Source organism: Amblyomma americanum, chromosome 9 (assembly GCF_052857255.1).
Source record: "Amblyomma americanum isolate KBUSLIRL-KWMA chromosome 9, ASM5285725v1, whole genome shotgun sequence".
NCBI classification, from domain to species: domain Eukaryota; kingdom Metazoa; phylum Arthropoda; class Arachnida; order Ixodida; family Ixodidae; genus Amblyomma; species Amblyomma americanum.
The window spans coordinates 139,113,504-139,175,651 of NC_135505.1; the positions used below are offsets into that span (position 1 = coordinate 139,113,504).

The 62,148-nt window shown below is 45.7% G+C and overlaps 2 protein-coding genes across 2 annotated transcripts; one reads left to right on the forward strand and one right to left on the reverse strand.

Annotated features, from left to right (window-relative positions):
• The first annotated feature begins 24,659 nt into the window (after nucleotides 1-24,659).
• Nucleotides 24,660-54,961, forward strand: LOC144103731 (uncharacterized). Its single transcript, XM_077636385.1, has 7 exons — nucleotides 24,660-24,756; nucleotides 41,967-41,984; nucleotides 42,757-42,831; nucleotides 45,459-45,557; nucleotides 48,647-48,792; nucleotides 50,988-51,275; nucleotides 52,709-54,961. The coding sequence occupies exons 1-7, from the start codon at nucleotides 24,660-24,662 to the stop codon at nucleotides 54,293-54,295; spliced, it is 2,310 nt and encodes a 769-aa protein (XP_077492511.1). The 3' UTR covers nucleotides 54,296-54,961.
• Nucleotides 54,962-58,446: 3,485 nt separating this feature from the next.
• On the reverse strand, nucleotides 58,447-60,323 carry LOC144103732 (uncharacterized). The gene has a single exon (XM_077636386.1). It carries the CDS (start codon nucleotides 60,321-60,323, stop codon nucleotides 58,554-58,556), a length of 1,770 nt encoding a protein of 589 aa, XP_077492512.1. The 3' UTR covers nucleotides 58,447-58,553.
• Nucleotides 60,324-62,148: the final 1,825 nt, after the last annotated feature.

Genomic DNA, 62,148 nt, shown 5'->3' on the forward strand with positions numbered 1-62,148 from the left:
GGGGCGGGGCATCAGCTGCAGCGAAATAGCCAGCGCAGAAGGTTGCGTCACTGACATTTCTTAAAAAAAAATAAAGACTGTGTCGTAAACAGTAACAATACATTAGAATCTAATTATGTGACAAGGTTACAGTCGTGATAATTTAAGTGTCTTTCACGTACTATGACAGGACTCTGTTGGGACACTTTGAAAGTATTTAGCATTGTCCGAGCCCATGCCGACATAACTTTAAGTGAAACTTCGTGTCATGATTAAATAAAGGGCGCAACAGAAACTTTCTTCCAGGAATTATTCAGACTACAATATTTGTACTTGCTTTGAATTATTCAGACTACAATATTTGTACGCTTTCGGACGCTGCTAAGCGTCCGAAAGCGTCCACTACGCCTTCGAAGGCGCGTAATCCCAAGCAAAATGTATCTAAGCTTTCAAGCATTCAGCAGCCTAACTAAAAAATTAGGGGGGCACTTTGTTGAACTAAAGTGCGGTGAGGCGAAAGCTTTAGCGCGGTGTTGCTACTTGTGTCGCTGATGTGTGGTGAAGATGTTGAGTAAAGCCTATGCAATTGCTGTGAGGGCACTCGAGTCTGCTTACGGACAGGAATGCGAAAGCATGCATGCCACGGAACTTTCTAGAACGCGGGTTTTTTTTCCTCGACGGCAGTACGCGCTGTGTTTAAAAATATCGGTGTTGTTATCTTTGTTTGCAATTTTTTATTTAAAATTTTCTTTTTATTTCAGTTTTTAATTTTTATTTATTTTATTTTAACCTTTTTATTTTATTTCTTTTGATTTAGTTCTTACTTTAATTCATTTTTAACGTTTTTTGCTTTTTATTGTTTGGTTTCGATGACGTCATCAGTTCGATTGACAGCTATAGTGTGACACTTTTCAGCGAACATCCCGTGCTGGCGAGTCATGAGCCTATAAAGGCTTTCGCCTTAAAAAAAACAGCTAATGATTGATGCTTATTGCAGTGCAATCAATGCAAATATGCATGCGCTGTTTGCATAGACCTTCGCTTTCACTCTTTCATTCAGCAGAGCACGCAATTGGGCGAGTCAGTCGTACGTCATGCGGCTGTCCTCTTCCCTTATCGTCCATGTTTGTTTTGAGCAGAGCCTTTCTTATGACTCATTTCTTCGCCCTTTCCACCCTAGACATGGAAGACATCGGAAAAGCCATCGCAAGTCGCCATGACCCCAGTGATGGACAAACGGCCCAGCATGTTGATTGTGAGGGCACCGCATTTTTATTTATTTATTTACAGTATCGTTATTTAATTTCCATTTACTAGCTCGAATCTAGGATTACATAGATTAAGCGCGTACCGGGTAAGGCCATTGTTACCTTTGCTGGCCTCGTCTTCGGTTTATAATGTACCCCGGTAACTTTAAACCACAGTGCCCCATGTGTAAGGACCCAAAAGGGAACCTTGCACATATGATGTACGGATGTCCCAGGCTTAAGCCTAGGCCAGAATGGCATATTAGCAACAAAGAACAGTGGGAGACTGCGGTAACCAGCTCGGAACCTGAAGTTCAGAGGCTGGTGGTGGATTGGGCACTGGAGGTCGCCTGCAGGCACGAAGCCGCGGCCATCGCCTGAAGCCTAGACCCAACACCGCATCCACGGCGGTGACAACGCAACCTATTTAGTTCAATAAAGTTTTCAATAAATGAAAGAATGTAATTAACGTTAGTGAAACTATTGTTGTAATTAATAATAAACCGGGAGAAAACTTCATATCGAGCGGTGGTAGTGCGAGCCTGAACAAATCTCGGACTGAGTGGTTATTCGGAGCCGTCGCATTCGACAAGCCTGCGAAGAATGAAAAAAAGCCTTAAAAGTGGCACTCTTTATTTCCACTTGCATAGAGCGGGGTAGCGTCGCTAAGCGAATGCACTACCTAGATGCTGCTTATTCGAGTTTTATCCGACATGTGAACGGTAAATAGTGGGCGTGGAGTTCTTAAGTTCTGCGTTCGCAATATGGCGGAAAAAAATATATACTATAACATTTCCAGTGGCCCTGCGTTTCCTGGGCTCTTGAACTGTTCAGTGTGCAAAGGTTGTGCCTTAAAACGTGAGCAACCGGAGATCTCTTGTAAGCGCAAGAAAGCATTTTGTTAACCAAGAAGCACGATCGCCTCTATGTGAATGCTACGATATCAGTGTTTGGAGAGAAGGTGGCCCAAACATGATGACCAGGGACGAACGCCGCTGTGGGTATTGCCGGAAATGAAGGTTGTGCAAAAACTTGACACACGTTTACAGGCAGATTTACTCAGCCTCGTACACTTGCATCACCTCGTAAAGGAACGAAATTTTTAAGGGACCTTGGCAGCCAGTTTACCGTGAGCTGGCCTTTTCCAGCTTGTCTTCGAGCGGGGTTGTAGTAATTATTCCTTCGTTTGGCATTTGCAGTGCCAAAAATAACTCCTCTCCTGTTGTCGCCGCCACGAACGCCAAAGGGCGCAGTGTCTCCAGCGTCACGAGGGTCATCACAAAAAGGTATTTCTCCAAATAAGACAACATTCTTCTTACACTATGGTACTAATTCTTGAGACTGGGAAGCACGCTCTGAGCCGATCATGTTCACCCCTTGGTGCATGAGCCCGTTCCTCGGACGACACAAACAAATGGTGCCGATTCTGGTATTGTAAGATCGAGTCACCCATAATTCGCTTTGTGCACAGCAGCGGTGCCGCAGTGGTCTGAACATCCGCCTCGCATGCGGGAGGTGCGGGGTTCGACCCCAGTGCCGTCGAGCACGTACCAGTGATAAAATGGGTACAAGCTTTCCCCTGCCTGATGCTCGGCTTGGAAAACTGGTCTTTGATCCCACCTTGGGTAGAAGAAAAAGCCTTGTGCCATGGCGCTCTTTGGCCACAGATGCCATTGTGCCATAAAAATTCATCGTCATCATCAATTCGCTTTGTACGACCGCACACGGAGTCAGTCAGTACTTTACAAATCGAAATACGTCCACTTTTGGAACATTGGGATAACGCTTTGGGAAAACGTCTTCGAGCCATACGGCTTGCTCTTGAGCCTTGTCAATTGGCTGGTAAGGCAGCCGGTAGAGCACGAAAGGTCTGCATTGGCGAAGACAGGAGAGAAAGAGAGAAAGACGGAAAGGCAGGGAGGTTAACTAGGCAGCGCCCGGTATGCTACCCTACACGTGGGAAGGGGAACGGAGGGAGAGGTAGAAAAGGGAGAGAACAAAGGAATATGATCACTTTTCCACGTGTCCGTTGGCCGTTACTTGGAGGGTACACAGGGCACACACTGATTGTTCACAATCTTGCACTCGGTCCTGTGTCCTTCAAGAACTTTAAAAGTGCCTTCAAAGCTGTCCTCTGCGATGAAGGCTTACTCCAAGGACCCAGAATCTTGGCTTCACTAAGGGGCCGAGGATCTAAGCGACGGAGTGTTGCAGCCAGGAGTGCACGCTCACGCTGAAACCGAGGGCAGTTACAAAGAAGGTGTTCTATAGTTTCGTCGCACCCACACAGGCGAAGACAGGAGATTTTCGTTCCATCCGGAGGGCTGCAACAGGCGATGTGCCATGACTTCTGAACTGTCCTACACCCCTAAGACGAAGCTTAAGAGTCCCCTCCAATATTTGTGTTCTTGGGGCTAAACTATATATGGTTCATGTTATGTTCGCGTGCACCCATGATCCTACAAAACTGCAGTCGGGTCCGTCAGCAGCCTGTCACAGTGGATGGTCCTGCTGGCTGCAGCGGCCGTGATCGTTTTTGCTGGAGCCGTGTTCACCCTCGCCCTCTGGCGCACTACAAGGGCTGCCGAGGTGAACTACGAGTGCACAACTGCCAAATGTCGAGAGGTGAGAACGTCCCTGATACAGCGCAGCCTTTGAAGGAATAAAGTGAGTTTAATATCTCTGTCACACGGCATTCCTCTAAGGCCTTTCCAGCAAAGGCACCTCTTTTCACCAAAGGAGCGAAGGCTCAAAGGAGCAGCGACGCAGCTACATGGCGCAGCCCAAAGGTGGAACAGCCTTTGAGCCTTAGCACTCGCTGCTGTGCTGGAGGCGGCTGAAGTGAGTGTTAGAAAATTAAAACGTGGAATTCTTTTCACTCGTAGAGCGCAGACAGTTTTTTCTTCTAACTGCTTCCTTAAAAGAACTCCAAAAGCTACGTTCATCATCATCGGCAGCTTTTGTGCATTGCCTTTGCCACCAGGGGCAGTCGGTGCTGCTGCAACACTTTTACTCTCTTGAAATCTGGGCATAAGATATAAACACCCGTACAAAAAGCAAAGCCTCACACACCTTTCGTATTTTTTAAATGGTTGAAAATATTGTTGGCTGCATCTTTTTTTCATTGCTTTTACTTTTTGACGTTGGACGGCACTGAAATCGCAGGTTCTCGAAGGCCACGCCTTTGGCCTCCAAAGGTCTCGGACGGGCGCCTTCACCTCCAAGGCCCTTAGCTGCAAAGGCGCAAAATTTTTGCCGTGTAGCTGCACTCCTTACGCCTTTATATATAAGGATCGGATTCTCAAAGGCCTTTGCGGTGCCCGTGTGACAGGAGTATAACTTCGATATTTAAAAGGGCGCTGAGGCCCAGTTGACGTTGGCCTTCATGAACTGACTAGTGCGTTTTAGTGGCAATAAGGAGGCCATTACTGAAAAGAGAGGTTTACGGAAAGAAATCATATGTGAAGAGTGAAGTGTGGGTATTGCTGTCAGACACTGTTCTCGCAAGCTAACAGCGTTGACGACATTGTTTTTCTTTTGTCGCGGATCTGTGCGACTAAGCCACACAACCATTTACTTGCAATCGGTGGTCGCAGTGTCATTTTCATCACAGGCTTAAACAGTACGAATCAAGTGGCATTAAAAAATGTTTTTGCAATTGCTCTTTAGTTGCCGAACAAATCTGAAAAGGGTTACAGAGCGGCTAAAAATTGTTTTTACTGAGACCGCAAATCCGGCGGAAATGTCTTCAGTGTCAGATGTGAAGATTGAATGGCTCCTTCTGTGCCGCTCTCGCATGTCATTGGTGTGAGTGTGGGTGTCCGTACTTTGTCGTGTTCGAATCATCTACTTTTGTAGACCGCAGGTTCTGCTCCTCCGATAGTGATGATAGGCATTGAAGCAGGCAGTTAAACGTAAGATTACTATGCCTAATCGACGGGAGGAGTTTATCAGGGCAGAACATTAGTAGTACCGTGCTTTTCCGCTCTTCATCAATTATGAGCAACCGGAACGGTATGACCGGAATGGTGTTACAGATACCAGGTTGCCACTCAGGCACACATCGCCTGTGTTAGAGGCTCATGTTTACCACATCTCGTTGCTTCGGGGCAGTTCAAACGTAAAGATAAGGCTGAAGCCGTTCACACAAAGTACGTTACAAACGACACCGCTCCGAGAAATTTTTTGTTCTGGCTGAGTAAAATTAACTGACCTTGTCCGAACCAACCATTCTCTCAGATCTTCCAAATAGGTCTTGATTTGAACTGGTATAACTCTCAAGCCGATGCAGAATCTGTCTGGCTGAACTGAAACCGAGCCGCTCTAGCATATAAGCATCAACCTGGGGTAAAGGATCACACTTGTAAAAATGGTTGTGCCTACTCGCCGCATTTTCGTGGAAAATGCTTCTAAAACGACATTGAACCTTGAGCGCTTCAGTGCGTGTTGTAATTCCTTGCGATAAAACTTTCTACATACACTGACCGCGAAAAGAATGAATCCTTTGTTGGAATATGGAAAACATACGTCCAACTTTGTTCTCCCCCAAAGAAGGGCTCAAAAGGGGCAGTGTAATTCCGGAGTCCCACTTATGCTGTGCTGCCACCTATCTCAGGATTTAAGCAGTTTGTTTAATAAAGAAAAAGGTTTCTACGAGAGTAAAAGTACTGCGAACAAGTTAAACAACAAGCCTTGCAGTACTAACAAGTTCATTAAGTGGTTGGTTATGAGTAGCTGACAGTGGAAACCCGTGTGAGTCAATTGGACAAATATGTCCTGTTTTCATGTCCGCATTGTGTGCCAATTGGCAAATATGTCCCACTTTTTTTTATTCACTGAAGTGTACGATCTAAAATTGTGAATTTTGTTGAGAACCGATCTCCACACCTCCTCTCGTCGTGCGATATAAAGATTTTCATAATTTTTGCAAAAAAAATATACATGCTTTCCCACAAAGGGTTAAGCCGTTATACGGGATCTTTCAGTGAAGACTACATAATTTTTCACAATAGGCTTTCTGTGTAAGAGGAGCGCTTTTTTCGGCGCAGCATTGTCCCCGGTGTTGTTTGTACATCAGAAAACAGATAAGACGTGCCAAGTAGCGGGCTGGCTAACAGATATTAAACAGTTAACTTTTTAACAATTAGCGTAAGGATTCTTAATTATTGAGAGGCGTGTAGGTCTCCGTAATTAATATCCATAGCAGTTTCCAGAATTTCGAAAACACGGTTGCCCTCGGCGCTACGGCCCAACAAATTTTGGCTATTTCTACGAGTTACGTGCACTAGAGAGGTTGCTTTGCCTGCAATCGTCTTGAAAGCGCATGTATCCAATATTTGTTAAGCCACAGCGCCAAGGCTAACCGTGTTTTCGAAATTCTAAACACTGATATTACCCGCCGCGGTGGCTCAGTGGTTAGGGCGCTCGACTACTGATCCGGAGTTCCCGGATTCGAACCCAACCGCAGCGGCTGCGTTTTTATGGAGGAAAAACGCTAAGGCGCCCGTGTGCTGTGCGATGTCAGTGCACGTTAAAGATCCCCAGGTGGTCGAAATTATTCCGGAGCCCTCCACTACGGCACCTCTCTCTTCCTTTCTTCTTTCACTCCCTCCTTTATCCCTTCCCTTACGGCGCGGTTCAGGTGTCCAACGATATATGAGACAGATACTGCGCCATTTCCTTTCCCCCAAAACCAATTATTATTATTATTAAACACTGATATGGTTATTACTTACGGTCCGCTGCACGCCTCTCAATAATTAAGGAGCCTAACTGTAATAGTTAAGTGAACTACTCAGTATGAGTTAACCAGCCCGCTAGTAAGCACGCCTTAGTTGTATCCTGATGTATTAAACAGCTGAAAACGCTACGCCGAAAAAAATCGCTCTTCTAACGAAAAGCCTATTTTAAAAATTGTGCAGTTTTAGGTGAAACTTGTACTAAACCATGGAATGCCAGTTGTGCCGAAAAATAAGGCTGCCAGTTTCGGCTTCCCTTATATTCCCAGGTCAGCCGACTGCTCAGTAGCTACGCAAATAATACGGTGCACCCGTGTGACGACTTCTACTCGCACGTGTGCGGTCACTGGCTCCGTGAACAGCGCCGCCCTTCAACATTCATGCTGGACGCCGCCGACATATTCCTGGAGAAGCGGCATGAGCTCCTCTCGGCTGGCACCGAATCCAGCGACCCCAACAGTGAAGTGCTGGAGACTGCGCGCGCGTTCTACGTGACCTGCCTGAAGGCCTTCGAAACACCGGTGAACATCAAGAAGGCAGTGCGAGAAGTGGTGGCTGTGAGTACATGATGCGTGAAAGTGAGCAATGCGCTTAAGATACGAAACTGGTGCAAGTGTTTGTAACGTTTCGGCTTGTTTCCCTTTTCCCTTGTCATGCCGTCACACTTGAAGATAGCAGAAGTCCAGCTTTCCTGGACAACATTTTTATTTGTGAGGCATCGTGGAATATTCAAGACACTATTATGAACATACTGATGGGAATGGCCTACCCTCGTAAAAGTGGTCTATAGGTAGTATTTAGGCTTATTATAGACTTTGTTACCTACCTATTGGTATTTCTTTCTTGTATATTCATCGTCTATAGAGATTCTATACACAAAAGTCTACTAAACTGTGCGGCCATAAATCTATAGATTGTCTATAGACTGTCTATAGCACTTGTATTGCCTACAGACTATTCTCTAGGATTTGCCTGCTCACAGTCTATAGGCTTTATGGACAGAGGTCACTGGACAGTCTATAAACTGCCTGAAGAAATTTTTGCAAGGGTGAACTTTCGATGGGTATCAAAATTACCATTTTGACGTTTTTCCTGCGTTCGTACCAAGCAGTTAGGGCAGCCACAGAAAACCAATGAGAGCGTTTTTGACAATAAAGAGCAGGAAATAACCAGCATCCCGAGGCGCGATTTGCGGTTATATTAATTGTTCTGGTGCAGTATTACGAAGCGCGAAACTAATTGCGTTTATAAACAATTTCTCGATGAGAAAATGCATTTGACCGGAATTTCTTGGTGAGAGAGGAGGTGGGGAAGTAAGTGTGGAGATGGAGTAAAGGATGTAGGCGACCATAAAGAGATTTCCTTAAAAGATTTCGGCGCTCTTCTGTTGTAAGTGCACTTCGCTCCATAAACATTGAAAACTGGGGACGGTATCGGAGGTTCGCTGACCACTCTGCAACTACTGCTAAGTTAACCCTGCCGGATGTATGTGTGAACAATCGACATTTTGGGCTCTGCCGAACGTTTTGAACCGTGCATCCAAAAGTAGGGGCTATCTGTTACATGTGTGGCGCATCTAATACACATATTCGCGTACATCCCTGCAGGAGCTGGACGTACCCTTGAAGGAATGGCTGGTTAAAAACTCCTGGGAGGAACTGTTCGCGTACAGCTTCAACTTGTCTTACGTCAACCACTTCCACAACTTCTTCAAGATTAACCGCTACACGACAGACGCTGACGGCACGCACTTCGCCATCGTGAGGGGCCGCAGCTTCCACAGGCAGATGGGCGAAGATCATCCGTCTAAGGCAACGACCGAGTACCTTCGGCAAGTCCTTTCTAGCATCGGCGAGCGTGGTCCTAGCGGCGAAGTCATTTCCGAAGTCCTGAAATTAGACGAAGCGTGGAAACAGCGGCAGGCTCTAAACGGAGCGCCTCTTGCACCCCAGAAGATCGGAGATCTTTCCTGCGGGCCACTCACGGCTGCGCTGTGGACGAGGCACTTTGCCCAACATGGCGGCAACGCTGACACAACGTTGAAGGCACCGGATTTCGGCAAGGTCTGCGCAGACTTGGTGGTCGCATTCGTGAACGCCACACCGGTTGCGAGACCCGTGTACCTGGTGACTCTCCTGGTGGCCCACGTCCTGTCCTACGACTTCAAGCTCATGCCGTCAAGGAGCAAGGACAAAGTTCGCGATATCTGTTTCAGTTCAGGGATTACAGTCTTTAAAGGAGCTTGGCTGCAAGCCATGTCTATAATGCTTTCCATCAAAAGACCTGTCATAGTCAAGTTGAAGAGTTACATTGATTTCGAGACCAGGCTGCTCCCTATCATCACTTCCCGGACCTGGATGGAACCCGAGGACATGGTCGCATCCGAGCACAAGATCAGCAATTTCACCGTCGTCCTCTTTCCCAGCAGCGTGATGACCATCCAGCAGCTGGAGTGCAGCCGTTTCGGAGAAGGTCACCTCCTCTTGACAAATAGTTTCATCGAAAACTATGTCGATATTTACAAGCTCGAAACACACCCATCCTGCTATCGCAGTCCATCCGGGACGATCGCGATGAGGCACGATAAAGACTTGATAGGTACAAACATTTCTGTCAACCACATAGCAAAGACAATGGTGCTTCCCCAATTCTTGGGTACGGAACCAATATACTACACGTCCGTAGTCGAGGACTTCATCAACATCGCCACCGAGACCACAGTGGTGTTGCGAAGAGTTGCGCGCCTGGCCAACGCCCAGCACGAAAGCCTCCCTGACCAAAACAACACCTCTTCCTGGAGCAAAAGGGCCCTCACCGGGTACGCGGACCTCGCACGCTGCCTCGCCCAGCAATACAAATTCCCCGGTAGTCCGCTGAGTGAGGAGCAGTTTGACGACGCGTTCTCAGTGATGGACGCCATAGAGGCCGCCAGAGACATAAAGATCGAGTACGACTCGGAGGCCGTCAAGCAGGACCTCCAGCGCACGATGGCCACCAACGCGCTGTTCTTCAGGCGTGCCTGCTTGCCGCTCTGCGGCTCAGTGGACGCGACACCGGGAAACAACGACATAAGCCACTCTGCTGCACACCTGGGGTGCAACTATGGCGTTTCCAAGCTGCCGGAATTCCACGAGGCCTTCGGGTGCATCGACGGACATCGAATGTCGCCCCTAAAAGAGTGTTTTAGGTGAATGTCGTCCTCCACTTCTTCCAGCTTTTCTTGTTGCTTTACTTTGTGACCTCTCGCTTGTTTTGTATTTTCGTCGTTAACAAAGTATACTATAAACAATAATTGGCGTTACCCTATTAAGACCACAGGCAATGTTTTGAGAAGGTCGCGTAAAATTTGTGATCATTGAATTTTTATTTCCTCTATACTACCGAGCAACGCTGTTTTAAGCCTTCGGTCGCTGCTTTCTTCGTTATTGTTATGACACATACGCTGCTTGTCCGTTTGATTGGTGTGCATAGCGACTTTTCGCGACCACTGTGAACTCTCGAGTGTGAAAGTGAGCGGACAGTTTACGCATTTTAGATCGAAATGGAATTGCCTTCAGCTCTTTGAGCAACTTGTGTGGACATGCACCAGTTTTATGCCTTCCCATATAACTCCTTCAGTATCTAAGCCAGCAATGTATGCAACAATTAAATGAACTGGAATTTAAAAAACTTTGCCCTTTCCTTGTGGGACGGTAGGAACTGAGACAAACCGTTAATCGCACTTACCACCAATATCAGTCACGTTCATAATCTCGATTACGTCTTAATTGATAAGGAACAAGTAAGCACCAATGCCAACGTGTGTGCTCTATACGTGGAGAGGTCACACGCATAATACCTAAGCAATTAACCCAGAGTAAAGAGTCCCAGTCTATGGAACAATATCGTGACTCTTATACCATGGGCCAGGGCAAGGAGTATGCCGACTAGAAAGCCACGGATTATGCCGCAGCACTAGGGATCGAACCCCAAGCCTAGCTCTTATCAAGCAGGCGCAGAACCACCAGGCACATGTTGCAGTGCTATCGCGTTAATTGGTCGTCGGGTTGCGGGACCAAAGAGAGCTTACTGGTCGTACCCCTCTGCAAAAATGTTTCTGCAGTACCTCGGAAATGTTCTGGCAGCTGTCCCGCCAGGAATTTTCTGCAGCTTTCTCTTTTCAACTTTTCCTATTCCTGCATTGTTTTTCATTTTGACTAACAGAAACCTTATACGAGCCTCTTTTTTTGTCTGTTATATTAAGGCGTTAGAGTTATAAGGGCATGGCGAAAGCCGTCACACGTGGCCCCCTCGGATATAATGAACTTGACCGGACTACCTCGTGTAACGAAGCTTAAATAATACTTGTTGCTCGGCGAGTTGGTGACACAGACTTGAAAAAAGATGTAGCGCAAAAAAGACGAGCACGAGTCTAACTCCCGTGCTCGTCTCTCTTGCGCTACATCTTTTTTTCAAGTAACGAAGCTTAATACGCCACTGCGAATATAACGAACATTCGTGCGCGATCTGGGATATAACGAACCTAACTATATCACCTCGGATATAACAGACTTTTGGTGGTGACCCGGGATGTAACGAACCTAAGTGCTCCACCTCTGATACGATGACCTTAAGTATACAACCGTTGTAAAAAGAGTAATCAGTGTGTGTGTTATCGAAGGAAGTTATACACTGTGTTGTGAAAATTAAAGTAACGACAAGAAAAGATGTGAGCAAATGTATATGTGAACTTAGTTCAGCAGGAAGGAAAAATGCGCACGCATTCAAGTGATCCACCGAGTATCACCTAAGTTTTTTTTTTCTACTAGACCTTGTTTCCTGACTAACTGAATATCTGTCCTTAAGGAACAGATTAATCACAGCATTATTATTCCATTGATCAACACCACAAATTATAATATATATATATATATATATATATATATATATATATATATATGTATATATATATATATATATATATATATATATATATATATATATATATATATATATATATATATATATATATATATATATATATATATATATATATATATATATATATAATGCTTGTGTTCTCTTGTGTCCAACACAGCATGTTTCTGTGTGCATCTCTATGCCATCCCGTCTGTAAGCGCTGTTGTTTCCTTTCCGAGTATATGCAATCCATTAATCGCAATGCATTCCTATTCTTAGAGTAGTTAAACCTGTGGATTCGGTGAGTGGCGTAAAGGAGGAGCCGTCAAATACATGCATGGCAAGACATCTACAGTTGCTGATGCCTTGGAAGTAATTTCCTGTGCAATATAAAACGACCGCAAAGCTTTACCGTTTCAAAAACTATCGCTGACACAAAGCCTCTTTGAGGCATAACGCCCTTCGAAAGAACAAAAAAAAACGACCGTTTAACTTAAATGGAAGAGTTGCTACTCCACCGATAGGCAGCCGTTTAGGATGCGGGAATTGTCGGCGCTCACCGCTCACCTCAATGTGTGTTGCGTGAACGCGCTCCAACCGGAGTGCATTCTTCTGTGAGTGACACTTCACTTGCGACGTTTAGATTTCATAAAGTGCACTTATAGTGAGTGACACTCTCCGTAAGTGCACGTAACTTGCGCGCTTGACAGGGGTGTAAGAAAGACACAGTTCATGAAAGTGCATCTGAACCCACAACTACACTTTGCGAAACAAAACACGTTGTGGGGCTAGTTGGTGAAGCATAGTTTCTCAAAGTTCTTAACAGCGCTACAAAAACCACAAGGACACAGGAAGCAGTACACAGAACTGGCGCTTACTCCAACTAACTTTAGTGAGGCTTTCACAACCTGCATTTATACACAACGAAGGACCAGAGCGCATGCGGGTGAAATATTTCCGGTAGATTATGGAGCGCAGATTGCATGCTATCGTCTATTTAATAATCTGTATTCGTTGTCTCGCAGAGAAACTGGTGTGGTGCTGACGCACGTGTCGCCCCTTTGTTTTATAAAAAATGCCTTCGGCCATTTCGCGTGCTAATCTATCCTTACTTCTGCTAAGAATTTTGATACGCTCAAGTCGTGGCTCACAGTTTTGGTCGTTCTCATCTTTGCACGAGCGGCAGTGGGCGGTTAGATTTCCAAACGATTCGTTCACACAACGTTCGTTCACACAGCAGCCGGTCTGCCCGACACACACTTTGCCACATTTAAGGGGGATATCATATACCACACCCGTGGCACACTGCACGAGTGGCGTTGCGTGCTTCGTGCCGCAACCGGAACTGTCAGGGCTGTTGCTGCTGACCTTGGGACACATCTTGGCCAATTGGCGACTCGCGTTAGACAATTGATTTAGTTCGTACAAAACTTATTAACCATTATGATCCAATCCCTGCTCCTCCTGACGGGTTGACCACTTCCGCAAAGTACGTATTCACTTTGCGAATGCAGGATTTGGCTCTAAACGACCAGGGCCCCGCTTCGACAAGACTTTCATTTGAGCTAGTTGGTTATAGCTTGACGTGGTTTACGCAAAAAGCGTACAGGCGCTAAAAGACGAAGACAAGCACACTCAAGACAGGACAGGCGCCAACTTCCAAAGAAAGTAGCCAGCAGGTATAAGGTAAATGTGGTTCTATCTGCTCCTTGCAAGCTGTCACGCGTGTGCACTTTGAACAAAGCAAGAATGGTTAGGCAATGCAAAACTAATCACCAAATCCGCGACACTGTTTGCACTACTGACGTTGTGTATGCTGTGCCTCTTAGCTGCGGTCTGGAATATATTGGCCAGACAGGTCAATGCTACAATGAAAGAGTGAGGCAGCACAAGATTGCGATAAAAAATGGTTATGGGAGCCACATGGCCACTCACTGCAAAAGCTGCGTCGTCCAGGTTTGGAGACACCAAATTCATCGCAAGGTCTAAAGACAAATTAGAGCGTGAAATCATAGAAGTTTATTACATCAAGCAGAGGGGTCACATCTGCATAAGCACGCCATCTGTCTCGCTCTCAGAAGAAGAGATTAGGTTTCTCAGTGTGTCATTATCAGAGTTCTAATCATTGCTTGATCCTTTTGGCACGTGTTCCTATGCTCTGTCACTGCGTGTTTTTTATTTTGCTTCTATCTTTGCCTGCTGGTGTGGTTATTAAGCGGTTTTTTTCCATGAATAAACTTAGTAGGAAGTTGGCGCCTGTCCTGTCTTCAGTGTGCTTGTCTTCGTCTTTTAGCGCCTGTACGCTTTTTGCGTAAACCATGCCCCGCTTCGACGTCATAGTTGTGAAAAGAAAAAACGAGAAAGGACATTTGCAAAACTTATGAGATGCCAAAATCGACATTTTTTTATTTGGTTGAGCTGTCATGCGCAATAAATGCGAGCAAGAAAACTACGCCCAATAGTCACATCTAAAACGTTGTTTAAAAATTATGATGAAGCCACTCGGCTGTAAACTGCGGCCTCTTGCTTTCGTCAGAGCCATCGCCAGCAGTACGAAAGCACAATTTTCTTGACCGAGTTTTGTTACAAAGTGAGGCTTACACGATGAAATTTTCACTTTGTGGAGGAAAGCGCGCAAACATTTCGCGCAAATTCGGAAAGCAGCGAAAGGCAAATGCGAGAAAAGCAGCACACAGGGGCGATGTAGTTGCAACACGTGCGGAGAACAAATCCATTGGACATGTATCGACTGCGTGACCTATGGCAGCTTTCCTTTTCGAAACGTGCTTACTGGGACTGGTTACGTCATCAATGCAGTAAAATCGTCGTTAGAGAAACGTCATTAGCTGCACTGGAAACTCAGCGTAGTATTTTCGTACTAAATGACATATACGTTCAGATGAAACAATGTTGTTACGACACAATGATCGGTTGAGCTATGCAGACAAGAAGCTATAGAAACGGCCACCATTGTACTGGGTAGCAGTCAGGGTTGTACTGGGGTCTACAGAGTTGGTGAAGGTGTTGCACGTTCGAATGCAGGCAAAGCCACAGGTGAGTTCGAAAGCTCTGATGACACTGGGCTGTCAGAAGTTCTCAACTCCCGAAGGTCCCACAGTGTCAGCACTGGTAACGGAGCATAAGCGGCCTCAAGATTGTAGAAACCACTTGGCGATTCAAGCATTAAACAGGGAGACTCCTTTTGCGGGGGCATTTCCTGCTGCTGAAGGTGAAATGAAGATCCTTGCTCCAGTGGATATGTCGCCATGGCTGCCAAGCCTGGCTGCTGTGCTGACGACGCCTCATCCGATCCTGTGAATTTTGCTTGCACTGACTCAGGCTCTATCGTAGCGGTAAACTGAAATCCAGGAAACTCCCTTGAAGGTGAAGCTTCTAGGTCTGGTGCTGAGTCGTCCTGATCTGGCGGATCGTATTTTCTTTGCACTTCTTCGGGAATTGGCGCATCTCGTTTCAGAACCGAGTCTAGCATCGTTGGTGAATATATTATTCGTGGCATTACTTCCGGTGGTGACGTTTTGATCTCCGAGAATGGATCAGACTCAGGACTGAGGATGTCATCAAGAAGTGACAAGGTTGTTGGCGAATCGTCCACACTTCGTCCTGAAGTTATTTCTGAACATTTCTTCGGTCCAGGCGACGAACCCGTTTTCATCTTCTTTGCGCCTAGCTCGTATTCCAACCCGAGTCGGGCTTCCTGGAGCTCTACCGTTGAATCGCGCATTCGATTCCCAGAACTAAGGCAATCTGCAGCTCTTGAAGGCAACACTACACGTTGCTGCGGCGGCTGTCTTGAATGAAAAGCTAGAACCTCAGATGCAGAAATAAATGCCTTTTGCGCAGATCCTAGTTCTTCCATCGGAAACTGTTGCTGCGTGCCTACCGTGTTCAATTCTACCAAGTCTCCGTTGGTTAGTTGCGGCAATACGTCAGCGTTCTTTATATTCGATAGCACTGCTGATATGGCTGTAAGGGATGATTCAGATCTCATGGATCGCTTTATCTCTGAGACATGGGATTGCTCCGGAAGGCCTTGTGCTTGCTTGTGATCACGCCGCCAGTGCACATTTTCAACTTGGCAGACTCGCTGAGCTTGTTGAGCTTGGTTTTGAAAAGCTATCGCATGTCGCTGAATGTCCTGCCCGTGTTGTGGATATTTCTGTACTTGCTGTGCAATGCTTTGCAATCGCTGAGGAAAGCCTTGTCTTTGCTGTTGTTGAAAGCCCTGCGTTTGCTGCGGTCGGAGGCCTTGCAATCGCTGTTGTGGAAAGCTCAGCGGTTGGTGTGGAACACCCTGCTGTCGTTGTGGGACGCCCTGCTGTCGTTGTGGGACGCCCTGCTGTCGTTGTGGGACGCCCTGCGGTTGGTGTGGAACGCCCTGCGGTTGGTGTGGAACGCCCTGCGGTTGGTGTGGAACGCCCTGCGGTTGGTGTGGAACGCCCTGTGGTTGGTGTGGAACGCCCTGCGGTTGGTGTGGAACGCCCTGCGGTTGGTGTGGAACGCCTTGCGGTTGGTGTGGAACGCCTTGCGGTTGGTGTGGAACGCCATACGGTTGATGTGGTAGGCCTAGCAATCGCTGTCGTAGAATGCTTTGCGCTTGGTACGGAAATCTCTGGCGTTGGTGCGGAAAGCCCTGCCGTTCCTGTAGAAGGGCCTGCGGTTGGTGCGAAAAGCCCTGCGGTTGGTGTGTCGAGCCCTCCGCTTGGGGTTGAAGCCCACGCGTTTGCTGGAGAAAGTCTTGGGCTTTCCTTAAGTTCCGGTTCGCAGTAGGTTGTGCACCACGGCTTTGAGACTGCCCCCAAATGGCGTGCTGTGAACTGTGAATGTTTCGTTCCGAAGGCAAGTTGAACCACGGTGCTCCCTGCAGCGGCGGCTCGTGCGTCAAGTCAATGGTAAACACTTCGGACTCCGAAGGATGTTGTCTGGGCGTTGTGGAAGCAGTTGACCTTGTAGGAGCGGTGTTGTGCACCGCGAAGTTGTTTTTAGTGAACAAACGCGCTTTCCGCAACGGATCTTGGGATGAAGGAGGTACTTGCTTTTTGGAGTAATGTTCACCTCCGTTGACGGCCTCTGAGTATCCTTCAACGTCCGCCACTGAAGGAACCGGAATCGCATTGAAATCATATAGCAGTAAGTCATGGGCTGAATGCGCACGCTTCGTAATTTGACGTGGGATGGTTTGTTCCGGTAGCGGCACACTTCTGACGGAGTTATCTCTTGTGTCATACGCGGGCATGTTGACCTCTGCTGATTGCTTTTGCTCGCAGCCTTGAGCGCTTGATAAACTGCAAAGTTCAGAACTTGCCTGTGGTCCTGGTTCAGCGCTGCCACCGGCCATGGATGGTTGCCACGGCCATGATGTCGGATGTGGCACCGAAGGCGGAAACTGCCTTCCTATTCCTGCAGTTCCGGTCACGAGAGGAGCGAGGATCTTCGAGGTATCAATGACTTGACCTGAAGCTTGTGTGCGCCCTGCTTCTAAAAGAGGCTGGGGCACTTGACCAAATGACGAGTAGAGCGGTGTTGCATTTCTTAAATGCTGGTCCTGAGACGACGGCGGTGAGGATGCAATATGGCGCGGATGCGCATGGCTGGACTGCGCTCCTACGCAATGTTTGAATTTCTGCTTCTTGGATAACTGCGGCAACTTCGGAGGCTGTCGCTGATGCCCTTCTACCTGAACACACTGGAAGATGGACGCCTGTATGTTTTCCATGGTACACAACTTTGCCCTGTGGGCCTGCGAATGGGCGGTCCTTTCGGAAACAACTTGCGAGCTTCTGCACGGCAAAAGTTCAACAATCGTACGATCAGGCTTTCCAGCCGCACTACGCCGCTGCCCAAAGCTAGATTGCTCGCTACATGCTCGCCTCGGCTCTTTGTCGATGAAAGAATTTCAGTTATGAGTTCGCAGCTAAAACTTTTCGCGCACAACTTCGCGAACTGCTTGGGCTACTGAATACGTCAATATCGATGCGCAAATCTAACAGGCTATCTGGCCGTAGATCGTGCAATCTATTTTGTATATGGCTTATCAGGTTGCTTTGGCTATCGCAGACACTTCGTGGGTGGGATTGCGAAAATTCGATAACACAAGGTCAGACTGAGCTTCGTCCTCTCGACGTTTCACCAAAACAGGGTTTGATAAGGCGGACAAGGAACGGGTATCTGCAACGAAGGAACCGTGCTACGCTGTGCGCTGAGAATTATTAATGCAAAAGCATTACGTGGTTTAGGAACGCCGAAAACCCGGTGTAGCCAAAAACGTGGCGGCGTTAAACACTCGCGATTGGTCGAAACGGTTTAACGCCATCAGAGGAAGGAAAAGACGAATTGTTAACCAGTAATTTTCAGTGCTAGTACTTAAAAATTAACCAACCACGCCTTGGCTTTATGGCGTGGGGCTGCATAAAGCTGCGCCTTTGGCGACACAGGCGAGCCTTCTTAAGTCCTGACCCCCCCAGAACAATTCCACATTCACAACTCCAGCTCCATTTCGGCCGAACCTGTGGAGGCCCAGAACCAAAGGATGGACGATAGAAGACAAGTCGCTTCTCATCGCGCGAACGTTGGTTCGAATCCCACTCGGGATGGCATGAGAGGAAAATTTTTATTTCGAAAGCAGTAGCAGTGTCGCAGTACCCGATGTAACGTCTACAAAACTGCACTGCTTTCTATTCAATAACATGCACTGTCGGCGAGACGATAGTTTTCGATCAAGGCAAGAACTGTACGGTCAATATTTAGTGCGACAAGTTTACTTAAAGCAAAGAGTGGGAAACAGTATCAAACGCTTTGTGAAAGTCCAGGAAAAGACAATATCATTTGTCCGCCGTTGTCCATATCAGAGGCGAGGTCACGATAAAATTCAATCACTTGTGTTGCGAAAGATAAACCCTTACGGAAACCATGTTGTTGTGAAGCCGGCAAGTTGTTTGTTGCTAAGTGTGTGTCACTATCTCTTTTTCTAGAATCTGTTCCAAAATTCTACATGGTATGCACGTAAGCGAAATTGGTCTATAGTTAACTACATCCTTTTTTGATCCACCTTTATGAACGGGAACATGTGCACATTTCCAGTCGTCTGGAAGCGTGCCGGAAGAGAGGGACCTGGTGTAGATTACATAGAGATAAAGGGAAATCGGCTCAGTGACATCTCTTTAGAATTCTAGGGGAAATTCTGTCAGGTCCAACTGCCTTACCATCACTAATTTTGTTTAGTAATGCTCTGATTCCATTCACATTTAGCTCTACTGAACTCATAGTCGGTACTGAACTTGCGTATGTTAATGGACTATAACTTTGTTTTCGTAAATATACTGAACGAAAGCACTTATTTATACAAGTAGCCTTCTGAGCGTCGGCTAATGATGACTCATTATTAAGGACAATTTCGGTGATGCCAGCTGGCTCTGCTCCGCAGCCTTTCATATGTTGCCAGAACACCTTAGCATTCGTTTTTATTTTATTGCTGAGTTTTTCAAAATAGCGCCCCTTAGCTTCCTTTATATTGCTTGTGTTCGCGGGTTGTAGCACGCAGATTATCAAAGTGACAATTACTCTTAGTTCCCTGGTATTTTAAAAATATACGCCTTCTTTTCCTAACTATTCTTAAGATACGCGCTGTCATCCACGGTTTGTTACGCTTTTTAAGTTTACTGTGCTCGATGCTAAGAATGTAGGCATTCGTAAGCTCCTCGAGTTTTTCTTTAAAGTTATTGCGCAAATCCTGAACGTCGCAATCATCAGAAAGGCATTCAAAAACTCGCAGATGATCAAAAAGTTTCGTTGATATGCTGGCATAATCCCGTCGCTCATATAAGTACACTTTTCTGGTATCTTTTCTTTCCTTTGCCTGCTACTTCTTGCTTTAATACTTGCGACGACAGCATGATGGTCGCTTATTCCCGGAATGACACGTACAAAATTCACAAAATTTGGCGAGTTACAAAAAAAAAACAAATCTAATATGTTAGTTTCACGAGTTGGTTCAATGACATACTGCATTAGTCCAAGAGAATCAGTAATACTTTTCATCTCCAAGTTTAAGCTTTTACCAGCCGTGTGCTCACAAGTGCCGTCGCCCCACTTTAGGTCAGGCAAGTTAAAGTCACCTGCCAGTAAAAAAGTATGAAACGAGGCCTCGGAAACGATACCATGTAAAATCTGAAGCGTGTGAATGGTCGAGTTTGGGCCCCGCCGCGGTGTCTCAGTGGTTAGGGCGCTCGACTACTGATCCGGAGTTCCCGGGTTCGAACCCGACCGCGGTGGCTGCGTTCTTATGGAGGAAAAACGCTAAGGCGCCCGTGTACTGTGCGATGTCAGTGCACGTTAAAGATCCCCAGGTGGTCGAAATTATTCCGGAGCCCTCCACTACGGCACCTCTTCTTCCTTTCTTCTTTCACTCCCTGCTTTATCCCTTCCCTTACGGCGCGGTTCAGGTGTCCAACGATATATGAGACAGATACTGCGCCATCTCCTTTCCTTCAAAAACCAATTATTATTATTATTATTATTATTATTATTATTATTATTATTATTATTATTATTATTATTATTATTATTATTATTATTATTATTATTATTATTATTATGGTCGAGTTTGGTGGCCGATAAAAGGCACCCGCTGAAAATGAAGAACTGTCTGGCAAGGTAAATTTGCACCATACTGATTCCACAGCGTCATGACCTATGTCTAGTTCACAGGAGTTTAAAGAGCGGCGAACTAGAAGAAAGACGCCGCCACCCACACGGGATCTGTCTTTCCAGTACGCAATGAAGTCATCGGGAAACACTTCGCTATCGCTAATGGAAGGGTCTAGCCACGATTCAGTCCCAAAGACTATATCGGCCTTCACAGAGTTGATAAGAGCAGCAAGGTCGTCAACTTTATTAAGGACGCTTCTTCAATTCACTGCTACTGTAGCCAGATCAAAATTTCCGCGCCCTTTTTTCCCATGTTTGGGTCATTTATTTTTCACAGTTTCGACTACTTATTCTTTTTCTTTGTCCCACCTAAAAGTCTTGCCGTTAACAACCACTTTATCAATGCTTATTTTGACTCGAGTTTTTCCTTCCACTTTTATAACCTTCGCATACTCCCAATGACGTTTACGAATGTTTTTTGTTTCACGTGAGTAATCTTGGTCGATGCTGTATGAAGTTCCTTTTAACTTCTTGGCATTAGAGAGAACGTTCGATTTTTCTTGTAAGAAGCAAAATTGACTATGATCGGACGTTTCTTCATTTCGTCATAGCGACCTATACGGTGCGCTCTTTCCACTGACTGCAAATCAATGCCGAAGTTATCTATACACATTTTTTGAGCAATTGTTCAGTCTGCTCCCACGTTTCCGATTCGCTATCCCTGATGCCATAAAAAACTAGGTTATTTTTGCGGCTTCTGTTTTCTGGGCCAACACTCCTGTCTGGCAGTTCCTTAACCGTCCTGGTTATGTTCCTAGTGGTGCTGCCTTGCACATTTACTGTATCATTGAGCACTGCAATCTGTCATTCTGTCAAGCGTAGTTTGGAATTGATTTCTGCCATCATTGCTTCAGGCCTTACTGGTCTGGTGTTGATGGCTTCTAATTTGCTCAAAGTTGCATTTTGGCCTTGTTGTAAGCTTTGAAGTAATTCAAGCTCACCGGTATTCAATGGACCAGAGTTCAATTCAACATTACTCGAAAGCAGTAATAAGAGAGCAAGGTACAAAACCCTTTGCGCAGAACAACGGAAACGTTTGTTACATAGCTCAGTCGACATCTGCCTTCGGCAGACAGGCGCAACACTTGTGGGACGTGGAGCCGGCAGGGCACACAGTAATCTACAAACCAGAATTGGATAATTCTTACTAAACTGTAGCAACAGAAGAGGCGTGAGTTGCATGTCGGCAAGCATGCCGGCTCGAAATCTTACGTAGCCCATGTGTTGTTCGATTAAATAGGGTCGGTCAGGGTCATGCGGCCCTCGATGGATCTCGTTGATTGGATGACGGTTCTTGTCGCTTTTCACGTTCGGTAACGGTATGACGCTGATAATGGACGGAGGCTTCAAAGTTCCGCTGGCTGCCGGTGCCATCCATGACGGTGCTGTCGATGAAGGTCATCCAGAAGTTCGTACTACAGTCGGTGTCCCTCGGTCGACATCGAACTTGAGTGCAGCTACAAATATGACAGCAACCTGCAGGAACAGAAGAGGTGTAAGTTGCATGTCGGCAAGCGTGCCGGCTCCAAAACTCATCAATCTACAAATGCCTCCACCCACTTGAAGCACACACAGTAGCGGAAAGAAAAAAATACCTGCGGTTCAACCCTGCTCAACCTAGTAAGATGAGCGAAAGCTCTGTTAAGCATTGTTAGACATGGTTTTTCTTTGATTAACTTTTATTGCGTATCAATGCTTTGTCATGAACGGCGGCGTACATCGTCGAAACACTGTTTCCTGCACGTTACTCATCCATGACTTTGTGTGAAGGTAAGCACAGGCCACGCGCTTTCATATAGCGAACGTTGCGTCACGCGATTTCCGGCAGTGCCACAGGCTCCGCATGTGCAGCTGTGGTGAGGCGCAGCGAGTCACGTGATTCGATAGCTGCGAAACGAGCGAGAGCTTTTGGCTCGACGCGCGCAGCTGTGGCGAGCCGTGGCAAGTCACGTGGCATGACGTCAGAAACAAGCTTCCGCCGCTCCTGGTTTGAAGGTCAATTTCCTAGCCACATAACCTTCACCTTTGTACGGGAGAAGTACAGTTTTTGGTCTAAATGCGACGGCGAAATCAAATTCAAAGATGCAGTGGGAAAACAAGCTACCCTGTTGAAGAACCACCCATAAATCACCTTCCCGACATCATCATCATCAGCAGCAGCCTGACTACATCCACTGCAGGGCAAATACCTCTCCCATGCCTCTCCAATTAACCCAATCCTTTGCCAGCTGCGGCCACCGTATCCCCGCAAACTTCTTAATCTCATCCTCCCACCTAACTTTCTGCCACCCTCTGCTACGCTTGCCTTCTCTTGGAATCCACTCCGTTACTCTTAAAGACCAGCGGTTATCTTGCTTTCACATTAGATGCCCTGCCCATTTCTTCCTCTTAATTTCGACTAGGATGTCATTCACCCGCGTCTGTTCCCTCACCCACTCTGCCCGCTTCCGGTCTCTTATCGTTACACTTGCCATTTTTCTTTCCATAGCTCGCTGCGTTGTCCTTAACTTAAACTGAACACTTTCCGTTAGCCTTAGCGCGAACAACTAAAGGTTTGACGACGTCGGTGTACAGACAGAAGCGACCTCTCGTCTTGGCTTTATTCAAACGAGCTTTCGGACTGTGTTCTAGCCCAGAGGAGCGCAGGAAGTTATCAGAATGAGAAATGACCTCACATGAAATGTGTACACACGCCAGGCGCTGTAGCCAGAGCATCAAAGTAGCGGTATCGTCCGTGCTACGTACAGACTATCCCACTGCAGGAATGCTTTCATGCTGACCCGTGTTTCCGCTTCCGGTGGAGTTCTGGCTTTTTCTCTTCTGCTGTCAAAGACCTCGTCTGACGCTTTCCTGGGCGATCGTACTGTCCGTCCTCATTCATAATAAAGGACTCGCTTGTCGCTTCCAAAGGAAATTGCCGTTTCACCGACTGGCAGCAATGATTGTAGCAAGTTCCGCCGATGTCGACGCCATTGTGTGGGTCATACGAGAACAAAGCATGTGAAATTTTCAGAGGCGAGCCAGAATGTTGGTTCCATCTCGAGCGCCTGTGAAATAAACTTTAGCGTCGCCAGTGCGCACCTCCTGATTGGTCCCGACGATGCAGGTGTGCGCCCTCTGCGTTGGCATGTTGCGCCATCTGGTGCCCTCACGAGGTTTATTGCGTACACGCCTATCGTACACGCCTAATGTCCACCGACACATGTCGCCTGAATGTGGCGAATCAGTTTATAATTGCAAGATTGCCGTTGTTTTTGTGGTTGGCAGCGGCCACATGCAGTGGCTAGGCCGGTTAGCTTGGCTGCGCGCACGCGCGGGACTCGCTGCGGCTGGCACGTGTCTCGTGCTCGTGCCGCTATCCGCCTGGCTAATAATAATAATAATAATAATAATAATTGGTTTTGGGGGAAAGGAAATGGCGCAGTATCTGTCTCATATATCGTTGGACACCTGAACCGCGCCGTAAGGGAATGGATAAGGGAGGGAGTGAAAGACGAAAGGAAGAAAGGGGTACCGTAGTGGAGGGCTCCGGAATAATTTGGACCACCTGGGGATCTTTAACGTGCACTGACATCGCACAGCACACGGGCGCCGCCTGGCTGGAAAAAACGCGTTTTGGCGTACGGCAGTTTTTAGCAACAGATGGTCGTCATGTGATTTTTAAAATTAGGGTTTGCGCCCGTTGTTTTTCTAAACAGTGCACAGATCCGTCAGGCCGATTGGCCTAAAAGCTTATCTTCAAAAATCAAAAGGCATATGAAAGCACAGGGTTCATTTTCTACACACTTTGTATTTATTTTTTTATGTCTAAGTGGTCGCTTGCCTGTCTGTCCGCTGTTTTATTTTTTCTTCTCGAAACTCCTTGCGCATAAGCAGGCAGAGTCAGGCGATTCAATTCTTCTCTTGCTTGATGCCCGTGCTGCGTAGTGCATTGCCACATCGAGTAGTGCATTTTCATCTTCGTCGTCGCCGCAGTCATAGACGTCATCATCAACGCTGCCCGCGCTCCTCGAGTCTGAACTGAAGAAGAAGCCATCGCTCGATCCTGTCCAGGCCACATCGCTACACCGCCATGGAATCCTCCTCGCTCCAGGCCTCCCAAGGCCTTCAAGGCGACGAGAAGAGGTCATCGAAACTGAAGAAGAAGAAGCCGCGCGGCAGGCCTCATGGTAAGAGTGCCAGCAGTCTCTATTTTCACTTCACTCCTCGACATCTGGTGGTGGCCCTGTTAGTTTCGAAAATGTTTCCAGTTTTGGACAGACTCTATTAAGAGACACATATATCATACGCATCAGAAGTATTGCTGTTATGAGAAGGTTTTGCGATTCGTAATTGAGCTCGAAACTCGCCTATAGTCAAGGCAGGGCCATTGTTTAATCTGTGAGAAATATTAACTTGTCACACATATCTGCCTACCATTGCCTGAAAAAGCGCAAGTCTATAGACGAAGACACAGTCCTGCGGAGTATTCGATAGAGTTAGCGCTCGTACTGTCTGTTTTATTTTCTATGCCCACGTCTTAAGCGCTAGTAGCACGTTTAGAATTATTCGCAACCAACTAACTATAGGTCAGATTTCTGCTGTGCCTGCCTCTACGACGAGCGAGCCGCCGGAGCCTCGGCAAGGCGCGGAGCCTCTTTCTCTCTTCTTTCACTCCCACCTTTCTGCCTACCCTTACGGCGCGGTCTCGCGTCTTTCCATTCTTCCCTGCCCTCCTCGCTACGCCAGCTGCGGCTAAACCGGCTTTCCCTCTCCTCCTAGACGGCATGTTCTGCTAATTCGGTGCCATAGCAACCGGCGGCCATCGCTCCCGGCCGGCTTTCACTCTACCGTCTACGGGAGATAGTTCAAGCGTTATGCACACCGAATTGCACGGCTGCCGTGTACTCCCTAAATGGCTCGCAGTAAAAGGCTTGTACGAAGCGATTATGGATTTCGTTTTATGGATATCGCTATGCAATTCCGAAACCTGAGATCCCCACCGCAGTCAAGCGGTTATTATAAGAAGTAATCTTACAAGACGAGCAGTCAGTCAGCAAAACCGACCAAATAATAACCAATTTTAACTCGAAAAGCTACAGTCTTTGTCGAAAGTATGCAGCCCAATGGGTCTGCTTCCGAGCCCTGCCGCGCGGCTCCTCTTGCATACTCAGGGACCCTAATCTCACGAACGTGGGAGGAACTCAAGTCACCAACCCTCCCAGGCTTAGGACTGTCCAATGTGCTAAAGAGCCCCGCAGCACGGCTTGGAATCCCCTTGGGCTGTATATTTTAACAAAGACTACTGTTTGAGCAATTGTTCAAGGCATTCTATAATGCCTTGAAATATTGGCATAGTATACTTGCATAGATACTGAAAGCATATATGTTAGCTGCCCAGAATAATTGCCAAATATCTGCTCACATTTTAGCAGAAGTGGCAGAGCCGTAAAGGGTTCGAGTAAAATGTTTGGATGGAGCTCAAGGGAATTCTAAAGAGACCAGAACGGCATAAGCAAATGTAATGCGCCACGGAATATGCAACTGAGACAAGTGCTTAACCGTCAGTAATTATTAATCAACATAATTATTCGTATTTGACCCAGTCGAAGGCACTAAAAGTCCAACAATGCCTCGGATATTTTGCCCAGTTTCAAATCTTACAAAACAGTTATTGGAATCTGAAACATTAGAGAGAAGCGCAAAAGAACGGCACAGAGCACAGAAAAAATAAAGAAACATTGGAATCGCTAGATAGGGGAGGACCGCACTGGCAGTGAACTCTACTGTACGCTGTCGAATTTTAATACACAACCCATGTGGCTATAATGAATGCTTTTATACGATAATTAGGCCAGACTTGGTAATGGCATGACATTTCATGATTATAATCGACGCACCTAGGGCTGGAAGTCGTGTCTTGAAGCCAGCTGATATTTTGGAATAGCTTTTTGAATTTTGAATAAATGGAGATGGCACACTTAGAACAACTTATTCCGCTCAGAGCATTTTGCAATGCACGAGTAATGCGAATGATATATACTTAAAAGGAAAACTTTATTCCCTAACCTATCGTATTTAACAGCAAGCAGTCGTAATGCGCAGTACAATACGAGAGCACGAAGTCTTGCTGACTAATAGTTTTCTTTCCTTTGGCAGCAGATGGAGCCAAAAGCCGTAAGTGCCTCCAAGTCTTTCATGTTAGAGGGAAGGCACATGGTTTCTTGACACACACAAAGCGAACAAGGGTTAGCAAGCACCTTGAGACTTCCCCCTATTTTGCGCAATAGGCATGTTGCAAGCATTTCAGTTATTTTTAGACAGCATCACGGAAACTACCAGTTTGAGCGTGAGATGATGTAGACTAAAAGCTGTATTCAATTTTTTATATGCGTATTTATTCGAAATACACTGCCGTAATATACACAAAGGACGTGTAAAAATGCATTTCCTTTGGCCGAAAACTAAGTCATTATTTTAGCTTCCGCAGGAAAGAATGAAAAAGGTCCCAAGTGGTTCAGGACCGAAATTCATGTTTTTGGGTCGGTTGATGAATCAAAACGTGACGCTTTGAGCAAACTGCACACTGCTGGGCGAGTAATATACCCGGTGTATTAAAGAAGCCCGGAACCAATAAAAAAAAGTCTTTTTCAGTTACGAAGACGGTTTCTGCGCCATAATTAAATATCAAAATGTCAATATTTCATCTTTCAGCCAATGGAGTAAGAAGCCGTAAGTACCGCTGACACTACCCCTTAAACTTCGGGGGCAGGTATGACGATAGTGCCGGAGGCTGTCGAGAAATAAATGTTGGTTCGTGTCACTTGAAAACTGATTATTGGGCGATCACGTAGTCGTAAACAAAAAAGCAACTGGGCGGCTACAGTAGCCCAAGCGGGCTTGGCAGTTGTCGAAGAAAAAAATTCAAATCACTCTTTGCCGCATTCAGTTTAAGGTTAGCAGTGAATTTTCGACAATAATATCGACTGTCATCGCGAACACTATGCAAGCTCATACGCATGGCTGCATTAATTCAAAAGACGTCACGGGCTGCATTTTTTAACCAGCCATTATGTTTTCCAACCGCTTAGACGTTTTCCATTAGTCGCTGCTACGACTGTCGTAAGCCATGGAAGAAGACGTCACGCTGGTCGTTGTAGCAATGCCGCCATAATTATACTTCTTTTGTGTACAAGCGCCCCGCACTCATGTCGAAGTGGTGCACCACCACAAACGCTGAGTAATGACGGAGCATGGTGACGTGATTTACGCGTCCGACGAGCTTAATGGGAGCTGACTGCGCAGAGAAATTGGGCGTACCCAGTGTGACGAACTGACGCAGCCTTGTCGATGTGAATCAGAGGGACTAGATCCGATTGATCGTCGTTGCGACTAGACCAGATGTATATCTGAAAGCGCTGCTTATCACATGATGTATAATTACCAGATAGCCCAGGAACTTATCCTATTCAATACTTTTGAGCTGCTTGGAGAATAGGACTGTTGCTCCTGAAGAAAACTGCACTGTAGCGCTTTAAAATGTATAGGTAATTTTTATACACCAGAAAAAATTCAATAGCGGTACACATATTTCAAATGACGCGTGGTTAGCAAAAAATCTTTGTGTGAGCCAAATTAGCGTTACTGGTTCTTGGTGCAACGAGGCAGTGGAGGGTAAAAATACCGTGCTTACAAATATACACCCGCGTTGTCGTTTACGTGAATAGGAACGTGTCCATAAAGTTACACTTTCTACTTCAAACAAAATGTTTACAGCTTGGACACGAGAGAATTTTGTAGATATGAATCAGAGCGGGAAATTTCAATCCACTGCAGCATGCATAACGAAATATATTGCTAACTTCCGGAAGAGTTCATGTAACTTTGTTATTCTTCTAGCTGGCGGGGCAAAAAGCCGTAAGTACCTCCAAACAATACTCTGATAATACTGAAATAGACGAGCAATTTCTTACCGAAATTTCATTAGATGGTGTATAGACAGTCCACAGAATTTCTATAGACAAATCACATGGACTAGTTTAGGGACAATACAAATACTGTAGATAGTCCATAGACAACTTATAGATGTACGTCCATATACGTTCAGTACACTCGTTTATAGACAGTCTCTAGATTAATCCTATAGACTAGTTCGTGGACCAAACAAATCCTGTAGACTGTCCAGCGACAATCTATAGATGCCTATACACCTACAAATACACAGCCCGTGGAAAATCAATAAAGAGAAATAAATACCTATTGGAAAGCTATAGAGTTTGTAAGGAGACTATAGAAAGTCTATAGACTATTTTTACAAGGGATGACACCCGAAATGTGAAATATAAGATGTAGGCTAGCGAATACGGTTGCATATTGTTGGAAGTCTCCTACACACATCAGGCGAATGCATTAGGCATGAGAATATTTTTCTGGAGATTTCTTTCCATCAGACAAAATTACACACGTGAGGCTTACCGTGTCGCAAAATATGGAGTCGGAAGTTTCCGAAGGTACTCTCCAAATATGCAAATCATGTCTATAGTCTAGAGCAATTTTTTTTGTTTAGAAGCAAAATCATTGGGAACTAATCATTTAGGCAGGAAACAAAATTTTCTTACATGCACAAAGCGACTGGAAACAATGTCCTACCAGTGGCGCTCATCGACCATTTATATTTCATTTTTTGTTGATCGGCTCCAATAAGCCGGGACACACATTAAAAAGAAATAACCTACGGTTACTTTTCATAGCAACTGAATTTCGTTCAGCCGTAATTTGTCTTCGGTATTCGAGAAAAAATACTTAGCATTTATTGAATAATTATCACGGTTCACGTTAAGGTGGCAGCCGCACACTGCTAAATGTTCAATATGAGCCACTCTTATAGAATTATGGGAATATTCAGCCCATATGATATGAAAAGATATAATGAGATTCATATGTTCTCCATATATTTACCATATGATGTCCATAAACCTTCCATATAAGTTCCATAAGATTACCATGCAGTGTGCATGATATAATATCGAGTACGTAAGATCCAATGTGCGTTATTTATTTAATCCATACCACCCTATAAGCTATATATGGACTCCATATAACACATGGAAGAGAGATGGGATTGTGGTTCTCTTCATCTGGAAAATTTCAGTAGGGTAGGAGCAAAAAGTCATTTATTTTAAATCTTCGCTGATATTTTTGATGGCTGGGAAACAAAACCAGGCCCCATAAATAAACTCTTGACGGCATCCAAGATAGTTTGTTTCAGCAAAGCTTAACTTTCAAATTATCAATTTTATTATAGGGCACCACTGTGTATGCGAGCGGAAAGTCTCGCTCACCATCGAAGGTATTCGCATTTCTTGCTTCTTGTTCCAGCGGGAGGTTCAAGAAGCCGTAAGTTTCTCCAGATCTTGCACTGGCATTTAAAAACTTATGGCGGAATCAAGTCCCAGCTCGTGAAATAACCAGTGCTCAAAGATATTCGGTCTGTATTTTATTAAGGTGTGATTATTCGTGTGCTATGCTAGGAAAATAATTTTACGAGCCAGTGAACATTCAACATTCTTGACTCTTTTGGCAGCAGAAGCCAAACGGCGGATCTTTTCGGTATCTTTTGAGTTGCTTTTTAATTTAAACGGTCCCCCAAGCGAAAACAACTCGATGCATGCAGCTCGTAGCGAGAATCTGAGGAGCATAAAAAGTTTTCAGTCAAAAATTTTTGAGGTTACCTATGACCTGCTTTTGATGTCAGACTTGTGCGCACAGTGTAAGCTGTACTAAAAGTACAAGGGCACAAGGTTCTTTCATATAAGTAGCAGTTTTAAACAACCCTATGAAAGCAGGAAACAGACGTTGATGCCAATGAACACTTATCAGTTGTGATTATTGTTGTAGCGGTTGTCGCCCAAACGCGGGACGTATAATCTGAGATGTATTGTTAACTACAAAACTAAGCAGAAAATGCAGATTTCGGGTAAGGGCGCGGTCAAATTAAAAAAAAAGAAACAAATGTGCGCCCTTACCGAAGTGTATATCCTACTTTATTCCTGTTCTTTGTAGCAAGAAAATAAGTCGAAATTTATTTTTAGATTTTCCCGAAAATTCTTGATTTTATTCGTGAATTAAGCACCGCTCTCGAGATCAAATAATTTGTTGTATGGACAGTAGCTAGCTTGAACGGTAGCGAAATTTATAAATACCAGTTAAAGACGAGGAATTTTACACTCCATTATATACAAGCGGGAACTCTTGTTATACAATTTAAGATTTCTTTACGTTGCTTGTGCTCCCAGCGGACGGAGGCAAAAGTCGTAAGTGCCTTCGAATTGTTTACTCCTATTTTTGAGCTTGTTGATAAATGAAACCAGTGCGCATGTAGTAATAAATATTAGAATGTGGATTACTGCTATCAATTATTTTCGCCTAAATCTGTTTTTGGAATTACTTAACTGCATATGAATAGAATCTTTGTTAAGAATCAATAAATATTCGTTATAATTGTTTCTGCTATTAAGAGACAGTGGGTAATGTTTTGCTTTGCAAACTTCCCTGATATTATTGTATTGATTGGTGGTCGGAAAGGCGCTCCCTAGAGAAAACCATCCGCTTCATGCGTAGTTGTTTAGTTCCAAACAGAAATTTTATGACGGGCATTCACATAGAGATGTTATAACGCATGTTTGGTCATTACCCTCAAAAGTATTTAACGTTGTGCCTTCTCGTTTCAGCGGGCATGACGAAAACCCGTAAGTGGCTCCAAATCTGGCAGCGATAATTTTGAACTGGCCGAGGAATGAATCATGCAAGCCTGGACTTGACAATGTTGGAGCAAATTTGTAACGATGACGGTTTTTCACTTACATGTTGTGGGAATAGACTTTTCACTTCATCCACTTGAGGCTGCGAACCTCCTCTCCACTGCCACCCGATACTTTCCCCTGGCCTCGCACGGAGCTGCAGCGGAGAAATCGGAGAAGAGGTCCCCACGTCATCTCGTGCCCTTCGCAGCCGCAGCTGTAGTCATAGCTAGCTTCGCAGCCGCAGCTGTAGTCATAGCTAGCAGAGTCGTCTGGGCTCTGAGCGATGCAAGCAGAAACTGGCGCCCAACGTGGGACTCGAACTCGGAACCATGGCGGTTTTTGTCGCGTTCAGAGTTCAGACCAGTCTGCTAGCTCCAGCTGTGGCCGCGAGGAACAACACACCGAGAAATAGCCAGCAGGCAAGACGGTATACTGCACAGCGAAGTTGTTGGCCGGTGGTCGGCAGGCAAACACAAGAGGAGGCTTGTGAAACATGGGTGGCTGTGGCTGCCACTTGGGTCTCGAACCATGCGCTCGCTCCTCCGTCTCATTGTAGAGCCCAGAATACATCAACCGCGTGTACTGCTGCTCAACAGACACCTGGCCATCCAAGACGATAGGGCAAGAAGAGCTGGGCCAGCGAGACGACGCGGCCTTCTTTCCACTTTCTCCGCTGTCACTCAAAGAGAGGCTGGGGCGAAGTGTCCCTGACAGGCCACTGGTGGCATTTGAGAGGAGGTTCGCATCCTCGAGCGGCCGAATGGACAAGTGAAATACCACAGTGCGAAATAGGTTTACATATCCTTGTGCAATATGTGAGCTAAATAGAGGCGATGTTGAGAACCAATAAGCGATTTTTGTGCTTGCTATTTGATGCAGCTCAAGCGGTAGGAGCAAAAACCCGTAAGTGCCTTCAAATCCTTGGTATTCTTGTCAATTTTGAGTTTGGGTTAAATGTTTAAATTTCTTATTCAAGAAAATCAATTAAATTTGACGTTTGATAACACAAACGGATAGCTTCGCCAACCTATAAAATGTTCAATCCTTGCTTTTTGTTTAAGTGGACGGGGCGAGAAGCCGTAATTGATTCCAAATTTCACCCTATTTGCTATCCAGGCTGAGAAGGGGGCAGGTGTTCTTAAATAAAAATATTTAGCAGTAAGCCAGCAGGCATGCTAATGAAATATATACGAATAGAATTAGATATGCGTCACTTGCTGCGCACTACGCAAGTGAAACACCTTAGTTAGAAAACCAATACACAGTCACATAATGGTGACGACATTCTGGCACGACAGCAGACAACGAAAGGTTTCCGAATAAAAGTCTTTATTGGGCTGACTGGCGCCCACCGAAAAACTGAACAACTCGGCGGTGTGGATAGCTTTAAACTATAGTTCGGCGGTCGTCTAATGACAGAACAACCGCTTTACTCGGCTGCTCTCAGTTCAAATGTTATGATCTTAGTAATAAGGTGCGGAAATTACCTACTCAAACCTCGAATAACGCCGAGGCAACTGGGCTCGGCTGTCATAATTCCTGATAGACACCCAGCTTATTTACGTAACCTCCAAACCTCCAAGTTAATAAGCAACTCTTTGAGAAGAGAAATCAAATGAAATATCGATGCCATGAAACTTCATGACTGTTGTTTCTAGTCAAAACACATGGGGCAGAAATCCGTCTTTCAATCAACTATTTTGAACTGCTAGTGATTGCAGCGGTCATGCTTAGAACAGCCTATAGTGTTACGAGTAGCTTGAACTGAATCTAAAAGCTCGAAAATGAAATAATGAAACTATCATTTTATTTCACAACATTTCGCTTTAAAAGCTATACATTTTAATGCGTAGTAAAATACATGAGCTCACGGGTCTCTTAACCATTACTGGATAATTTTATTTCTTGCTATAGATCGTGGAGCGAAAACTCGTAAGTGCCTCTAAGTCTTGCAATATTACTTTTCAACGACATGAAGGAAGCAACCAATGCGACACATGTATAAGAAAATCCACGGTCATACTTTTTCTCATAAGTGTGGATTCTAATAAGGAAGCAATAATTTACCGAAGTATATGCAAGCAGAAACTTTTCCCTGAGACCCTATCAATATCCATTGTTCTAGATCTTGTAACGGAAGAATAAAAAGGTCTGAAGTGCTTTAGAACAATCTCATATTTTTGGCTTGGCTGATGAATGAAAATATGACATTTCGAGCAAACTGCGCACCGCTTGCCGAGTAATATATTGATGAACACGAGTCAATCTTATAAATATCAGCTGGATAGAAGTAGTCTCTATATGAACAAGACACTATTAACTGGAAATTGCATTAAACGCCTAGAATGGTAATACAGTATAGTGCCTCATTGATATGGACCCTTTGGTTCCTGAGCGAAACTGTCCACAAAGCGAGTCGTCCGTAATAACGAATAATTAAGAAAACCAAAAATAAATATGAAAAAAAGTTTATGATTACGAACGGCTTCTCTGCATAGCCGCGGGCAGTGAAGTGGAAATCGAACAGTCTTAAAAGCTCCACGTACATTATTCGCGTCGCTACTATCTTTAAAATATTGCGGTGCAAATTTTAGCACATTTTGAGTGCCTAGTGGTCCATGAGAGGCGCGATGGCGCCTCTTGGAGCGATGAAGTATCTCCTGCTACGATAGCTCACACCCCAAGAACGCTGTAGTCACTCGGCTGTTAGCTGCTGAATGCTGTTTTAAACGTAGCACACAGAAGGAATTTTTTTAGCAGCCATTCATGCAATGCAGAAAATGATAAGGCATGTTGCTAGTCTAACTCATAATACCATAGGCAAATAAATTACTGGGGCACTGGCACTTTAGCACTGCCTTTGGCTGCTGTTTTGCACTCAAAATACCAAAGGCAGAATATCTCGCAGAGTCACTCGGGATTTCGTCCTCATCGTTGCCCATATTAACGGGACAAAAATACATGGGCCCCAATAGGCTCCGTACAGTTTCACCCTGCCCATTGTCCGGAGAGCGAGTTTCCATATTAACGAGGTGTAAATACATCGAAAAAGTTTGGTCCACAAAAAAATTGTTAATAATTCGAGTCGTCCGTAGTAACGGGGGTCGTATTAACGGGGCACGACTGTATACCTTCTTTTAGCCAATGAGGCAAAAATTTGTAAGCAAAGGCCGAACCAATGTGAAATAGAACACAGGAGTGCATGGCTTCCACGTTTCGCGAGGCACTTCTGCCGAGAACACAAGATAATGGGTGGAACCAAGCGCGTGTAAGGGCCCGTCAAATTAGAGAAAAAAAAACAAATGTGTCAAGTTACCCGAGTGTTTACGGTACTTTATTCCTGTTTCTTGTAGCTTAAAAATAAGCCGAGTGTGATTTCAGATATTCCGAAAATTCTTGCTTTCATTTGTGAATGAAAAGCGTTCTGCAGAGGGAATAATTTGTGGTATTCAAAGCAGCTAGACTGAATGGTAATGAAACTGACTTGAAGAGGAATTTTACACTCTGGCTTAGATAAGCATGAACTCTCGTTACCCAGTTTAAGATTTGCTTCTTCAACTTCCAGCGGCCGGAGCAAGAACTCGTGAGTACTTTCGAATTTTTTTCTTATTTCTGAACCGGTTGGTGAATGAAAACAGTTCGCATGAAGTGACTGGTACTATAAGGTGAATTACTGCTATAAATTATTTTCGTTAAATCCGCTTTTGAACTTACATAACTACACGTGAACAAAGCTCTGTTAGGAGCCATTGAATGGTCATTATTATTGTTGGGACCTTACAGAAATTCGTGCTTTGTAAATTTCCCTGATATTGTTGTTTTGATTGGTAATCGGTGACTCGCTTGGTAAAGAAAACCATCCACTTCGTGCATAATTCTTAAGTTCTAAACAGAACTTTTGTGACGGGAATTGAAACTGAGATGTTAAGATGCACCTTCGGTCACTGCCGGCAAATTATTCAACTTCTCGCCTCCTCGTTTCAGCGGGCGTGACGAAAACCCGTAAGTGGTTCCCAACCTTACACCGATTGCTTGTGAACTAGCTGAGGAATGAATTTTACGGGTCTGGACTAAACTGTATTGGAGAAAATTTTTAAACAACGGTTAATTTTCACTTAAATGTTGAGGGAGTTCACAATTCCCTTCACCCGTCCGAGGCTCTGTGAACCTCCTCTGCACTGCCACCCTTGTGGGAAACACTTTCTCCCGGCCTCCCTCAGAGCAGAAGCTGTGAAATTGGTCATTTGCACGCGTGCCGTTGGATGAGGCCGAAGTCACACGCCGGAGCGATGGCATGGTCCGGAATTCAGGCGACAGCCACAGCTGCACAAGTGACATCAGCCTCTTGTGTTTGCTGCCTGCCTGCTTTCTACCTGCGAGCTTGCAGGGGAGGGGGGGGGGGGGGGAGGGTGCAGCTTAGTGGGACAGAAGAGCAAGCTGCCGGGCTAGTTGGTGATGCACTAGGAAGCGCAAAATTCCGGGCGAGAGACAGAGTAAAGGACACAAAAACAGGTTAACGAGCGCTACTACCAACTGTTTATTCATGCTGTGGGACAGGGGATATATAGGACCAGAATGTCGAGCATGCGCGTGGGAAAGGCACAAAAACCGCACATCAGTCATGCGCACAAGTTAATAAAAAAAGAATTAAAAAGGCACATTCCGATGAATAAACGTGCACAGACGTGTCACTGACACGTCTGGCTACGTCTTGCTGGCTACTTGTTGACGTCTTGTTCTTGGCGGCCACATTGTGGTTGGAGCGAACAGAAGTATCGCCCCTGAACGCAGTAGATACACCCACAAACTGGCGCCCAACGTGGGGCTCGAACTCGTGACCTTGACGGTATCTACTAGGTTCAGGTACGAGACCAATATACCACCTCCGACCTCAGCTGTGGTCGCGAAGAACAACACCCAAAGGAATCGTCAATTGGAAAAACGGAATATTGCAATCTCCCAAACTGTTGGCCTCCCTCGACTGCGCGCAAGCAGCAGGCAGACAAACAAACACAAGATGAGGCTGACGTCACTTGTGCACGTGTGGCTGTCACTTTTCCCTCGAACCAGGGGCTCTGTCCTGCTTCGCACACATGGTCCAGACCGCGGCGGTCCAGACTATACCAGCTTCATGCACTGCACACGTGGCTATGGAAGACGAGAGGTTGAAAGGCTAAATATATTCGCACAATGAGAAACAGGTTTATATAACCCCATGCTGTGTGTGAGCAAAAGTCTTTGTTAAGAGCCAATGAACTTCTTTTTGTTGCAGCTGAAGCTGTAGGAACAAGGAGCCGTAAGTGCCTTGGAATTCTCGATATTTCTGTGAATTCATCATTTGTGTGAGGTGTTCAATTTCTTGTTTAAGAAAAGCAATCAAAGTTCACGTTTCATAACCCAAGCGGATAGCCCTATGCACCTTTGAAAGATTTTTTTGCCTCTTCTTGCAGCGGATGGCGCGAAAAGCCTTGAGCGCATCCAAATTTCTCGCTATTTGATATTTACAACGGGAAAGCCGCAAATGTTTTTACTTTAAAATATTCGACAGTAAAATTTAAAGCACGACCCGCGACCTCCGAATTTCGCGTCCGGTACTCTACCGGATTTTCCTACGTGGCACTCGAGGAAATACAGGAAGTGCTACGTCCGCCGCTATGGACGAGGGTGGCGCTAGTGAGCAGTGTCAAGGTTAAGTTACACTACACATAAATACCACGGAAAGCGCAAAATTGGACAGCCGTCTGCGCAGCTCAGTTGTTAGAGCACCGGACGCGAAATTTGGATCTGGCTGGAACAGACCCCACCTCCGGCATGTGGTTGTTTTATTTCCTGCTTTGTAAACAATTATGTTTAAGTGATTGCCCTATAGTATCTAATTATAAACACCACAATTAAAAAAAACATTCCTTGTGCTCCTTGGTTTCAGTGACTGTTCGCTTCCGTCAAACGTGGGACGTATCATCTGTGTTGCTATGTAGACGTATGAACTGAGCGGAAAATGCAGAAGTCGTGTAAGGCCTCCGTGATAATCTTTGAAAAAAAAAAAATGTGCGCCCTTGCAGGAATAGCACCGTATTTTATTAGTTGTGCTAACAGCTGGATAAGTAATCAAAAACAATTTCATATCTTTCCAAAAATTTCTGCTCTTCTTTGTGAATGTAAACGCGCTGTTCAAGGAAAATGATTTCTTGCGTGGACAGTAGCTTACTGTAATCGGTAGTTAGATTTAAAAATAAAAATTCTAGACGAAGAATTTCGCACTCTAGCATATATTAGTGGCAACTATGGTAAACCCATGTAACATTTCCTTGTCTTGCTTGCGCTTCCAGAGGGGGGGGGGGGGGGGGGAGCGAGAAGTCGAAAGTGCTGATATTTCCGAACTGGTTCAAAAATGCAATCTCTGCACGTAGTAATCTATTTTTGAAGCCAAACCATAGCTGTGGATTATTTTCGTCTGTCCGTTTTCGAATAGCATTAACATGATTGAATATAAAGCATTTTCTTAGGAGAAAACCAGCTTTCTTTGACGACACTTTCGATTATGTGAGAACTACGGAATATTTATTACATTTATTTACGAAATACTGCAGACATGTTTTGCGTCGAACCAAGGGAGGGAAATGCATGAAAGAATATGAATGATCACGGCATCAGACAACAAATAAACTTAGGGAAATATCGTACTACGATCTATACAATAAAACGGAATTACAGTACAAATCATACCACAATAAAACAATAAAATAAAATAAAATATTGCTTTTGCCGCAAACAGCTGCCGAGCGAACAGAACATCCATCAAGGCGGGTGAAAATACTGGGAGTTGTTCGGTAGGGATAGGGAGTTCCATTCGGAAGTTATTCTTGAAAAAAATGAAAACTTACGTCTATATAAGTTTTCATTTAAATGTTCTCTTAGGAACATATTCATAGGAATGGTCTTATGTTCCGATGTGCTGCAAAATCTTGGTTTTAAAGTTGGTCTAGCGCTCCCTCCTAATAGTTAAGACTGCCAGAAAAACCATGGGTTCGTTTTTGACTATAAATAGCAGAAAACAAGAAGCGCTCCCCGAGCGGGGACTGGGGATATATTTATAATTATGGTACAATCTTACGATTTGCGTAAGATGTGTTCAGCAACGACATCGCGCTGAAAATGCGCTTGTCTATAAATTCTCGATTTCAGCCAGTGAATATTCATTATTGTTTCTTCTAGCAAGAGAAGTTACGGAAAGTTGTGTTCGGGAAAGTTCCCTGATATTTCTATTGGTTGGCGACTGGAAACGCTTCCTTTGATGTAAAGCATCCCCTTCCTGCGTAGTTGTTTAGTTTCAACACAAAATAATACTTAAATGCGAACTAAAAATCAGTTGTTATAATACAGCCTCAGTCATTACCGGAATAGGCATTCAAATTTAAACCTTCACATTCCAGCGACCGTGCCAAAAACCCGTAAGTGGCTTCGAATCTTGCACCCATATATCCGAACCGGTTGAGGAATGAGGCTTGTAGGCTTGGAGTGAACTGTGGGTGCGTTTTTGACAATAAATAGCAGAAAACAAGAAGCGCTCCCAGAGGGAGACAGCGGATATATTTATAATTATGGTACAATCTTACGATTTGCGTAAAATGTGTTCAGTAACGACATCGCGATGAAAATGCGCTTCTCTATAAATTCTCGATTTGAGCCAATGAATGTTCAATATTGTTTTGTTTCCAGCAAGAGAAGGAACAGAAAGCTGTGCTTGGGAAAGTTCACTGATATTTCTATTGGTTGGCGACTGGAAACACTCCCTTTGAAGTAAAGCATCCCTTTCTTTCGTAGTTGTTTAGTTTCAATGCCAAATAATACTTAAATGCGAACTAAAAATCAGTTGTTATAATGCAGCCTTAGTCATTACCGTAATAAGTATTCAACTTTGAACCTTCTCATTCCAGCGACCGTGCCAAAAACCCGTAAGTGGCTCCGAATCTTGAAACCATATATCTGAACCGGCTGAGGAATGAGGTTTGTAGGCTTGGAGTGAACTGTATTAGAGAAAATCATAAATACGATTATTTCAAAGTTAACGAAGTGTGAAATATGTTTAGATAACCTGATGCAGTATGCGAGCAAAAGGTCTTGTTTAGAAATGGGCTCGGGCAGAGCATGTAATGCGAAGGCAAGATAACCGCTGGTCCTTAAGGGTAACGGAGTGGATTCCAAGATAAAGTAAGCGTAGCAGGGGTCGGCAGAAGGCTAGTTGGTCGGGTGAGATTAAGAAGTTTGCAGGCATAAGGTGGGCGCAGCTGTCAAAGGACAGGGTTAATTGGAGAGACATCAGAGAGGCCTTTGCCCTTCAGTGGGCGTAGTCAGGCTAATGATGATGATGATGATGCTAGAAATCCATGCATTTTGTTGCAGCTGGTGCCGAAGGAGCAAAAAGTCATAAGTGCCTTCAAATCTGTCAGATCTTGTGAATTTTTTATTTGTGTCAGTATTTTAGATGATTGTTCAATAAAAGCAATTACATTTGCCATTTGTTAATAAAGGCGGTTAGAATTAAAAACCACTCAAATATCTATTTCTTGCCTGCTCTTCATGCGGACGGGGAAAAAGCCGTGAGCGCATTGAAATTTCGCTCTATACTATAGCGGAAAGGAGTAAAAAGGCCGTAAGCTGTCATCTACACTCTGAACACAAATACGCCTACATGGGAGCACAAAACAGAGTAATCCGTTATCTACACTCCCACCAAAAATACGCCATTATGAGAGTAAGAAGGGAGTAAGTGTCATCTGCACTCTGAACGCTAATATGTCTATATGGGAGTACAAAAGGGAGTAAACTATCATCTACACTCTGAACACAAATACGCCTATATGGGAGTAAATAGGGAGTAAGCTATCATCTAGTGCACTCCTTTATAGCAAAGAGTGTGCTAAATATCTGTTTATTTCTTTTTTACTCCTTTTTGTTTAGAGAGTAGCGCACTCCTTCTATTTACGGGAGTGAGCTAGTGTACTCCCTTTTTAACTCTCGTGTGGGCGTATTCCCGTTTAGAGTGTACTTGCGATTTTGTTCGGGCAACGAACCGCCACGCTTACGCAAAAGTATTGGCGAGTAAAGTTTCAGGCGTCTTAATTTACATGAGGTAGAGAACACGCAAGTAAAATACCCTATTAACATACCAATACATTGCGACGCAGGAGTTACAATTCGGCAGAATAGAATATAGCGAAAGGCTTCTCAATGAAAATCTTTATGGGGCTGACTTGCCCCCAGTGAACCTGAACATTGAACTGGGCACTTCGGCGTTCGGCGATAGCGACAAACGTGCTATGCTCGGCGGTCGTAGGAGAACAGAATCATCTTGGCCGCTCTCAATTCAAAGCTGACGAACCTTCAATCGAAGGCGCGGTAAGCAGGTACTACAATCATGAACAAAGCTGAAGGAGTTCCGCACAACTGCAATAATTCCGGGTTAAATCTGGTTGCACCCTGCGTCACAAACAAAGCGGTAGCCACAATGCAGCAGCTTTAAGTACAAAAAAAGAAGCGTTAGAAAGCTTCGCGCCAGTATGTTCAGTGTCCCTGCTTCGCGTCGCGGCGGATAGGGTAGAAAGGCACTTTTGCTTTCAGATGTTGCGTTCATGTTTTGAACCCGTTGACGAGAGGAAACATTGTGCTTAGTTCAAGGTACAGTTAGGGCTAAGTGGTTTTGCTCAAACCGTACATCGCTGCCTTCCCCTGCTTGACCGCTTCCGCCGAAAATGTTCGCGTCACTTTCGCCCTGTTAAAGGTTGATCACGGTAATGTCCATGTAATGCGCCTCACCGACTCTTCAGGGTAATGAAATAAAATGAATATAGTAAATGGGCATTCAGGCTGAGCACTTATAACTCACGTTGCAGTATGATAAAATGTTATTTTTTTACCTCAAGTAAATGTTGTTGTTCATTGTTCTAGCTGGCGCAGCGAAAAGCCGTAAGTATAGATGTGAATTTCGCCCAACTATTTTGAATTCCTTGTGTGCTAGGCGCGCAGACTATATAGAGTACTTGAAAGACTGAAGTTTTGCGTAACTCGCTACGCGTATTCGGAAACGTTTCTTCCCATTAAGCTGACGAAGGAAAACTCGAAACTTTAAACCTGGTCTCACGTTTCGTTTGGTGAGTGACCACTGACGGAGTACCGCGGATATATCTGAGTGACCATACAGAAGCCACGTGGACAACGGAAAACGGACAGGTTATAGAATACGGCCTCGGGACCTCTTAGCCACTGTGCAATTGCGGCGGGTGCCCTGATTGTGACAACGCTTGTTCTCACGACATAACGGTACCACAGCATAGCCCCCCCCCCCCCTCCCTCCCAATCAAATTACTTCTCGCGCAAAATTGTGTGCACCATAGACTGTGGAGAATTCAGTCAACGGTTGTTCGGAGCCGCTCCAGCTAACATCATAAAACAAATTTTGTGCGACACGGATGTGTCTGGAGGAAATTATTCGCTCTTTCCGGCGCACACACGCTGAAGCCGAGTGGAGTTAGCGGAAAATTTAGCTTTAATGTAGAAATACAAAGTTCTTACGCACAACGGTGATAATTTTCTTGCAGCTGCAGCAAAGATTCTTCGTAAGTGTTAAGTGTTTACCACTTCTTCATTCCCTGCACCTGTAGCGTACTTTCGTTTACGACACAATAGGCTATACATTTCACAACATTTATTCAAACAGGCAAACTGCGTCGGTAACAGTTCTTCGAAAATCAGGTATCATCCTAGAGGTAATAAGGTCGAGGATTTTCTAACTAATGCTCTTTCAAAGAGCATTAAGCTGCCACCAACATGTTCTGCAGAACCATACTGACACTGCCTTCGAAAACGTGGCAAGTTGAGTATCGCGCACTGCCGCTAACTTGAAGGCCGCAGAGCGCACCGAAATGCCCATTAAGTGCGATAAATTTGCACCCAAGTACAAAAGTATAGGCAGTGTAGTCCCATAGAAATTTGTACGAGTCGATTGTAAGTACAGTACACCACACGCCTGTCCTATATACCTTATTGCATATCCCTACTGAAAGCTTGCATAAGGCGAGTCTCATAATTTCATATAATTACATATGGATTATATGGACTCAGTATGGAGTGCATGGAGTCGGTATGGACATTGTGGAAAGTACGTGCACTCCATATGAGGTCATGCTCATTTTATAGAAGTTAAATAGAAATTTTTATGGACAGTATATGGACCTTATACAAAAACGTATTGATGTCACTATATTTTTCCACATGATATGGACTCCACATTCCCATAATTCCGAACAAGCGACTCGTATGGAACGTAGGAATGTTTGGTTTGCAGAGTGCCTTTCTTGATGATTCACTCTTTCGTTGCTCCCACTGCAGAACTGGAAGACATCGGAAAAGCCATTGCAAGTCGCCGTCGCCCCAGTGATGAACAAACAGCCATGGTTATTGATTGTAAGGACACAGCAAACATTTTCAGTCCGACAATGCGGTTTATGAGCTTAGGCCTAACAACTACGCGCTATATCTCGGTCGAAAGCCAAGCCCGGGGTGGTTTGGTATGACAGTTATGCATTGGTCAGTTCTCATCGTCCTCAGGAAAGGCCGCCAGTGTTGCTATCGACCAATCACTAATTGCCCTCAACAAAATATTTTGTTTACCGGTTTTAGCTGAGGGAATTAGGCCTGCAAAACGCCAGGGTGCCCGTGTGCTGTGCGATGTCGGTGCACGTTAAAGATCCCCAGGTGGTCGAAATTATTCCGGAGCCCTCCACTACGTCACATCTTTCCTCCTTTCTTCTTTAACTCTCTCCTTTATCCCTTCCCTTACGGCGCGGTTCAGGTGTCCGCCGATATGTGAGACAGATACTGCGCCATTTCCTTTCCACAAAAACCACTTATTATTAGTATTTATTATTATTATTAGTACTGCGGCCAAAGAGCCCAGTAAATCTGTGGTCCTAGAATTCAGGCTGAGGCCTAATTTCTTTCAACTCCCTCTGAAATTTATATGTTACAGTGCTCCGCCTCGTCGACTTGTGTCGAGCGCCGCGTTCTTCCCCATATTCTAACAACTGAAAGCGCAGCTGTTGAAACTCAGTTTTCCTGTCGGGCGTTGGTGGTGGCGGTGTAGTAGACCATGTGAACAGCCTCTGCTCGTGCCTCGCGCCACCTTAGCTGTCATTGGTGGGGCGCGGCCGTCCTAAGACACCGTCAACCGCCTTCTGTGTCTGTGTTAGAGCTGTACGTATAGTTACGAGGAAACGCGTGTTTCGGACCCATACAGCGGGTGCACACCTGAGCGGGTGCACACCTGGAGTACGGTTACAATATTCGGTGGACGTTAATATGATGGAGCTGAATAAAACGAACGGCATGATTACAATACATGGTAATCACAGTCATAAACGCGCCGCGCGCTAAGTGCAGCAGCGGCGTGTTCGAGGAGGAGGAAAGACATTTATTAAGAGCATAAATACTGGCTGGGTTCAATAGGAGAGCCCATTGGTCGCCATCATAATCCGGCCCCTCTCAACCAGCGATTTCTGGTCGAGGGGACTGTGGCTATGAAGGGTAGCCTCCCAGCGCCCATATGTCGGATCGGGGTTGCTGTCAAAGTCTAGGTTTTGTTGACATTCCAAAACTGTGTGCCAACTGCTCCACAGAAGGGGAAGGACGACTGGTAGGTGTCTGGATACCATTTACTCAACAAGCAGGGATTGGGCAGAGTACTAGTTTGTAGTCGCCTTATTATTTGCTCTTCAAGATCGAGCTATGAAAGTTGACTTGGAAGAGGCATCGCGCATGCGTCGACAAAGTCTAGCTGTGAAAGCCGCCTAAATACTTCAGTTAGAATGTATAATACATAAAAACCACATTTGTTTTTTTTTCATTTAAACGCTGAAAACACCAAACACATCTAAGATAGCTGTGCTATAAACCCGCATTACCGAATAAAACAGCCGTGCTGCGTTTTTATTTGAAACATGGCTTCGGTTGTGCAAGTCAGACTTTTATTAACATAGTGTTTATTAATATATTCTCAATTAATTTCCAGCTGCAAGCTTGAACCTAGGTCTAAACAGAGCAAGAGCGCATCAAACAAACCCGATTTGACTCTGGCAGGCGTCGTCTTTGATTTTTTTCTTTTTAATAACGTCAGGCGATGGTTGTCCAGGCCTCAACCAAGCTGACGCTGCGTGGTCATTTCGAGCCGCTGCCACAGGCTAGTAGGAAAATATTCGTAAAGGCGCCAAGAGTGGCACGCTTCTTGTCCATGTGTATACACCAGGGCGCCAGCACTAAATATTCCACCTGGTGCCTTTTTATTCCACTTTCATGAGACATACCAACAGGAAATGTTGCGCACCGAGCTGTTCCCTACAAAAATGGTCTATAGACAGTCTTAAAACTTCTAATATACTCTATGGTGTTCCTATAGATATTTCGTTTTGTCTATGCACAGTCTATAGACAAAAGTCTACTAAAAGTGCATGGCCATAAATCTATAGATTGTCTATAGACTGTCTGTAGGATTTTTATTGCCTAGAGACTGTTTTCGAGGGTTTGTCTATAGGAGTCTATAGATTTTATTGACAAAAGCTATGGACAGTCTATGAATTGTCTAAAACAATTTTCGTAAGTGTTACATCCAGCGTTAGCAATGTGAGAAAAATTTAAAAAAATACTCCAACTTTTCCAGCGCCACTACGTTCATTGCTGGCTTGAACTATTCATTCAACGAATGGTGTACTATAAAATCTGCATAAACGCGGACTATTGAAAACGAGAAAAAGGAAATGTTTACCCAAGAAGCATTTCGTGATTACTTGTTCATTAGTGATGCAAAATCTGAGTTCGGGTGAATGTGGCCTAAGCATGATGACCAAGGACGAACGCCGTTATTAACAACGAAATGAAGTGAACTTGCCTAATTCTTCACACAGATTTACTTCACACGGGTCGATCTATTCCATCTCATATATTTACATTACCTTTGAATGGAACGCCTCGCGTTGGTCTCTTCTAGTTTGTGTCCTAAGCAGGGTTACGGTAGCAATCACTTCGCTTGCCATTTGCAGTGCCAAGAATAGCTCCCTACCCAACGTCGCCACCACGAACGCCGAAGTACGCAGCGACTCCAGCGTCACGGGGCTCACCACAAAAAGGCATTTCTCCAGGTTAGAATAACTTCTTTTTTTACCTACAATCCTCATTCCTGAGACTGGGAGGCGCATTATGGGTTTATAATCAATATGCATCGGTGTATGCATGCAGCCAGTGCCTCGGATGACCCAAAGGCGAGGTGCTGCATGCCCAGCTTTCCGGGACATCAACTACTTGCGCCATCTACCGGCAGTGGCGGTGACAGGGCGCGTAACTGAATGGGATGGCGTACAAAAAAATCGCAAAACGTGAACAAAAGCACCTACAAAAAATGCTTCAGGGATTTGTATAATATGCACTTAGGTGAGGAATGTGCCGAAGTTTCAGTTCTGTGCTATTAATAAGCTCGCTAATAATTAAGGTACCACTGTACGCGGGGCCATCCGGCAGTTTGTAAAACGAAACATGTCAGCTACTGCCTGCACTTCTGAAACATTGGGCCAACGCTTTAAGACGTCGAGCACAGCCTTAGGTTAGCCATATGGCTTGCTTTTGAGCCCCGACAAAAAGAGCATAACGCAGTCCGTAAAGCACGAAAGGTCCTCAGGGGTAAGGACGAGCTTATTACTCTGGCTAGAGGTCTACAACTAAGGATTTCCCATGACTGCGCAATTATACGGCTCAAAAGAAAATCCTGTGGCCTGAATCCAAGCCTAAAGGAAGGCGAAATGGATATCAGCGACACGCCACTGCGCCGTCCCGTTGTTACCGCCTTGAGATCAGCTCTTTTTAACGCGACCGCTGTGCGCCTGTACCCCTCTCCTCCTCCAGCTCCACTGGTTGAAAACAAGCCCCCAGGTTCTACTGCGCATGCACAGCTCATGTTAGTGACAGGCGCACGCGAAAGATGGCGGCAGCTGTCAAGCGCACATTTGCCACTCCGCAGGCGCAGTTGACCCCTCGTGGAACCGCGTCGCTCCTGCGACTCCAACGTGCGTCTCATTCCAACCAGTAGCAGACGAATATTCGCCCCTTCCTAGAGGGAGCCACATCATGTGAACAAAGCGAATTCTATGGAGCCTAACATTTCTCCTTGCTTCGTTGCGCTCTTCAGATGGTATGAAAAGAAGCATCTTGACTTTGTCCATACGATAATGACAATCGAAGGCTCAGCAGCACGGCATCACGACAAGGTTCTAGAAGTTTTCGTCGCTGCAGGCTCAAAGGGACGCTGAGGAGAACTCTATCATTTTTTTTTGTTAGCAAAATCTGATAGTTCGGCATTTCATGGCTTTGTTGCCGCTTTTCCGGGCGCGAAAGATGCATTTATTTCGAAGAAATTTCGATTCGAAGTCGAGAAAGTTTCTTCCGCCGCTCTAATTCAAACTCAGGGAACTCTTATGACGCCATGGCAACTCTTATGACGTCTCAGAAAGGAGTGACGTGAACGTGACGTAAACGCAGACTCCGTGATTTCTAACGGCTAGCGGTGCGGTGCGCAACTTTTCTTTGCCAGCCTCAGAGATTCGTTGCTTCCATGAAGTAAGGAAAATTCCTCCAAGGTGGCGCCTCTTGTCCTAGGAAGTCATCACGCTTGTACTTGCGAGATTGGCCAGTGGCGGCGACACCTGCATTTTGGTTCTTGGTATTTTCTACATTACAAGAGCTTTATTTTCAGTAAGAGCGGCGTTTTTGTGATCAGGAGCTGCTATTCTATCGATACAAGCCAAATTCAATTTCTCTTCAGTGTCCCTTTAATACGTCCGTATCAGTCCGCCTGCACATGGATCATTGTAATTGCGTGGGCACAGGAATGGCGATCAGAGCTCAAAAAAGAAATTAAGTAAGATAGCGCGGGAAACGCCCTTCCGTCAGTAAAAAAACTAAAAACCTGCGCTCCCCATCTGACAGGAGTCGGCGAAGAGGGGAGCGGAGGAGGATGGGAAGACAGGCGTGGGGAAAGAGGAAGCGTTGGAGGAGGAGGGGGGTTGAGGGCAAAATGTAGTCATCGCGTTACTTTCGGAAGTCAGGTACCGCGCGGACCGTCAAACTCTCCACAGGGCGGTGATTGACTCGCTCCTGGCTTTAGCAAAAAGTCGGGCCTTTTGCACCGTCTGTAACCCCCCGCTTCCCATCCTCCATTTCCATTCATGCCTTAGAGCCACACCACCAAAAATATTGCCGCACTCACTTTTGGAAGAACAGAAGCACTTTAAGCCGCAGCACCAACTAGCGCCATCTGCCCGCAGGCCATAGCGAAGCCCACGGAACTCGGAGGGAATAATTCATTTGCAGTAAGAAAGCAAGGAGCGCGGTAAGATGGCACGCAGGTGTTGATACTGTTGGCCTACTCTTGCTACAGTTTGTACACTCTAAACATAAATACGCTTATATGGGACGTAAAAAGGCAGTAAGCTGTCCTCTAGCGCGCACTCTAGCCATCTAGTGTGCGCTAGAGGTCAATTTACTTCAATTTTACTCCTTCCTATTTCGAGTGCAGAATATGACATGAATTGCTTCCTACGTTCTCATCGACTAGTTCTGACGGCCACAGGAATTCAGTGGTGTGCATATACCAAATATTCGAAATTCCGGCGATATTTTTGAAGTCCAGCACCATGAGACACGCAGTGGCATCGGCGGGAACTAGAAGCGTCTATACAGAATTGCTTGGCTTGCTCCAGCTGGGCGCATTGCCTTTCGTTAAACAGTTAAGCGCAATGCCTCTCTTCGTCGTTTCGGGCCGCCGCGGTGTCTCAGCGGCTATGTTTCTCGGCTGCTGACCCGAAAGATGCAGGTTCGATCCCGGCCGCGGTTGTCGAATTTCGATGGAGGTGAAATACTAGGGACCCGTGTACTGTGCGATGTCAGTGCACGTTAAAGAACCCCAGGTTGGTTGGTATTTCCCGAACCCTTCACTACGGCGTCCCTCATAGCCTGAGTCGCTAGGGTCGTTAAACCCCCATAAACCATAACCAATCTGTCATTTCACTGCGGTCCTTCTTCTGGCGCTGTAAACACGACAATAAGGTCCAAAGAATGGTGCGCATCGCCACGAACCCGCTTTTTCTTTACCAATTTGTTTTATTTAGTACCGCGGGCGTCTAATACGCGCTAAACTACGGTTTGTCTCTCGAGTTTGCGTGTGCCGGTGATCCCGCAGTTGCATCCATCGCCAGTTACCGGAAGACGGCGCTCGCTGGGGCGGCAGCGCTAGGCCTAGCTGGTGCCACGTTCGTGTTCACCCTCTGGCGAACCATCCAGACTGCCAAGGCGAACTACGAGTGCACAACTGCCAAATGTCAAGAGGTGAGAACGGCTGGCCGTGATACGGAGCACGCTCTTGATACAGCGCAGCTTTTGAAGGAATATTGCAGGATAGCACTTGAGTCCCCTTACAAAAATGGTCTATATATAGACAGTCTGTAGGCATCTTATAGACTCTGTTGCCTCCCTATAGATATTTCTTTCTCTCTATCCATAGTCTATATAGACTGTCTGTAGACAAAAGTCTACTGAAAGTGCATGGCCATAAATCAATACATTGTCTTTAGACTTTCTATAGGATTTATATAGCCTGCAGGCTGTTCTCTAGGGTTTGTCTATAGAGAGTCTATAGACTTTATATAGTGTCGAAAGAAATTTTTGTAAGGGTCTACTAAAAACCGGAAATGCGAAAGCTTTTTCCTTGCCTCTCCTTCTCCCTCCGTATTTCTTTTTGTTTTGTTTTTTAATACTTATTGCTTGAAGTTTTGTTTTGTGTTTATTTGTCCTTTATTTTTAATATTTTTATTTTTATGCGTTTTTATTTTTAAAGGTGCACTAAGGAGGAATCTGAACTCGTTTTTTTACCGCGGGAACTGGATCTACACGTTCCGAGCATTCTCAGAAACTTCAAACTACTGTCCTGTGCGGCCGATTTTCCTATTTTATGTCGGATTAAACGCCCCGGCTCCCGCCCTTGATTTGAACTCAACGCTGAAGGTGGTAGGAGTCAACCAACGCGTGGAGTGCCTTTCAGCCAGTACCGTGGCGGCTTGCCGCTTTATCTTCTAAAAATCAACCTGTGGTAGAAGGACAAGACTTACAAGAGCGATTATATCCGCATACCACAGTTTCCTGAAAAACGGCTCTAAGAAGGCACTGAACATTGAGTGAATCAATGCATGGGTGTTACCATTTCTTGCGATACAACTTTCCGCATATATGCGCGAAAGGCAGTCAGCGATTACAAATACTAAGCGATACACTTCGATTAATGTCGGAACATGTCCAACAATCTAGCACAAAAATTTTCGATATTGGAATATTATAAAGTACCGCTATGGAAATATTAAAGGTACTGGTCCATTCTTCCGATGAGTAGCAAAATCTTTCTATTCGAGAATTTTACATCGAGCAGTTAAGAATGGCTTAGAAGAGCAATGGATAACTCTTATGACGATAGCAAAGACGTCAAAATGCCAGTCTGCTCACGTAAGGTATGTGGATATAGTTAAAACTCTATTTAACGACGAGAAGAGCAGCCACTAATTATTTCGTTAAACCGGGAAATTCGTAAAATCGTGGAAGGCATTCCTCCGGCATTTCAGATCCTAAACTGTAACGTAGCGGCACCCAAAAGCTACCGCGGCAGCGCATTTGCCGACAACCCGCGCCTGTGCCTTTGAAAAATCCGCGAAAGCGGCCCAGATCGCACGTGCATGAAAGCGCCACCTGGTAAAACTGATTCGAAGCGAAAGTGGGAAGCGCCGCCGACTGTCGAGTCCTTTGTTCGGTGCAGCAGCGCAGCTTGCAGCCTCGTCAGAACAAAACCAGGGCCGTGATTTCGACGCCTAGATGTTATTGTTGGTACGCTGCCAACGAGCTACGAGACATTGTGAATAAAATAAGAAATCACTTTTTCGTTACTCAGTTATTCCTGGAAAAAAGCTCACAGGACGGTTACGACTGTGTATCGTGATGTTCAGCGATAGCTGTTTAAGCGTCTAGATCTAAGTTGGCGATATTTTGCTGACGCACTGGCGTAGTGGTCTCATGATGCACCCCTGCGCTGCCAGGCGGCCGTTCCAAACAGAGCCATCCGTAGGCTTATGAGACCAAGGTTGACTGGCGCAACCGGTGGGTGGAAACGCACCCAACGGTTACGCCGACGACGGCGGACAACTACGACGCGAAAGCCAGGGACGAGCGCCTATAACAGCTATCGCTCTAAAACTTCGTTAAATCGGGTTACGTTGGTCGTTTGTTTCGTTATTTCGGCTTATTGAGAACTATGAACCCAATACACTTGCCGGAGGACCAAAATTTGTTCGTAACATCGAAGAGTTCTTAAAATCGGGTTTTGTTATCGAGTTTTAACTGCATATTGATGGTTATAGTGAAATCTTACAATGTATGAAAAAGTTGCGTTCATAAACTCTTTCCCATTGAAAAATGCATTTTTCCAGAAATGCTGGGTGTGATAATAAGACTAGCATCTTCGGCTTGCCATGTGCGCTCAGGCTAGCCGGCTGATCACCAGCTACGCGGACTACACTGTGGACCCGTGTGACGACTTCTACTCGCACGTGTGTGGTCACTGGCTCCATGAACAGCGCCGCCCTTCAACATTCATGCTGGACGCCGCCGACATGTTCCAGGAGAAGCGGCATGCGCTTCTCTCGGCTGGCACCGAATCCAGCGACCCCAACATTGAAGTGCTGGAGACTGCGCGAGCGTACTACGTGTCGTGCCTGAAGGCCTTCCAAGGCCCGGTAGACATCAAGAAGGCAGTGCGAGAAGTGGTGGCTGTGAGTACATGCTGCATGACAATGATACGCGTATGAAACTGGCGTAAGATTTTTGGAAAGAAAAATGATAGGTGTAACGTTAAGAGACCGGAAGCGGGCAGAGTGGGTGAGGGAACAAACGTGGGTTAGAGACATCGTAGTCGTAATCAAGAGGAAGGAATGGGCTTGTGCAGGACATGCAATGCCAAGGCAAGAGAACGCTGGTCCTTAAGGGTAACGGAGAGGATTCGAAGAGAAGACAACTATATGGCAGGTTCTTTCAGATCATAAATGGCAGTTTACCAGTATCCCTCAAGGGAAAAGTGTACAACAGCTGTATCTTAGCGGTACTCACCTACAGTGCAAGAACGTGGAGGCTAATGAAAAGGGTTCAGCTTAAGTTAAGGACAACGCAGCGAGCCATCGAATGAAAAATTATAGGTGTAACGTTAAGAGACCGGAAGGGGGCAGAGTGGCTGTGGGAACAAACGCGGGTTAATGACATCCTAGTCGTAGTCAAGAGGAAGGAATGGGCTTGGGCAGGACATGTAATGCGAAGGCAAGATAACCGCTGGTCCTTAAAGGTAACGGAATGGATTCCAAGGAGAGGCAAGCGTTGCATGGGGCAGCAGAGAGTTAGGTGGGCGGATGAGACTAAGAAGTTTGCAGGGATACGGTAGCCGCAGCTGGCAAAGGACAGAGTTAGTTGGAGAGACATTGGGCAGGTCTGTGCCCTGCAGTGGGCGTAGTCAGTCTGATGATGATGATGCTTTTGTAACGTTTCGGTTCGCTTTCGATTTGTCTTGTCATGCCGTCGTACTTGGTGACAGCACAAGTACAGCTTTATTTTACATCACTTTTCATTGTAAAGAATCTGTAGAGTACTGTAAGATATTACGAAGACATTGATGAAATTGGTCTAATCTTCCAAAGCGTAGCAAACTCTTCCTTTTAAAGTTTGCCCTGAGATCGTACCGAGTTTTAACACCGCCGTAGAAAACCAGCGTCTCGCGCATTTATTGATTGTTTTACAGTAATCTCAAGGTACACCCACACAAAAAAAAAATTGCTCTCATAAACATCTCCGAGTAAGAAGCTGCGTTTGTCCGGAATTTCTGGGTGGGATCGGACGTGGGGAACAAAGTGGGAATGGGAAGTTAAGGATGTAGCAAACCGAAAATGGGGCTTGCTTAAAAGATTTCAGCGCTGTTCGGTAGGACGTACACTGTGTTCAATAAACATTTAAAACTGGGCAAGACATGGGAGGATCGCTAAACACTTAGGCAACCACAACAAAGGAGACTTCGCCGGATCGATGCGTCAACATACCGACAGTTTCGCCTCAGTCGAACGTTAGCAACCATGCTCCCAATTAAAAAAAAATCTAAACAGGGACTGTCTTTCACTGAAATCTGTGGCGTATTCAAATGATATGTTCATGTACATCCGTGCAGGAGCTGGAAATACCTCTCAGGCAGTGGCTGGTGAACAACACTTGGGAGGAACTGTTCGCGTACAGTTTCAACTTGTCCTACATCAACCACTTCCACAACTTCTTCAAGATAAACCGCTACACGACGGCCTCTGAGGGCACGTACTTCGTCATCGCGAGGGCCTGGAGCTTCCACAGGATCATGGGTAAAGATGATCCGTCTAACGACACGGCCGAGTACCTTCGGCGGGTTCTCTCTAGCATCGGCGAGTACGGCCCTGGTGACGAAGTCATTTCTGAAGTCGTGAAATTCGACGAAGGATGGAAAGACCGCCAGGGTCTAGAGGGAGCGCCTCTTTCGCCAAAGAAGATCGGCGATCTTTCCTGTGGCCCATTCACGGCAGAGCTGTGGACGAAGCATTTCATGGAGCACGGTGGCACCGCTGAGACAAGGGTGAAGGCACCGGATTTCGACAAGGTGTGCGCAGATTTACAGGGCGCACTCGTGAATGCGACACCGGTTGCCAGATGCCTCCACCTGGTGGCTGTCCTGTCGGCCAACGTCCTTTCGTACGACTTCAAGCTCATTGCGTCACGGACCAACGACACACTCCGCGCTACCTGTTTGAATTCCGGAATGAGGGTCTTCAAGGAAATGTGGCTGCGGGCGATGTCTATGATGTTCTCCATCAAAAGACCCGTCATAGATAGGTTCAAGAGTTACACCGACTTTGAGACCAGGCTCCTCCCTATCATCGCTTCCCGGACCTGGATGAACCTGGGGGACAGGACAAGATCGGAGGGCAAGATCGCGAATTTCACCGTCCTCCTGTTCCCAAGTAGCGTGATGACAGTGCAGGAGCTGCAGTGCAGCCGCTTCGGACAAGGCCGTCTTCTCGTGACGAACAGTTTCATCGAAAACTACGTCGACATTTACAAGCTCGAAACCCACCCGTCCTGCATCGGCAATTCATCCAAGTCGCTCATAGTGAAGAACAGTAAGTACTTGATGGGCACAGAAATTTCTGTCCTCCACAACAAAAAGATCGTAGTGCTTCCACAGTTCTTGGGCACGGAGCCAATCTACTACGCATCGGTCATCGAGGACTTCATCAACATCGCTACCGTGGCCACTCTGGCGCTGCGAAAATTTGCCCGCCTTGCCAACGAACGACACGAAAGCGTCCCTGGCCAAAACAACACCTCGCCTTCTTGGAGCGAGAGGTCTGCCGCCGGGTACGCGGACATCGCGCGCTGCCTGTCCGACCGATACAAATTCCCCGGTAGTCCGCTCACTGAGGAGCAGTTCGACGACGCGTTCTCCGTGATAGACGCCATAGAAGCCGCCAGAAACATTAAGATCGAATATGATGAGGACGCCGTCAAGAGAGACCGTCGGCGCGCGGTGGCCACAAACGCACTTTTCTTCAGACGGGCCTGTTTGCCACTTTGTGGCTCCGTGAACGCGACCCCAGGCCGCAACGACTTGAGCCACCCCGCGGCGCACGCGGGTTGCAACTTTGGAGTTGCCAAGCTGCCGGAATTCCACCAGGCCTTCTCGTGCAGGGGTCGCCATCGAATGTTGCCCCTAAGGGATTGTTTTAGGTGAACGTCATTCCTCGACATTTTCTAGCTTTTCTTAACATTTCACCTCCCTGACTTGCTGCTTATTCTGTGTATTTGTGATTTACTTAGAATTCTGAAACAATTATTAGAGTCACGCTATTAAGACCGCAAGCAATGAGTGCACAAAAGCCATGACAAAAAAGTGCCCACTGAATTTCTATTCCCTGTATACTAACCAGCAACATTGCTTTAGGACTTCGGTCACTTCTTTTATTATTATCATTATTATTACGACTTATACGGATACTGCTTGGCATTTCATCGGTTTGCGCAACAAGTTCTCGCGAGCTCTGTGAATTGTGCTTTAGAACACGAGCGGACATTATACAGAACTTTCGATCAAAATGAACTCGCCTTCTGCACTACGAGGAACCTCTGCACAGGTCTTCAAGCTAAACTGTCGCGCTACGATCGGCGAGGTTTTGCGTAAAACACATGGTGCAGAAATTTGTGGCGTACCCTACTTTCTTTGGGATCTAAAATAGCAAGTTCTGTCTCTATTAAACGAAGATGTTAAGAAATTTCCCCTTTTATTGTACGACGGAGGGAATTGAGAGAACTTCGTTGTCACTGCCAACTGCACGTTTCTTCCTGTCAGTTATGTTCAGTGTGGCAATTGCGTTTTAATGAATCAAGGGCAATTAAGCACCAAGGCCAGCGTGTTTCTTTTGTACGAGGTGAAGTCGGAGATGAATGTTTAAACATTTCACCTCGGATGAGCCGCACATCATGCCAGGAAAGGCATGCGCCGATCAGTAAGCAATGAGGTACCCGTGGCTCTAGGGACTGAAACCCGAGCCTAGCCCTTATCAGGCTGATGCGGTAACAACTACACCAATGCTGCAGTGCGATCACGTGTCTGGTCAGAGGTTACTAAAAAGAAATCGTTGCTCATATATCTGTGTATAAATATATTTTTGTCGCATAACAGAAATACCTGGCTCGTGCCTTGCCAGAAACTATGTGCTAATACCCGTTTTCAGTTTTTTTTTTTGCTTAATGGAATATTTTTCGTTTTGACAAACAAAACTTTTGTAAACCCATATTTGTTGTTTGTTTTTGTCTATCAGATCTAATTTCTTGGATAACTGAAAATTTGTGTAAAACTGCCTTATGTCTATTTTTTCCCCTTTAAATGTGCATTACATCTAAAAAGCATACATTTGTCGGTGTAAAAAGCCGAGTCGGAGAGGACATAGAGCCAAGTTGTGGGTGGCTCGTTGTTTGTTTATGCTTCTAGGAAAACTGTTGACTATCGAGAAGCAGGAGCTAGCTGTCGCTCCAAATCTAAATAGCACCTAAATAAGGACTGTCTTTTCAACATTACAGAGTGCAAGACAAGCGTCGGATGCCTTACAAATACAATCCGTCAACGCCCCTTCAAGAGATGTATTGAGACGCACGTGAAAGCAACGTTTATTTCATTTTAGTTACCCAACAAAATGCATGATTCTCAACCATGAATATAGGCCCTTAATTTGATTCAACTATTAGTTAATTTGTTTATGCCCCCTTTATTACCGCTTCCTTTTCACAAGCCCGAACTTTTTTCAATTGCAAGTCTTATACTGCCTCAACACACGATAAATCTACACTTCGGGTGTAAACAGGGGAAAATCGTTCGCATGATAAACTAATGAGAATGAATAATAATTGGTTTTTTGGGGAAAGGAAATGGCGCAGTATTTGTCTCATATATCGTTGGACACCTGAACCGCGCCGTAAGGGAAGGGATAAAGGAGGGAGTGAAAGAAGAAAGGAAGAGGTGCCGTAGTGGAGGGCTCCGGAATAATTTCGACCACCTGGGGATCTTTAACGTGCACAGACATCACATATATCGCTGGACACCTGAACCGCGCCGTAAGGGAAGGGATAAAGGAGGGAGTGAAAGAAGAAAGGAAGAAGAGGTGCCGTAGTGGAGGGCTCCGGAATAATTTCGACCACCTGGGGATCTTTAACGTGCACTGACATCACACAGCACACGCGTGCCTTAGCGTTCTTCCTCCATAAAAACGCAGCCGCCGCGGTCGGGTTCGAACCCGGGAACTCCGGATCAGTAGTCGAGCGCCCTAACCACTGAGCCACCGCGGCGGGGCCTAATGAGAATGAAAATTGAAAATTGTTTTTTAGGAAAGGAAATGGCGCAGTAACTGTCTCACATATCTCGGTCTGGAAAATGATCATAAAGGCATTAGTCTGCAGATCAGAGCCCTGATCAAAAGAGAAATGCAGAAAAGGAGAAAAAAAACAACGCAAAATTAAACGACGAAAAAATAGAGCTAATAGCAGCAGACATTGAAGAAGCAATGCAGAAGCGCCCGATGGAAAAGTTGGATTACAATGATGAGTACGAAAATGAAACAAGTGAAAATGGCAAACCCCTGGAAATGAAACAGGAAGCCACGATCGAAGCTGGTGGAATAAGGAAACTGACGAGGCCATGGAGCAACGACGGACGGCTTCAAGGGAACACAGAGAGGTAAAAAGGCGCAGTTATCTCAAGAGGAAATAGACTAAAAATGAGAAAATGGGATAAAGAAGCACAGATTCTCGTCCAGGGTAAAATAAAGCAGTCCACTCATGGCTGGACGGTTGAAGTTCGCGATGTAACAAAAGGTGGTCCAAGAAAATTCTGGAACCATATAGGCTGGCTGGTTGAAAAGAATCAAAGAAAGCAGGAATGGATTCAAGATGTCAGGAGAAAAATAAGATTAAACGTTTAGAGGGAGACAACACTGTGAACTGCATGACATCCGTTAAAGCTGAGTCATTTAGGAACAACGATAGGGTAATCTCCCCAAATAAGGAAGCAACACGGAACAGCATAATAGAAAGAAACTTAGAACTGACCAATCTTAACTGAAAAAACGAGTTGCAAATATTCCGACATGCACATCCGCTGGGATAGATGAAATTCCAATCAATCTGATTAGCGGACTTTGTCCACGAAACAATAAAACGTTAAGAACATTGAAAACAGTCATAACAAAGACGCAAATTACGGACAGCTGTCGACGGAATAAAATGAAATTGATTTATAAAGGGAAACGAAATGGGGTGCACATTAAATATTTCAGACCGATTACATCTGTTATACACAGGCTGGCAATGTATATTGTGAAATTAAAACTGTAGTCATGGATAGAAAGTAAAATGATACTCCGAGAACTTCCGAACGAGTTCAGAAGTGAACCTGTTCGTGTTTACCCAATGCATAGAAAACGCTAGGCCGCAAAGCAGAGCTCTGTGTCTAGCCTTCCTGAACTTAAGCGCTGCATACGACAACGTGAACAGGGCTCCTCCCCTGGCGATATATACAAAGAGCAAGGTACTTACTGAACGGGATAACAACGGGTTATAGCATGCCTCGCACACATCTTCACCCAGACTTTTCGCACATATAATGTTCTACATCAGCTTGCACGTCACCACAACACAATCATCAGTTTAACTGCCATCTACTACGGTGGGCAGTTCGATCACAATCAGGTGGGCAGGTTGTGATGACGTCACTAGGTCGCGTGACCTAGGTGGCCCACCAGTCACCCAGGCGGTTGGCACTCAGGCCTTCCAGGTCGCGGAGGGACCGCACTAAATGATCAACTCAAATAAGGATTCGTGTAAAGGGAGATTTTAAACATCAAGGACATGGTAAGCTGAAAAGCACTGTATTGACAGACATGTGCAGCTTGTATACAGAACACTCTTATACAGGAAACCTTAACGCTCATTTATACGCCTTATAGCACGCCCGTAAGGTTTCTGTTGGATTTACGATATGAAAGTGATAACATTGACACAATCAAAACTACCTCTACTAAAGGCGAAGGTATTTAATATGGAAGTGCAATCAATAACCTGCACATGAGAGGATGCACATATAGCTTGAGCATACACAGCTGTGATTTCAATAATGAGTTTGTAACATGCATCACCTGTTAAAAGCACACGTGCAATTTGCTAAGCCATCAATGCATCATTAATAACAGCAACCATCTGCGTTTACACTGTGTTCTTTGTTCGGCTTTACTAATTTTTTTTTCGGTTAGAGAAAAAAAAAGTCACAAAAGCACAAGCACCAGGGCTTCTTTATCAGGAAGGAAAAATGATGATCTCTGTAAAGGCATTATCTACACGGGTGTAGCGTTTATAATAACAGGTGATAAAAATATCGTTTACCACAATAAATATGAGTTTCGACTTCCTACGTTTCTTATCTGCATCGTGGCTCTCCAGTTTTCCTAGCACTGCGGCGCCGCATCCAGAATCGAAGCACTGGGGGCGTTCTGACCGATTGTTCCGTAATATAGGTGCTCTGTCAGGAGATACTGTCTGTAGGGCGGGCCACACTCGCTCGCAAAGTTGTCGGCGTGCATGTTAAATGCTAGCACGCAGCCCTGTCCAGAGGCTGGTGAACTTGAAGGTCCGTGTATCCCGCTCAGGTCGGCCCGTGCCTGGAGTGTCGTGACATTACTGGTCGCGACGTACGCAGCGAGGCGGTGAGGCTGACCTGGAGGATCGGCGTAAAGGAAATGCGAGACGCACGATCCACTGACGTTATCGTTTCTGCAAAAGCTCGGCGCGTTACACAATGTGTAGAAGGGCGGGCCATATAAATCTGGCAGAGTAGCGATGGAACCAGTTGCCGAAGAGACGTTCAGGATAGTTGCTAAGGGTGTCAGGTCTTCTGCGATGCAGAGCTGGTCAAGGCTGACACGTTGCATGTTTTGCACGTAATTTGCAACTGCAGCATGGACTACGTTGGTGATACCGGAGCAGAAATCGGGCGAATTAGTAGGGCCAGGAAGGGTTGTAAGGTCCTTGGCAATAAAAAAGTAGTTTACTACGCCAGCGACACGGTCTGCGACAGTTTCGTAGCCGCTGTCAGCGCCCAGGACCAATGACAAGATTGTGTGGTTCATGCCATGCTGGTTGAGATATTGCCGGAGTCTGAACATCAGTGCAGCGAGCACTGCCTTGTCATCGCTACCACCGCAGCCTGAAGCCGGCAGCTGCCAATCCACGGTGACTCCGTTCAGGCGGTAGTCCCTCATGCCGTCTGTCACGCTTCGCATAAGCCGCTGCATTGTAGCGTCGTCCCGACCTAACCTAGAGAAATGCGGTGCGTCTTCACCGTAGCCGCCCAACGCGAGAAGGATCCTGATGTTGGGATATCCTAGGCGGTCCGTGATGTTACGAAGCTGGTGAAGGCCATGCTGCTGGTCGAAGCTGGGTACCCGGCTCGTCAAAGATCCGTCGACGACCCCTACCGACCAGTACACGACGTTGGGGCAGAGCGCGAACGGTAGCGTCTCGAACATGAAGTTCCACGTAGTGTCGGAGAGGACTATGTGCCGGTTGTCGTAGGCACAAAAGAATGGCCTCGTGGACGGAGCTGGTAGTGTGCTGTTGTAGCTAGGGCCGACTTGAAATGATGCAGGGAGTGTCGGGGAGACAGGTGGTTTTAGACATGTGGGTGGCACTCCGCTCCAGACATCAGTGGTTGCTGCCGGTGATGTCTGTGTCGTTGTGAGTGGTGAGGATGACGGTGGAGGAAGGGGCGGCGTAGCAGATGCTGGTCTGGCTACGGGAAAAACCGTTTGGCTTGTACGTACCAGGTAAGGGACCAGCATGAGCCACATGGAAAACACGACTGGAAACGTCACGGCGGCGCACAGCGCCCAGATTCGGACGCAGAATCGTTCATCTTGGGCCGTCTCTTCAGCGCGGTTCTCGACAAACCGGAGCTCGGGAGACGTTGCTGTTTCCAGTTGTGTACTCGGCCAGGGGACCAGGGCAGGACCCGCTGTATTGGGGCGCAGCACCACGACGACGTGCGGTGAAGCGGTGGAGTTGCTGCTGGTTGGATCTCTGGGAACTGGGCATACGGGGACGCGGGCGCCGATTTCATCGAATGTAGGTGAGACGTAGTCGTTTTTAGAAGGCACCTTCGCGTGGCTCCCGGTTGTCTTCGAGTTCTCGCTGCTGTCATCTGCTTCTTTAGGAATCATGGCGCCGAGGCATTTGAACCGGCGTCGGCTTCTTCTTCTTCTTAGTAAGCATGGCACATACCCACGCAGGGGGATTGGCCAAGGTCCAGTAGATAATCCCAATGAGGTATTTGCGCGGGGAAAATAGGCGTGAGAAGACTAAATCAATATAAAAATTGGAACAGTCAAATGAATTAAAGAAATATGAATTACCAGGAATAGAATCGAGCATTTTTGGACATGGCAAAATTTTGTATACAGCTAAGAAGGTAATCGATCAGTTGCACTTATGTAATCATGAAGGTAGCCGCAGACACTGCTTAACGGGAATCCCTTTGCGCTCGCACCGAACGAAAGAATAACTGGAAGAGACAGAGGGAGTCCTAACCTCGAAAGAGTTCTTGTTTGCCTCAGTAAATATGGCACATACCCACGCGGGGGGAGTAATGGCCAAGGTGTAGTGGCATAAACAGAGAAATTTCCATAGGAGATTACGACATTTTAGCACCAAGCGTGTATTTTGAAAAATGTATCAATGAAAACGACAGAAGAATATTTAAAGTAAAATAACAGACAGCATTTTGGGGGAAAAAAGAAGAGCTAATCTGACTTCATCTTCTTTATCCTCTGACATTGGAGCGCGCCAAGATTTGCGCTTTTGTTCACTCTTCTTGCTTTATGCGCTGGAATGCTGTCCAGTTCAAACCCAAAAGTTCAGCAGGAGCTGGCTGAAAGGGCTAAAGCGGCTGTGAGATTCAATAGGCTCCCGGAATAGGGGGACCAAACACCAATTTTAGTTCCTATTAAAATGTTTTCAGCATCGTCAATGCTATATGTACTTACTTCAAGCCCTTAAGACCACGGAGCTTATTCCATCGCATGTCCTTGTAAGTCTTGTGTTACGCTGCGCTTATTCACTGTTTTCCTCAGCGCCTCATTATTGGCCAACACTCGCAGGATATGGGTTATCTCACGAATACAACGTGCGCCTTTGGTATGCCCGTTTTTTTTATGAAAACAGCTACACAACTTGATGTAGGGAAAGGAAAAGAGACACAAGTTTTCTCAATGTTTTCAATATTCGTTCAATCGTCTTGAGAAATGCGTTGCAAAGTTACCAGATATTTTCCTTGCTCCTGATTCATCCAGTCGCGTGAATGAAATTGAAACTGACAAACATTGGTTTCAACCCTCTATTTCAGTTCCATCGTAGTCCCGTCAAGCGCAGTGTGTGTATAAAAACTCGTACCGGCCCTAAGCTTACCATTTTCTTTACTTGAAATGTTGCCGAGTGTATGTTCCCTACAATTGGGGTAATCATCATAACAAGTGGGGTGATCATCAATACTAAATGCAAGTTGACACGATGACAGATTGCTTTTTGTATTGGCATCAAAGGTCGATGGGTAGGCGATGGCAGTCAAAACAAAGAGGCGGATAATGGTGAGGAAGAAAGCCTGGACATGCGACTTGAAATGGACGACCAGTGCACATATGCGACGAAGATGAGCAGACGTGTCGCTTGTTAGCCAATGAGCCGCAATAGGATTTTCGGAGAGGAGATGTGCAGCCGACTCACGATGGCTAGAAAATTATGGTAAATACGAAGTTTTTTTGCTTTTTTCTGTTGAGTTGCTTGGCGCGATATTGGCATGAATTGTAATTGCATCAGTCGCTTATGAGAGATCCGATGACTTCGTGGGGACTTCGTGTACAACATAATGAAAACAACAGACAACATCCAGTATTCAGAGCCCAAGCATAAGCGTTGCGTGCTTTGGAGTGTTATCAGTTTCATACACTTGCTGCAGCTTAGAAAGTTTAGAAGCTCGCCAGAGCCTCACTA

What these genes read in the sequence shown, in the direction of transcription:
- LOC144103731 (XM_077636385.1), top strand. Translation starts at nt 24,660, where the DNA reads ATGGAATCCTCCTCGCTCCAGGCCTCCCAAGGCCTTCAAGGCGACGAG. An exon ending in AACAGCCATGGTTATTGATT is followed by an intron (nt 42,832 to 45,458) that starts GTAAGGACACAG and finishes TGCCATTTGCAG; the next exon opens with TGCCAAGAATAGCTCCCTAC. An exon ending in CAGTGCGAGAAGTGGTGGCT is followed by an intron (nt 51,276 to 52,708) that starts GTGAGTACATGC and finishes ACATCCGTGCAG; the next exon opens with GAGCTGGAAATACCTCTCAG.
- LOC144103732 (XM_077636386.1), bottom strand. Translation starts at nt 60,323, where the DNA reads ATGATTCCTAAAGAAGCAGATGACAGCAGCGAGAACTCGAAGACAACC.